At 36.4% G+C, this 72089-nt stretch overlaps 1 pseudogene; it reads left to right on the top strand.

The window, feature by feature from the left end:
• Positions 1-56337: 56337 nt before the first annotated feature.
• LOC119620891 (cytochrome c oxidase assembly protein COX16 homolog, mitochondrial pseudogene) lies at positions 56338-56913 on the top strand (annotated as a pseudogene).
• The last annotated feature ends 15176 nt before the right edge of the window (positions 56914-72089 follow it).

The following is a 72089-nucleotide window of genomic DNA, read 5'->3' as shown; positions in this document are numbered from 1 at the left end:
CCATTCTCTTTATTCTCTCTCCTTCCCCCCACTCACCATTTCCAGTCTCTGTTATCTATCTTTACACTCTCTACCTCCATGTGATCAAATTTTTTAACTCCCACATACAAGTGAGAACTTGCAGTATTTGTCTTTTTAATTTTTACAATCATTTACACAATTCCAAGCACCACTGACTAGATGAACAAGGTTTTTTTCACCACAAACTTAAAATGCGACTGTTGCATGAACTAACTTTGATAAGTTTATGATGAACTTTTTTTTTCTGTTTCATGGATTTCCCCATCAATCTCATGCCATTAGCAGACTATTGAAATTACTGTGGTTTCTACACACTTTTACTATCTCATAGGGCAAGTCTCTACTCAGTAATTTCTTCAATCTTTGACGAATCTTACACATGTATTCCTCCACTGAAACATTTAGGATTATTTTGAAAAGTTAAAAAACTTGTTTACATTTTTATGCTTATTTGGAAAAAAAGATCCAGATATACACTATAGAGTCATCTCCTTTAGAAAAATAGTGTGTTTCAGGCTGGGCGTGGTGGCTCACACCTGTAATCCCAGCACCTTGGGAGACCGAGGCAGGCAGGATCACCTGAGGTCAGGAGTTCGAGACCTGCCTGGCCAACACGACAAAACTCTGTCTCTAATAAAAATACAAAAATTAGCTGGGCATAGTGGCGCATGCCTGTAATTCCAGCTACAAAGGAGGCTGAGGCAGGAGAATCACTTGAACATGGGAGGTGGAGCTTGCAGTGAGCCGAGATCATACCAGGGGCAAAGGAAAATAGAGTTTTTCCATTATTTCTTGTATTTTTTTTTTTTTATTATTATACTTTAAGTTCTAGGGTACATGTGTGCAATGTGCAGGTTTGTTACATATGTATACATATACCATGTTGGTGTGCTGCACCCATTAACTCATCATTTACATTAGGTATATTTCCTAATGCTATACCTCCCCACTCCACCCACCCCACAAAAAGTCCTGGTGTGTGATGTTCCCCTTCCTGTGTCCAAATGTTCTCATTGTTCAATTCCCTCCTATGAGTGAGAACATGTGGTGTTTGGTTTTTTTGTCCTTGCGATAGTTTGCTGAGAATGATGGTTTCCAGCTGCATCCATGTCCCTACAAAGGACTTGAACTCATCCTTATTTATGGCTGCATAGTATTCCATGGTGTATATGTGCCACATTTTCTTAATCCAGTCTGTCACTGATGGACATTTGGGTTGGTTCCACGTCTTTGCTATTGTGAATAGTGCTGCAGTAAACATACGTGTACATGTGTCTTTATGGCAGCATGATTTATAATCCTTTGGGTATATACCTAGTAATGGGATGGCTGGGTCAAATGGTATTTCTAGTTCTAGATCCTTGAGGAATCGCCATACTGTTTTCCACAATGGTTGAACTAGTTTACAGTCCCACCAACAGTGTAAAAGTGTTCCTTTCTCTCCACATCCTTTCCAGCACCTGTTGTTTCCTGACTTTTTAATGATTGCCATTCTAACTGGTGTGAGATGCTATCTCATTGTGGTTTTGATTTGCATTTCTCTGATAGCCAGCGATGATGAGCATTTTTTCATGTGTCTGTTGGCTGCATAAATGTCTTCTTTTGAGAAGTGTCTGTTCATATCCTTTGCCCACTTTTTGATGGCGTTGTTTTTTTCTCGTAAATTTGTTTGAGTTCTTTGTAGATTCTGGTTACTAGCCGTTTGTCAGATGAGTAGATTGAAAAAATTTTCTCCCATTCTGTAGGTTCTCTGTTCACTCTGATGGTAGCTTCTTTCGCTGTGCAGAAACTCTTTAGTTTAATTAGATCCCATTTGTCAATTTTGGCTTTCGTTGCCACTGCTTTTGGTGTTTTAGACATGAAGTCCTTGCCCATGCCTATGTCCTGAATGGTATTTCTTATATAATTTTACGTGACTCCAAGTTTTATAGTTTCTTCCATATAGGTTCTACTAGGTTTTATACTAAATATTTACTTTGTTTCTATTTTGAAAACTGCATTAAGGATCTTTGAAAAGTTTTCTCAAATTTCTCCTTAAAATGCTTTTATGAATGGAGATTAGATTTTCAGTTTTACCAATTGCCTTTCAGGGTTCCATCAAAATCATATGTGGTTAATTACTTTAATAATTACTTCATATTAAACTTTAATGTTGAACTTTCTGAGCATGCCTGAAGTAAATTTTGTCTTTGTATAATAAAACAGGACTTAGTATCGATTTTTTTTTTTCAGTTAGGTTTACTGAAGTATAATTTACATACATAAAATTAATTGTTTTTAGTGGTACAGCGGTAAGATTTTTTACAAATACATGCATCCATGTAATCACAACTGAAAGAAAAATATAAACCTTGTTCATTACACCCAATAGTTTCCTGTTATATTTTGGATTCAATCACCTTTATCCACTCCCAACCTCTGGCAACTATTGACTATATCCTTTACCAACAGTTTTGCCTTTTCCAAAATAACATATAAATGGTAAATGGAACCATACAGTATGTAGCTTTTTCAGTCTGGTATTTTTCACTTAGCATAATGGATGTGAGATTCAACTTTGTTGTTTTATGGCAACTTCCAAATGCTATTCATTGTATAGATGTACAACAATTTGTTTATCCATTAAAAAGTTGATGGACATGTGAATTACTTCTTGATACTTCTTGATTTTTACACTGTAAATAAGGCAACTATAATTACTTCTGTACAGATTTGTGTGGACTTATGCTTTTATTTCTCTTGGATAAATAAGCAAGTGGGATTATAAGCAAGTGGCATTGCTGAATCACATAAGTAAATGTTTAACTTCATAAGAGATTGCCAAAATCCCAAAGTAGCTGTAATACTTTACATTTTCCACCACGGTGGATGAAAATTCCAGTTGCATCATATCCTTACCAGCACTTTGTAATCTCAGAATTTTTTTCTTTTAAAATCTATTTATTCATTTGAATAAATCTGTAGGCATATCTAATTTATTATTTTATTTTATTTTATTTTTTGAGATGGAGTCTTACTCTGTCACCCAGGCTAGACTGCAGTGGCGTGATCTTGGCTCACTACAACCTCTGCCTCCCGGGTTCAAGTGATTCTCCTGCCTCAGCCTTCCTAGTAGCTGGGATTACAGGCATGTGCCACCAGGCCTGACTAATTTTTGTACTTTCAGTAGAGATGGTGTTTCACCATGTTGGCCAGGCTGGTCTTGAACTCCTGGTCTCAGGTGATCAGTCCGCCTCAGCCTCCCAAAGTGTTGGGATTACAGGTGTGAGCCACCATACCCAGCCCTCATTTTATTTTTTAAGTTTTATTGAGATTTAATTTACATAGCATTTAATTCCCCCATTTTAGGGTATAATTCAAAGTTTTTTAGTATATTCACAGATATGTGCAACCACCACCATGGAGTCCATTTTAGAACATTTTTACCACCTCAAAAAGAAACCCAACACCCCTTATCTAAGGATTGCCTATCTCCCCACTGCCTACCCTCAACCTTAAGCAACTACATCTACTTTCTATCGCTATAGATTTCTCTGTTCCAGACTTTCACATGAATGAAATAACATATTGCATAGTCTTTTGTGAATGGCTTCTTCCACCTAGAATAATGTTTGTGAGATTTGTCCATGTTTTAGCATCCATTAATGCTTCATTCCTTTTTACAGCCAAATAATATTCCATTGTATAGATTCCACATTTTTTAATCCATTTTCCATTGATGGACATTTGTGTTGTTTCCACTTTTTGACTTTTATGAGCAATGCTTCTATAAACATTCATGTACTTTTTTTTTTTTTTTTTTTTTTTTTTTGAAACGGAGTCTAGCTCTGTTGCCCAGGCTGGAGTGCAGTGGTGTGATCTCAGCTCACTTCAACCTCTGCCTCCCAGGTTCAAGCAATTCTCCTGCTTCAGCCTCCCAAGTAGCTGGGATTACAGGTGCCCACCACCACACCCAGCTAATTTTTGTATTTTTAGTAGAGATGGGGTTTCACTGTGTTGGCCAGGCTGTTCTCAAACGCTCAACTTCACGGTCCACCTGCCTCAGCCTCCCAGTCATGTACATTTTTTATGGACATACATTTGTATTTCTCTTAGGCTAAAATGTATTTTAATAGACATTGTTTAGGTTCATAGCAAAACTGTGCAGAAAGATTTCCCACATACCATCTGCCCACACACATGCATAGCTTCCATACCATCACATCTCACAGGTGAGTAGTATATTTGTTATAATTGATGAACTTAAACTGATACATTGTTATCATGCAAAGTCCATAGCTTACATTAGGGTTCACACTTGGTATCTTACAATCTATTGGTTTGGACAAATTCATAATACATGTATCTACAACTATAGTGTGATATAGAACAGTTTCACTGTCCTAAAAATCCTCAGTGTTCCACCTATTAATCACCAGTCCTCTAACCCCTCAGCAACCACTGATCTTTCTACTGTCCCCATGGTTTCACCTTCCCAGAATGTTATGTAGTTGGAATCATCTCAGAATGTCTTCTTTCACTTAGTAATATAAAGTTATGATTTCTCCATGTTGTTTCATGCAGTCATCTATATTTATCTTCATATTTTCTATTTGTGGCTTCTTATTTCCTTCTGTAGCTCTATGTTTCCATCTGGTATCATTTTTCCATCAGCACTTATAATTTCCTTTACTATTTTTCACAGTTTATGTCTCCTTATGAGAAAATCAGTTTTCATTTACCTGAAAATATCTTCATTTCTCCTTCTTCTTCTTCTTCTTTTTTTTTTTTTTGAGACAGAGTGTCACTTTGTCACCAGGGCTGGAGTGCAGTGGCGTGATCTCGACTCACTGCGACCTCCACCTCCCAGGTTCAAGCAATTCTCCTGCCTCAGCCTCACGAGTACCTGGGATTACAGGATCCCGCCACTACGCCTGGCTAATTTTTTGTATTTTTAGTAGAGACGGGGTTTTACCATATTGGCCAGGCTGCTGTCAAACTCCTGACCTTGCAATTCACCCGTCTTGGCCTCCCAAAATGCTGGAGCTACAGGCGTGAGCCACTGCGCCTGGCCTCTCCTTCATTTTTGAAAGATATTCTGACTGGATATAAGATGCTGTTTCACAGATCGTTGTTCTAGTGTTGTTGTTTTAGTGTTCAGGTTTTTTACTTTGCTGCACAGAAGAATTTGAGAGCGAGTCTAAAGGAAGAAGAGGCAAGAAGTTTATTGCAAAGCAAAAGTACACTCTGATAGCTGGGTCAGAGCAGGCTCCCTGAGAATGAGACAGTGCCTACTGGCATGGAGGAAACTCCCTTTATGGGTGTCTTACACAATTTTTCATGAAGGGGAAGGAATGGTCATTGTTATTAGGCATGTCCTGGGTGGTCTCCTGGGCCCGCATCCACAGTCAATGTACATGCTAGCACAAACATCGCATGTCTCATTAGCATTTTAAATTTCCACCCGGGGTGTGTTTTTTACTATTATGATCATCAAAGTTCACCTTAGAGACATGGTTCTTTGCTACTACATATGCTCGGCCTTTGGGACTTTCCCTCCAACAGTTCCTCCTTTGACAAAGAAGTTGCCAACTGCAGGTGGCCACAGATATGTTTCCTGGCCCCTTTCTGGAACATCATGTGTTACTGACTGGGGTCCTTGTATTAACCTGTTTGGCCTCATTTGTATTGCTCTTACCCACCTGCAAGTAATCAGGCCCATTCCTTCACTAACTGCCTGCCTTACTAGGACCTGAAGGATGTCATAGGTGTCATATTTTCACTGTACTCTACTGTATCTATTGAGAATTCAGCTGTTCCTTTTTTTTTTTTTTTTTTTTTTTCCTGAGATGGAGTTTTGCTCTTGTTGCCAAGGCTGGAGTGCAATGGTGCGATCTCGGCTCACCACAACCTCTGCCTCCCGGGTTCAAACAATTCTCCTGCCTCAGCCTCCCAAGTAGCTGGGATTACAGGCATGCGCCACCACGCCCAGCTAATTTTTTGTATTTTTAGTAGAGATGAGGTGCCTCCATGTTGGTCAGGCTGGTCTCGAACTCTTGACCTCAGGTGGTCCGCCGACCTCAGCCTCCCAAAGTGCCGGGATTACAGATGTGAGCCACTGCGCCCGGCCTTATTTTTTTTCTTATTTATATAATGGATCATTTTTCTGTAGATGCTTTTAAGATCTTCTGTCTTTGTATTTCAACATTTTGAGTACACTCTTTTCTTTGCATCTTTATTGAGCTTATAAAACCTGTTACACTGACCTGCAAGTAGAGAAGTAAAGATCTTAAGATTTTTTTTTTTTCTTTTAAGGTTTTGGTCATGTTTTCTTCAAATATTTTATCTGTCTTTCTCTTTTTTCTTTCCTTCTGGGACTACAAAAAGATCTATTATTTAATAGTGTCACTGAGGCTCTGATCATTCCCCTCTTTTATTCTTCAGACAGGTAATTTCTAATAATATATTTTTAATTTCTAATGATATATTTTCAAATTCATTGGCTTTTTCTTTTGTTCTCACCTGCTGTTAAGATCATCCAGTAAATTCTTCATTTTAGTTATTCAATTCTAAAATTCCCACTGGGTTCGTTTTTATGATTTTACTCTTTACTGATGTTACTCATCTGTTTAGGTATCATGACTATAATTTCCTTAAAGTTCTAGAACATATGTTAGCCATTTTAATCTATTTATTTACTAATCTCAACATCTTTGACATTTTGTGGTTGGCATTAGAGGTTTTTTTTTCTTATTACTATATTTCACATTTTTTTCTCTTGTTGTATGTCTTGTAATTTAAAATATATATTATAGTGGACCGAGTAGGTGATACATTGCACAAAACAAGGACTCACCTATGTTCTACAAACAGTTGTCTTGTCTGACTTGAACTTTTAAGTCTGTCTCTCCTGTGCTGGCTACCAGATGAAATTACTATTCATTTTGTCTTCAAGACTTGTTTTGTGCAGGATTCTTGGAAGCTTCCCCGCACATATGTCCTCTGATGGTTATAATTTGAGCAGGGTTCACACATTGATTTTGGGGCTCACCCCTCTGCATTTCTCTTTGTTTTAGGGTTTTTAACCTTATTTTTCTAGCCATTGTGCCATCATTATGGCACATGTTCCTCTAACATGTTAAGTCAGTAAGAGTGAGATTTTATGCTACAACATGCTAGACGGATGAGAAAGTGCCTTTTGGCAAAATGGAGTAAAGACTCAAAATTCACTAAGTGCAATTCCTGTCTTTCAATAGTTGACTTCTCTTCCATTTCTGCCTGTTTTTAGTTGCTGTCCACTGTATTCAAATCACTAGATTTGAATGCAGATTTTTTGGTATTTTGGTAGGTTTTCTTGGTATTTTTTTCCAGATTTTATAATTTTTTGTTTTCTGGAGGGTATGACTAAAGTGCTGTACCATTAATGGAAGCTGGGATTCTTATATATAGTTTTAAATTTCCTTTTTATGGTTTTATTTCTAAGAAATTTAATTTGCATATTTTTCAAATCTGAAGCTTTTTTTTTTTTTTTTCTTTGTTCTTTTGTTTTTGAGACAAGGTCTTGCTCTGTTGCCCAGGCTGGAGTGCAGTGGTGCAATCGCAGCTCACTGCAGACTCAAACTCCTGGGCTCCGGTGATCCTCCCACCTCAGTCTCCTGATTAGCTGGGACTGCAAGCATGCACCACAATAGCCAACTAATTTTTTGTATTTTTTTGTAGAGATGGGGTTTCGCCATGTTGCCCAGGCTGGTTTCAAACTCCTAGGCTCAAGCAATTTGCCCACCTTGGCCTCCCAAAGTGCTGTAATTACAGATATGAGGCAGCACGCCCAGCTATAGCTCTTTTTTATGGTCACTTGGGCTTTATTCATATTTTAATGTTTTAAAATTTATTTAAATCTTTTAGATATATTTTGTTTTTGATATTGATATTTAGCATCCTTCTGGGTCTGCATCTGATGTTTGTTTTATTCATGGTACCTTGTTTCCTTGTGTGATTTATTACATTGATTGTAAGCTTAAAATTTTTGGAAATTGTGGGACATTTTTGAAACCTGACAAGAAGAGTGGAACCATCTTTTCTTTTGAACACCTGTAGAAGTTTATTCTTCTGGTATTGAACTTACGGCATTTCACTGTAAGGTGTTTACATATCTCTTTCATTTAGAATTAAGATTGCCTGAACAGAAAACTCCAAGTTATGGTAGCTTAAACAAGATTCGATCTTATCTTTCACCACATAAAAGCACTTTAGAGAAAGATAGTTTAGGTCTATTATGTTACTCCACTTCATCATAAATATGGCTTCGTTTTTTATTGTTGTACAATCACGTCTGTGTTTTCTTCTGCCTTGCCTAAGATAGTTGCTTTAGCTCCCGCCATCACACATGCATTCCAGCAAATAGAGAGGAAGAAGGAAACGAGAGGGTATGTCCCCTCTATTTACATTCATGTTGTGATAGCCCTCCAGACACTATGTCCCACTGCTCAAAACTTATTTACACGGGCACACCTGCTTCAAAGGAGCTCAGAAATGCAATTTTAATTTGGGAGGACCAGATGCCCAGCTAGAAATTGGGAATTTATTAGTAAATAAGATAGGCATAATCTATACTAGGAGAGAATTAATATTCCCTCCTACTTTGCCTCATTTATACTACTATATTATAATTATATTTATTGAAATAATATCTTATCATTTTATACCCCCATAGAAGGTAGTTTTTAATGTCTTCCATGGAGTATGTACTCAATAATTTTTTGTTGAATACACAGCAGAAGATTTTTTTAAAGCCTTTAAAGTCACAAGGTGTTTTGCCCTTCCTAGTATTTTGTGTGACTCAGCTTAAATTAGCTAGTTATGAGATATTATTATGTTATTAAAGTTATATTTTTAGGGCTGTATGTTGATGATAAGGGATTTAAGTAGTTTGAATCAAAATTTTCTAAATGACTGTATGAGTCATCTATTCAAGCTACAAGGATGTTTTTAGATATTTACTTGAATAAATTTAAATTTGTTATTTTGTTATTTATATATTTTTTCTATTTTATGTATATTTTATGTATTATATATACATAAAATAGAAGGCTATTTATGTTGCATTAGCAAGCATGTTCACATGTATTTCTGGTACTAAGTTACCGATCGAGATAATTTTATGGATATTATAATAAGTAATAACCTGGGCTGGGCGCGGTGGCTCACACTTATAATCCCAGCACTTTGGGAGGCCGAGGCAGGCAGATCACAAGGTCAGGAGATCAAGATCATCCTGGCTAACATGGCGAAACCCTGTCTCTACTAAAAATACAAAAAATTAGCCGGGCGTGGTGGCGGGCACCTGTGGTCCCAGCTACTCGGGAGGCTGAGGCAGGACAACGGCATGAACCCAGGAGATGGAGCTTACAGTGAGCCGAGATCGCACCACTGCACTCCAGCCTAGGCAACAGAGAGAGACTCTGTCACACACACACAAACAAACCAAAAAAAAGTAATAACCTGGTATTCTATGAATAGAAAATGAAAAACAGAGAATGTAGCTGTCTTAGCCAAGGTCACACATCAGCAGGAAATATTAAATAGGAATACACAAAGAATCAGTTTTAGAGTTCATCATTAAGGTTAGACAGTTATGATTAGGACTTGCCAATAGCATCTAAAACACAGGAATTTTTGGTTCCTCACACAGGTTTAAGCAGATATATGCTTGGCTCTCATTAGCCTAATTGTGAAATTCCTTTGTCACCTTAATTATTCCTTTTTGATTGTCTTTTGCTGAGATCCTGAAATTCTCTCTAATTCCCCCAGTACCTTATGACCCTCACAGAAGAGACACAACATGCCATGATGCTAAGCAGACCTCTGTAGTTCATGTATTTTCCTAAAGCTATTAATGTATCAAAACGTAATTATCTCTGGTCTGCAATTATCTTTAGCAGTCTACTCTCTGCTGGTGGTAGAGGTTGACGACCGGCTAAAACTTATAAATGAATCTTTCCTATATGAGAAATGTAAATCTCTAAGTGAGATTAAATACAATTGTCTTTAAAAGATACTCTGATATGGCTGATTAAGGAGCATTCTTTCTAGCCAGGTGCGGTGGCTCACGCCTGTAATCCCAACACTTTGGGAGGCTGAGGCAGGTGGATCACTTGAGGTCAGGAGTTCGAGACCAGCCTGTCCACCATGGTGAAACCTCATCTCTACTAAAAATATAAACAATTAGCCAGGTGTGATGGTGTGTGCCTATATTCCCAGCTACTCCGGAGGCTGAGGCAGGAGAATCCCTTGAACCCAGGAGGCAGAGGTTGCAGTGAGCCAAGATCATGCCACTGCACTCCAGCCTGGGAAAGAAACATTCTTTCTTCTTCAAACATATGGCAATGAGAAAGAAAATCTAATAAGAAAAAGAAAAGGAAAAAAACACAATATCTAAGGTAATCATCTTTATGGACTAAAAATAGCATGGAAATATGCAAAGTGAAGAGCAGAACTTAAGAGGTTCAACTGATAGTCTTCGAGTCCAAATGAAGGCGGAGGCAGTTGAGAGATCATTTCCTATGTTAAATAGGCTAAAAGTCCTCCAGCCAGAGTATGAGTCCAGATACAGGCTCACTGCCAGAGACCAAAGCCTTGGGAAGGTTATCCCTATTCATGGGTGGAGGTTGAATTAAGTTACTTCTGAACACTGCCTACAGGTGGACACAGACATAAATTTATAAGTTGTAGCTTAGCCAAAATGCCTGCTGAATTGGTCATTGGATCAGCAGTACTCCATGGATACTCTTCAGTTAGAAGCACCAGAAGAAGGCAACTCTAAGACCATTGGGCAGGAAGAGAGTAGGGAGAAATGGTAAGAAATGAAAGAGAGTTACTAGTCAAGACTAGACTAAAAACTCAGACTTAACAAGACGAAAATATCTAACACTGAGAAAGGCAGATTAATTAATCAACAATCGAAAGATGATTTTGTTCCAGTTAAAACTAAAAAAGGAGATCCAAAGACTTTAAAATAAGTATATTTACTATCCTCAGAGAAATAATTGATGAAAGAAAAACTAGAAAAATAAGAAAAATTATGGAAAAATCAAATGTTAATAACAAGGACATATGAAATGATTTAATTAGATAATTCAGAAAGGAAATAGCTCTTTTTCTCTCAATATATTCTCTGGGTGTTTACGTGTGTGTATTCAGTTATCAAAATTTAAAAAAAAACTCAACAAATGAAGTAAGCCCTAGAATGAGCATATTAATACAAAAATAAATTCATGAGTTGAAAGTTAACAATGATGAATACAGTACAGAATATAGCTATATTACCCTGACTATAGTACAAAGGTCTAAAAGATGAAAATAAGTAAATAAGTTAGATGAAAATAATACTGATTAAGTGGTTCTAATTATGTCTATTATGAGTTCCTAAGGTAGAAAACAGTCAGAGAATGGGGGAGATGTAATATTACATGGGAAAAATAAGATATTTAAAGATTTGAAGAAGTATATAATTAAAAATAACTCCTAAATTTCAAGCAAATTTTAAATATAAATCCACATGGAAAAATTTAAAAATATTGAAGAAAAAAGAAAAGCAAAAATGGTACCAGAGAGAAAAGCAGGTTATCCGTGAAAGAAAAGCAAGCACTCTCACCACCAACTTTATATTTAGAACAATGGCTCAGTAATAATAGATGACAGCATAATAGTGTCAAAATGCTGATGGAAAATAACCCTGCACCTGAAATTAATTCAAATGTGGGGTTTAAGATATATATTCACACCAATCAGGACTAAGTTTACTAGCAACAGACCCTTACTGAAAGACATATAAAAGCAAAAAGTTGGCCGAGCACGGTGGCTCACATCTGTAAACCCAGCACTTTGGGAGGCCGAGGCAGGCAGATCATGACGTCAGGAGATCGAGGCCGTCCTGGCCAACATAGTGAAACGTTGTCTCTACTAAAAATACAAAAATTAGCTTGGCGTGGTGGTGCGTGCCTACAATCCCGGCTACTCTGGAGGCTGAGGCAGGAGAATTGCTTGAACAAGGATGTCAGATGCTGCAGTGAGCCAAGATAGCACCATTGCACACCAGCCTGGTGACAGAGTGAGACTCTATCTAAAAAAAAAAAAAAAAAAAAAAGGCAGAAAAATACTAAATAAATAAATTGAACATAAAAGGGAAATAAGAATAAAAATAATTTTAAAATATATTTTATTAATTAGTTATTTAAAGATAACTAAATTTTTTGTGTGTAAGTATATTTATGCTTATGCTTAAAATGAAAGGAACATTCTAAAGACTAGATAGTGATAAAATCAGATATAGGTGGGAGTGTGGAGGAAGTGTTTTAGAATGAGTTACTAAGATTGTCTAAAATTTTGTCTTCTTTGGGCGGAAAGTAGAGATACAGAATTAATTCATACTTTCTTAGAGAATTCTAAAAGTAAGGATGCATATTAAAATTTTACAGTAAAATTTTAAATAAAATTGTCTTAAAATTTAAAATAATCATAGCATTCAAATTTTACCTGAAAATATAATAAATGCAGTAAACATTATCCATTCAACACAAGATAGGGTATAAGCATGATAAACCAAACAAGTAAATAATGCACAAAATAAAGATGATAGGAACATTTACAGATATCAGTAATCATAACATAAACAAATAAACTCACCTATTAAAGGACAGAGCTTCAAACTGAATATATGTACACACAAATACATACACAAAAAAAGAGAAATGCCTACAACGAGCTGATATGGACACTTTAAAAATGTTAACAATAGAAACCTGAAAAAGCATTTTAATTTCACATAAAATAAAACTTGAGGGCAAAAAAGCAGTAATAATCGAGGGAAATATACAATGAAACAAGAAATAATCAACTAAGAATATAGAAAAACTAAAGTGTATGATGAATATAGATTTTACATACATGAAGCAAAAATTGAGACATTATGAAAACCAATTTATAAAACCATGAACTCAGTAAGTGATTCAACACAATGCTCTCAAAGACTATAACGTCACGCAGGAAAAATTCTCAAGGTTTGAATAACAAAATTAACAAGATAGATTTGTAGATATATATAGAAATGTCCAAGTAAAGTAAACGTGTTGGTTTCAAGGACATGATAAATATTTAAAATTTGACCTTGTTTAAGATAATTTGAAGCACTAAAAATCCACAAACTGTCTTCTTTCAACACAAAAACTTTATTAAAAATTAACAATGGCCCGGCGCGGTGGCTCACGCCTGTAATCCCAGCACTTTGGGAGGCCGAAGTGGGTGGATCACGAGGTCAGGAGATAGAGACCATCCTGGCTAACACAGTGAAACCCCGTCTCTACTGAAAATACAAAAAAATTAGCCGGGTGTGGTGGCAGGCACCTGTAGTCCCAGTTACTCAGGAGGCTGAGGCAGGAAAATGGTGTGAACCCGGGAAGCGGAGCTTGCAGTGAGCCAAGATTGTGCCACTGCACTCCAGCCTGGGCTAGAGAGCGAGACGCCATCTCAAAAAAAAAAAAAAAAAAAAAAAAATTAACAATAAAGTATGTGTAAGAGATGGTGAAACTGGAAATGCACTATTGAAATAATGTATTTATAAAAAAGGAAATAAAAATGGAAGTTACAAAACATTTTAACCAACTACTTTTGTCAGAACTAAGTTTTAAATTGTGGTACAGTTAAATAAGTATTTAAGATAAAATTACAGCAACAAAGTATCTTATTACAAGTGAAGAGAGATTGAATATGAATGAGTAAAAGGTTAGGCTCAAAAAAAGCTAGGGAAAAAAATAACAGGGTAAACATAAGGAATATAGAATTAATAAGATACTAGATATAAGAACAGAAATTTTAAAAGTGGAAAACAGAGATAAAATTAAGAGAATCAATTATTCAACAGGTCTGATAAAATAGATAAACCTCTGTCAGGGATGATTAAGAAACCAGAGAAAAAGGCAAAAATAAATAATATTTGGATCAGGAAAGGTTTTGTCAAGTAAGATAGAGATTTTACAAATAACAAAATATTCATTTCATAAAATTTAAAAAATAAATGAACAAAATAATATAAAATTTTTATTGTGGTTAACAGAAATTTTAAAATCTTAGTAAAATAACATCACAGATACTTAGCAAATAAATTACCACTTTCCTCAGACTTGGCCCTCAAAACAGCAGGCCCAAACTGTTTCATGGGTGAATCTTACTACATTTTTAAGTTTTAGCATACCTTACCTTAACACAAATTGCCACAGAATGAAAATGGCAGATCTATTTATAAGGCTAATCTAACCTTGATAACAAAGAGACAAGGAATGTACAAGAAAAGTATACACAAATCTTGTGAGCATAAATGCAAAAGTCCCAAGTTAAAATATCTCTAAAACTAGTTCAATAGGCCAGGCGTGGTGGCTCACGCCTATAATCCCAGCACTTTGGAAGGCTGAGATGGGCAAATTGCTTGAGGTCAGGAGTTCAATACCAGCCTGGTCAACATGGTGAAACCCTGTCTCTACTAAAAATACAAAAAATTAGCCGGGCATGGTGGTGCACGCCAGTAGTCCTAGCTGCTCAGGAGGCTGAGGCAGGGGAATCGCTTGAACCCGGGAGGTGGAGGTTGCAGTGAGCCGAAATTTCGCCACTGCACTCCGACCTGGGAAACAGAGCAAGACTCTATCTCAAAAAAAAAAAAAAAAAAAAAAAGAAAAAACAAAACAAAACAAAAATTAGTTCAGCAGTCTGCCAAAAAAAAAAAAAAAAAAAGCACTGCAACTAGATGGGCTCCTTCAGAAAAGTCATCAAATAATTGATGACCGATTAAAGGAGAAGAAGTATACTCATTTCAGTGGCTCTTATAGGGGCCAAGCTCCTGGCCCTCTGAAGGGTCACTGAAAAATTACCTAGCAAAAGGTAAGTTAATTGGAAAAAAAAAAAGGACACAAATGTATTTAATGTGTATACACAGGAGTCTTTAGAATGAAGACCCAAAGATACAGGAGAAATTGTCCATTTTAATGCTTATTTTCAACAAAGTATGGACACTCATGGAGAAATATAATTGGACAACAAGGTAGGATCCAATGCTAATAGACGAAGGGGGGAAACCTAGCAAGGCCTTTCTGTCTAGAGTCTTCTTGGCCTCTCTGAACACACTTTCCTTTCTTCTGGGTGTGGGGCAAGGCCTTCTCTGGAATGGGGATCTTATGACCCAAAGTCAAACAAGGTAGGTCGACCTTTTCTTTATGGCCAGCTTTTACACAGAAAGGTGGAGGGATAGCTAGAGCAATATTTTGGGTTTTATGGCTGGCTTTGGGGAAAAGGGGTTCTACCTTCTATGACCCACCTTGGAGAAGAGGGATTCTAATTTATATGGCTAACCTCAGGGGAGAATGAGATTGAGAGACAGGAGGGAAGGAGAATATCAGAGAAAACTTTTGCTTCTGAGGCCTTCATTTTGAAGTATTGTTTTCTCAGCCCCAACAATCCAGAAAAATTATTAGATAAAAATCACTTCTCCATGAGAACAGCTATTTACAAATAGCTATTTAGAAATAAAAAGAAACTTTCTTAAACTGATGTTTTCTACCAAAAACCTAGAGTAAACATCATGCTCAATCTAGAATAAACATTATTCTTAATGGTGTTAATGGAAAAAAAAAAAAAAAAAAAAAACCCTCCAAAATATTTAAAGAGGTTTATTCTGAGCCAGTATGAGTAGCTATGGCACAGGAAATGGTCTCAAGAAGTCCTGAAAAAGGGTTCCCAAGGTGGCTGGGTTACAGTTTGGCTTTATACATTTTGGGAAGACAGGAATTCTAAGGAAAATCATAAATCAATAAAGGTGTACATTGGTTCAGTCTAGATAGGTGGGATATCTTGAAGTGGAGTTTACAGGCAAGAGGTGGATTCAAAAATTTTCTGATTGGCAATTGGTTAAAAGAGTTAAGCTGTGTCTAAGGGATTAATTAAGTCAGTAGAAAGAAAGAAATGCTTGAGTTAAGATAAGGGAGGGTGTGATTTTTTTAGCAAAATTTCAGAGGGCAAAAGGGAAACTTTTTCTTGGCCCCTACGATGGACAATACTAATCAGAAATGAAAAAGATGCATCAGTCAGTAAATGATGTTTTGAAAACTACTTGTCCATATAGAAAGCAATTATGTATCTCTTTAACCTATAAAAACCCAAACTAGTTAAAAACTCAAATTTTTGACAATTTTAGGGGAAGAGAATGTTATTAGGAGAATGTTATGACTTTAGCATCAAAAAAATTTCTTAAACACAATGTAAAACATCTAAATCCTAATGGAAAAATATTGATAAAATTAACAAAATTTTAAAAAGCGAAATCTGACACTAGAAAAGGCAATAAACGAATTTAAAATTTAAGCCACAGATTGGGAGTCAATGTTTTCATGTGAATAACTATAAAAGACTTTGTATCCGAAATATGTAATTACTGTAAAACAATTACACAAAAACACTCAATTAAAAAACAAATAGGCGAGTGATACAAAAATCTAATTAACCAAAAGAAACTATAAGTGGCTAAAAAACATATTAAATACTGTTTCATAGACTTAGTAAAATGCAAACTGAAAAACAAAGACATTCCATCCCTACCCCCACCCTCATTAGATTTAGCAAATAGTTTTTAAGTTTAACAAAACGAAGTGTCTGTAAGGTTTTGAGGAAGCAGGAACTCTATACATTGCAGATAAGACAACGCATTGTTTCGAAGACTTAGAAGAACATCTGGCAATATCCAACAAAGCTGAAGACATTTATGTCCTACAACCAATATTACCCTTCACCAGGTGTGTATCTTAAAGAGGTTCGCATATCCAGGCAAGAAAACATATGAGAATATCTCTGAAGTATTGGAATAGTGAAAAAGAGTAAGATCACTCTAAATATACTTCAGTAGGAGAAAGGATAAATGCATTGAAGCATATTTATTCAATAGAATACTATGCAGCAATTAAAATGGGTTAACTATAGTTACAAATACCAACATGAATAAATCAGTAAAATATAATGTTGAGTGTAGAAGATAAACAGAGTGCTAAGTTAATGGTTGGAGATGATATGCAGTGTGGCATGCTGCTGGCAAGAATTTTGAACAGAAGGAGAAGTTAATTATATTCTTTTTAAATAATAGTAGTAATAATATTAAAAACTAACATTTGAATGTTTTTAGAGTTTTATAAGATTTTTCACATATATTTTCTGACGTCATTTTCACAAGACATTTGTGAGTTAAGTACTATTTTTATCTCCAGTTTTTAAAAGGGCCAACTCAGTCTCAGAGAGTTTGTTTACATAGTGGAAAGGAGACTCAGACCCAGGTCTTTAATACCAAATGTCATGCCTTGTCTACTAAGCAGTTTTCATAAAATATCATCATTCTGGTCAGCTATTTGATTCATGCCAAAGCATGGTATTGTGTACGTTCAACTCCTTTCCCTGACTTCATGATCCTCTCATTACTGTAGGCAGAGGCCTATTAAATTTCTCCCAGCTGTGTCAGCAATTGTAGTCATAGATTTATTCCCTCTTCCTTATTAACCACAAGTCTTTTATCACCAAGACTTGCCAGTTCCACTTCCAAAAATGTATCCCAAATCTCTTTATGTATGTGCACATGTTATGCTTTAACCCTAATCCCAACTACCATCATTTCTTGCCTGCACTACTGCAGCAGCCTCCTATACTGACCTGTGTTCCTAGCATGTGCTTCTTCAAGTCCTTACTACTAAACACAAAATGTCTCCTATGCTTGATTAGAAATGTTTATTTAGGGACATGAACATGTAGAGTTCATATAAGAAAATCTTCCACAGTAGTTGCCTTTGCATATTGCCTCTCCCATTCCTTTGTTCAATTAACTGTCAGCCAGCAAATACATATGAAACTCTGGGCAGAAAAGATCTGAACATTCTGACTCAACCTGATTCAACTATGTCATGATTGATAAAAAGGCAATTCCAATAAAACTCTGTTTATTAATATAAGTTTTTACTTTTTAACAAGAAAGCAAAAATAAGACAATAAAATGTCTGCCCCAATTGACATAAGAGACAGTTTGTTTAAACTTCTAAAATTCAAAAATTATAAAATGAAAAATGAATGCTTTTTATTCCTGCACTTCCTACCTGCTAATCTTTTCCCTAATAGTTAATTCTATAAAGCATTTTTTATTCTTTCTTTAAGAAAAAATATATTCCATCATATATATGTATCTATGATTATATTTTTCTAAATTCAACAAATATACTATACATAATTCTGCGACTTTCTCTTTCACTTAATAATATATTTGTATACTTTTTCATATTAGCTCAAATGGATGTACTTTATTACCATTAATGACTATATAATATCCCATGAAATGGATGCATTTAATTATTCTGTTCAATCTCATCTTACCTGCTGTGTGTCTTTAAGGAGTTTTCATGTTTTATGATGCACTGAAGTCTCTTCTTGTTTGCAACCCAATAATAATTTAGGTGTTTATTTTTAGATTATTTCTAGCATTTCAAATTATTTAGAATGTTAGAGGAAAGTTGCTACATATATTACAGTTCAACAGCTTCAACTGGAACCAAAAAGAAATCTTAATCCATGTGGCTAATAGAGTTTCATTCTATTCTGCTCTAGTTAGACTACACATTTAAATCTGGGTACTGTATTAAGATGACAAATTATGAATTAAAGTGAGCCCCTGAATGATTCTGAAGGTATATTAGAACTAATCAAGGTAATTCAGCCTGAAGAAGTGAAGACTTGGGGTGTGGATATAAAATTTATTCTGATGTATTTGAAAAGCAATCAAGGATTAGAATAAGAATTTTGGTTCAAGCTTATAGGAGAATGTTTAGACATAGAAAACCAGTGATTTTCAGATGAATAGATTTTGAGGTTGGAGAATACCTATAGGTTATAGGAGAATTTCAAAACAGGCCTGTGGAACACAGTATCTAGAGAATACTGAAATAGACAATTGTTGGCAGTATAGACAGGTAGTCCTATCAGTGTGATCCAATTTATCAAGCAAGAAGAACAGTGTGATAGCGAATCTGGGAACCAGAATTATAGTATCACCATGAAGCCTCCGTTTTAGGAGGGACACAAACACTTAAACAACCATCTGAACCCGGAATACCCTCTGAACATTCACACAAAGGGGTCATTTAACATAAGAATAAATGCATAGATTGTCCAGGTTCTCATCTCAAGGTACTGTATTTTATTTTGGGGAAGCCCTGTTTAAGAAAGTTATTTGTAATACTGAGTTTAAATTTATCTCTTTAGTAGTTCCACCAATTAATACTTCTCAAAGATGCCTCCACACTTCTGCAACCAACCTTCCTTTCGCCCAGAATGCCTTATGCCCATCCCTCCTGCCCGTGTGCCAAAGAATTACTGAAGTCCTGTCTTCTTTTCAAAATGTCTATTGTTAGCCCCAGCCCATAGTACATTTCTGAACTATTATAGAATGTCCTGTATATGTCATCTATCAGACATATAGTTACAGATATGGATGCAGATATAGATCTGTCTCAGGTATGTATAATATTAGATGTCTTTTCCAGGGTACCTTTCTTACATCCCCAACCTCACTGTAAATTTCAAGGCCAAGATTGTATCTTGTACATCTCTGTATCCAAAGAACAGCTAGCACACTACTGAGCCTATTGAGTGCTTTCTAAAGAAAACAGCTTGCTACTGGCCTTCTTTAGTTGAACACTTGCACTTCAAAGATGTGAATAACCTCTGTGTTGTGCAGATGAGCAAGGAAATGAGACTTGAAACTGGAAAGTAGGTGGAGTGCATCAGGACTACTACTTAGCCAAATAGCTAAATAGATAAGTTTGTGTTCCAGTCCTTCTCTCATCATTTCATCAGCCCTTTGCGTTGTTTAAAAATTTCCACATGGTTAGTGCCCACAGGCAATTGTTGGCTTCTTAGAATACAGCTGTACCAGTTGTAAAATTGCTCTTTGCTTCTGGCCCAGTCTGTTTGCTTAGAGTGTGCTCCACCCTGGATATAATGCTTGAAAATTTCCCCTTGTTAATGAGTTACCAAAAAAATATCTTAAAGTTTGGTCTTCTTAAGCTTAGTGCCTTCCAGTGAGTGGAAGAGCAGAAATTCCAATAGGCCTCATCAAAGGAGGGTTGAACGCAATGCTTTTTATTAAACCTCTCCAGTTACAACAGTCCTTTCTGCTACTTCTTTCCTCGTGAATCCTAGAGAAAAATATTATTTTATTTTGCAATAAATGTGAATAAAAATTCCTCAGATTTATTGGCATCAGGAGGAATCTGGTATTCTCAGAGAGAAACATTGAGAACAATTTCGGGTTTTTCTGTTTTAGCATATCTAAACATACAATGTCTACCTAGCCCTGTTTTACCTTTTTATCTTAAAATAAAAGTATGGATTCACAGGAATTTGCAAAGAAATGTACAGGAAACTGCTGTGTACCTTTCCCTCTTTCCTGGGCACTCCTAATGTTAACAGTAAGAAATTGACATTGGGATAATTCTCAAAGTTTATTCAGATTTTATCAATTATGTATACAGTAATGTGCGTGTATCTGTGTGTGTGTAGTTCCATGAAATTTTATATATGTAGCTTCATGTAATTAGAACCAAAATCAAGATCCATAACTACTATGTGGCACCATAAATCACCTCATTCTAACCTTTCATAATCAATTCCCTCACCCTTAACACCTTTCAACCACTAAACTGTTCTCTATAATTATATTATTTCAAAAACTCTACAAAACAGAATCATACACTATGTATTCTCCTGAGACTTTTCTTTCATTCAGAATGATTCACTTGAGATTCATCTAAGTTATTGTTTGTATTAATAATTTGTTCTTTTTTATTGCTGAGTGACATTCTCATGGTATTGATGTTTGTTTATCCTTTTACCAATAAAAGACATTTGAGTAGTTTCCAATTTGGGGGTACTATGAATAAAGTCAGATACAAGATTTGCAACTAACAGTTGTTTTCTTTCAGAAAGTATGTCATTTCCTCATGACCATCATGGTTTCGTATGTGAAATCTGCTGTTATTTGAATCAGTATTCCTCGATAGGTAATGTATCATTTTTCTCTGGTTGTTTTTGAGACTTTGTATTTGTCTTTAGTTTTCAGAAGTTTAATTATGATGTTGTTATGGGTGGGTCTTTGTTCTTAGAGCTCCCAAGATGGTGGCAGGCAGCTCCCAAGATGGTGGCGGCTGCTCCCAAGATGGCAGGAAGCCTTTTGTTCTCTGACCTGGGGTTCTTGGCCTCATGGATTCCAAGGAATGGAACCTTGGGCCATCCAGTGAGTGTTATAGCTCTATTAGAAGCTGTGGGTCATGGAAGAGAACTGTGGAACCCAGCAACTAGTGTTCAGCTCGATTAGGATGAACCCAGGCACTTAGCCATGCAGGAACAATGGCAAGCCTCTATCCCGAAGGGGAGTGGCAATGGGCACCTCACTGGATCAGAAATGCAGTGGACACCCTGTTGGATCCGGAGGGGTGGAAGTCAACAGTCAGTCTGGGACGGTGGCAAACAGCAGTGGTGGGCAGTGAGTGAAAACTCAGCTCCAGCTGGAATAAACACGGACCAGAGAAGTGTGCAGTTGCAAGATTTAATAGAGTGAAAACAGAGCTCCCATACAATGGGAGGGGACCCAAAGGGGGTTGCCCACTTCCGGCTGTAATGCCTGCGGTTTATATCCCAATCATTGTCCTTACTCCTATGCTCTCAGGTGATATATAATTTGACTATTTCTTTACCTCCTGCTTTTAGCCTAATTGGTATTTTAGTGAGCCCTCTTTACTACCTGATTGGTCGGGTGTGAGCTGAGTTACAAGCCCCGTGTTTAAAGGTGGGTGCAGTCACCTTCCCCAGCTAGGCTTAGGAATTCTTAGTTGGCCTAGGGAATCCAGCTAGTCCTGTCTCTCAATGTGTCTGGGTATGAATTTCTCTGGGCTTATTTCGTTTATGTTTTCCTCAGCTTCTTGAATCTGTAAGTGAACTTCTTTCACCAAATTTGGGAAGTTTTCAGCCATTATTTTTTCAAATATTTTTGAACTTTATACTTTTTCCTCTTCTTCTATAACTCCGATGATACAAATGTTAGATTTTATTTTATTATTTCATTTGTTCCTGAGACTCTGTTAATAATTTTTTTGTTGTTGTTGTTGTTGTTGTTTGTTTGTTTTTTTTTGTTTTTTTTTTTTTTTTTTGAGACGGAGTCTCGCTCTGTCGCCCAGGCTGGAGTGCAGTGGCTGGATCTCAGCTCACTGCAAGCTCTGCCTCCCGGGTTTATGCCATTCTCCTGCCTCAGCCTCCGGGTAGCTGGGACTACAGGCGCCCACCACTGCGCCCGGCTAGTTTTTTGTATTTTTTTAGTAGAGACGGGGTTTCACCGTGTTAGCCAGGATGGTCTCCATCTCCTGACCTCGTGATCGGCCCGTCTCGGCCTCCCAAAGTGCTGGGATTACAGGCTTGAGTCACCGCGCCCAGCCCAATTTTTTAAAGCCTATTTTCTTTCTGTGGCTCAGATTTAGTAAAGTCTATCAGTCATGCAGTTCACTGATTCTATCACTTTCATAACCATTGTATCATTGAGCCCATGTAGTAAGATTATTTTTAAATTTCAACTTTTTTTTATATTCTCTCATTTCCAATATTTTCATGTTTTATATCTTCTTTTTTTGGATTTCCTTTTTTTTTTTTTTTTACTTGTTTAAAGAGAATTTACAATTATTGGTGAAAACCAGTTTATAATGCCTGCTTTAAATCCTTGTCAGACAATCTCAACCTTTGTTTTATCTCAGCGTTTGTGTCAATTAATTGTATGTTCTCATTAAAGTCGTATTTTTCATCATATTGTATGACTAGTGACTTATAATTATATTCTGGACATGTTGTATATTATGTTAGGAGACTTGTTTCTATTTAAATCTTTTATTTCATCAGCTAGTCACCCTAGATTTTGCACGTGGGTCTTTGCCTACTTTTGTGAGCTGTAGTTCCAATGTCAATTTAATTTTTAGAGCCTTAAAGGTCTGTTCTGATTAGCTTTGTACTTCTGGCTCTGCTGGATTTCTGCTCAGTCCCTACATGTGCTATTTAGACTGCCTAGTGTCACTGAGTGGGAGTGTCAGGATACTCTGGGCTTTAGTTGTTCCTCCTGGGTAGGATCAGTCTCATTGTTCTCCCAGGTATGTCACAGGAACCCTGCTGTGCTATTGCTGCTATGGCAGACTGGGCTGCCACTGATCTGGGTGTAGAGTGGTGAAGGGATCCCTGATTGCCCCTGCTAACACTCCTAATGTAGCTGCTGTTGCTCTGAGTATACGACAGAGACTCAGCTATTGCTGCTGCTGTGGTGGATTGGGCTCCTACTAGTTTGGGTGTGTTGTGTGACATGCGTCCCTTACTGGGTCCTATTGATTCTGTTGCTACCCTAGGCTTGGACAGGGACCCCCTGCAACTGTCACTGTGGTGGAACAGACCACCTGCTTCAATGTGGGGTAGATTCGATTGCTGCAACTGCTCCTGTGGTTGACTGAGACTGCCACTGCTCCAGGTGTGAAGTAATCGGTGTGTCCATGTTGCGTCCTCCTGCTTCTGTTGCTGCTGCTATGGGTCTGGCCTATGCTGTCCTGGGTGTTGGTACTGCTGCTATGGTAGTTTGGGCTATGTGCTTCCCTTAGTATTACATAGGATGGTTCTTTCCACTGGGACTCTGTTGGGTTGCCTTTTTTTGAGGGGTCCTTTGGCAAGTGAGATGAGAATTTTTTTATTTTTTGTCTACACTCATTGGAGGTTCCTGATTACAGCCTTCTCCAGAACACAGTATGGGATATATGGAAAAACCTGGGCAACTCACTATGGTGTCATTATTCAAGTCTTAAAGTTTCTGGACAGTCTGACTTCTTTTCTCCATCCTTCAGGGTCCTTTTATGATTGTCTGTTAAATAATTTCCAAGGTATTTAGGCATATTAGAGGGGAAGAGCAGGGAAAACTGAGTATGCCCCATGTTTTCCTGGTACTCATGGCCAGGCACAGTGGCTCAGGCCTGTGATCCCAGAACTTTGGGAGGCCAAGGCTGGTGGATCACCTGAGGTCGGGAGTTTGAGACCAGCCTGACCAACATGGAGAAACCTCATCTCTACTAAAAATACAAAATTAGGCGGGCAGGGTGGTGTATGCCTGTAATCCCAGCTACTTGGGAGGCTGGGGTAGGAGAATTGCTTGAACCCGGGAGGTAGAGGTTGCAGTGAGCCGAGGTTGCGCAATTGCACTCTAGCCTGGGCAACAAGAGCGAAACTCCATCTCAAAAAACAAAAAGAAAAACAAAAAATCTATGCCTTTTATGATGTTTTATAACAGGAGGGCTTAAGTATAAGATAGAGTATATAAAACTAACCATGTTGGAGCAAGATATTAAAAGTAAATATCTGTACTCCTTTCTCCCTTCAAAAGTAATAGTGTAATTATGAAGAGGATTCGAGATTTGTTTGACTTTTATTTCTTACTAATGGGGTATCAATTATTTGCAATGAAGATCCATACCCACTGGGTATATTAGTTTCCTTTCAAAGAGGAATGATACATCAGTTATCATTACTGTAACCAAATGGGGCATTTCTTTTACTTTTATGAGATTTTTCTCATTCATTTTTGCAGAGATGTTAATGTTTGCTTTCTAGACTTTAATATTAAATTATGCAGCAGGATAACAGATAATTTGGAGATCCTAGACAAATGTCAGTTAACACAGAGTGAACAATTATATCAATAGTCAGTGAGGTTTTGATCCACTAAGTTTCTAAGACATTTGCCTATCATTTTGATTAACATGAAAAGATAGAGAATTTAATTAAACATAGTATTTTTAAAGGTCATTCTTTCAGTAAGCTTTCATCTTAGTCTTAGCCTTCCTTATCATTATCCCCGTTGTTTCCATCAAGTAGATAGATATAGATCTAGAATTGCAGTTGATGAAATATAGTGGAATAGTAATTTAACTAGCTTTTAAATTACCTGGGCTATTTTGAATAGTATATGGCCTTTTTAACCCAAAGACTACTTACTTGACTAGACAGAGTCCACATTTTATTAAAAGTAATGGCAAAAACCGCAATTACTTTTTGCACCAACCTAATATTAGAAACCTATATTCTGAAGAAAATATATTTTAGGCTATTTTGTAAATAGACTTCTTGTAAGAAAAGGATATCTTATGTCTATCTGTGTTCCAGGCACTTAGCCCACTGCCCTACAACTACAAAATATTCAATATATGTTTGCTCTTGATGATGTTGATGAAATTATCATTCCCACAAAGGATACCCTATACCCTTTGAAATGGAGCAAATATACCACCACCTTGAAATCTTTGCAGGAAAAATGCTTTTAAAGTGACAAGTACAAGTAGGAGCTCTCTGAGTATTTGTTAACCTTTACCATGAAAGCAGATTAAAATTCTCCAGAGTGTAATAAGTCCCTGGGAGACTGTTCCACTCGTTACAAATTTCCTTCATTTATCTCATTACCCGAAATGACATTTAACATCTTGCTCAGTTGGAATAATTTGATCTAATGCACATTATCTTTCTATGAATGATGATTGTTCTAGTAAAAGATGAAAGCCCAGTTATAACAAGATCATTTGGTCAAATGCGCACAATGTTGCTGAAAATTCAGACAATAATTTAAAGATGCTTTTTAAATCCGGTTTGAACTACCAGGTTATTTTTCTAAGGCTCTTTTCAGCCTATTGCTTTCAGGCTATTTCCACATAATGAGTATCTTGACTCTCCTGTCATCCCTTTTTCTGACCTTGTTAACTTTCTCGACGTGATGCTGTGCCTTATCTGACGTCTGGACTGATGAGGTCCAAGATCCGTTATAGAAGAGGCAACAACTTGAGGTCTACTGTGGGAATTTGTCCAGTCCTTATTGTATTATACTCTGGATGCTAAAGTGTGTTTTTAACAGCCATGTATTTGATTATTAGTTTTAATATTCTCTTTTAATTAATATCCAATTCTCTACATTCCTGATTCTAGTTGGTTAACCACCATATTTCTTGACTGGAATCTGGCTGTGCCAGTATACTGGGCATTTACATATCCTTTATAAAAATTGTTTAAAATTAAAAGTATACTATCTTTCTAAAAATTGTTTGAGGAATACCTGCTTTCCCTAGAAGAGCCAAACTCAGTCTTTTTGCTGCCTAGAGCTCCACTTTAGGCTCTGGAGCTTCCTCAGTATTTTCAGTACTTGACTATCTCAGTTTTTACTAACCTCAGATCTTTTGTATATGGCCAAAGAATGTGAATAACTCTAAACCTAATGCAACAAACAAACAAACAAACCTATTAACACCCTAGATTTAGCCTAGAGAACATGGCATGCATTCTCTCCACGTGAGGTGAATTTTATGTGTCAACCTGGCTAGGCCATGGTACCCAAATACTTGATCACACATTAATCTAGATGTTTATGGAAAGGTATTTCAAAAACAGAATTAATATTGAAATTAAATTAGTAGACTTTGAGTAAAGTAGATTATCTTTTATAATGAAAGTAAGTCTCATCCAATCATTTAAAGGCCTTAACAGAAAAAGACTGATCTCTCCCATAGAAGAGGAAATTCTGCCTTCAGACTGCCTTCAGACTGGAACTTCAACTCTTCTCTGGGTGTCCAGCCTGCCAGTCTACCCTGCAGGTTTTGGATTTGCCAACCTCATGATCACATGAGCCAATTCCTTAAAAGAAATCTCTCTCTTTCTCTATGCATATCCTATTAATTTACTTTCTCTGGAGAACCCTGACTCATGTACTCTACAACCACCAGTGGGGATTAAACCTGCTGAGATAATTACCCCATTGTTGAAAAGGAAGAAGCCACATTCTTATCTCTCTATTTTGATAATTTCAATGATATTGATGAAAATAAAACTAATATTTTAAAAACTTTGCTATATGACACCTTGCCTTTTTTTTTTTTTTTTTTTTTTTTTTTTGGACAGAGTCTCCCTCTGTCGCCCAAACTGCAACCTCTGCCTCCCAGGTTCAAGCAATTCTTCTGCCTCAGCCTCCTGAGTAGTTGGGATTACAGTCACGTGCCACCACGCCCAGCTATTTTTTTTTTTTTTTTTTTTTTTGCATTTTTAGTAGAGACAGGGTTTCACCACATTGGTCAGGCTGGTCTCGAACTCCTGACCTCAGGATCCACCTGCCTTGGCCTCCCAAAGTGCTGGGATAACAGGCGTGAGCCACCACACCCGGCTGCCACTTTGCTTTGTTAGGCACCAACCTTCTGAGGTAAGTAGTACCATCCCACTTTACATTTGTAGAACCTAAAGCCTGTGGAGTTAAATTATTTTGCTCCATGTCACTCAGCTAGGCAGTGCTGGAGTCAGATTTCAAGTTCTGTTTTGTCTGGCCTTAAAGTTCATATTGCTCCAATTTGACCCACAGATTTAACCCTGCCTGTTGTAACAATGATTAATTCACATGTTCTTTATACAGAAGTTTTGGATGATAGTGATAGAAAAAATATACCTAAAATCAGATTTTGGTCCAGATGCCATAAGAATTTCATCCTTCAAGGAAGATTTAGTAATTGCATATGTATTTTGTGTAAAAATCATGAACTAGTACCAAACCACAGGAATTAGGCAAGCTGATGCATAAGGTTTGCCTGAGATGCTCCCGTTTCTAGCACTGTAAGTGTGACGTCCTAGGAAACCTCTCAGTCCCTAGCAAACCAGCAGAGTTGGTCACCACAGGTTAATAAAACTAACCCTACAGAAAGTAAAAAAGACAATAGAGAAGAGGCTTTTCTGCAATGAATTAACCAAATTTTTGTGTGTAATTTAAGGCAAGCCAATGGACAAATAAAATACTGTTTTCATTTTTCTTAATATTGGTCTATTGATATTCTGATGCTATATTTGAATTCTTGGATTTCTGCTGTTCTGAATCTTAAATTTGTAGAATTAAACATGTGTAATACTATTAATCTCAAGGAAAATCAACCTGCTTAATCTGTTATGAGCTACGTTCTTTTTATTATTTATAAAAGGTAGACTTCGCAAATCCTTTTTAAAAACATAGGGTCAAGGCTGGGCTTGGTGGCTCACATCTGTAATCCCAGCACTTTGGGAGGCCGAGGCGAGTGGATCACTTGAGGTCAGGAGTTTGAGACCAGCCTGGCCTGCATGGTGAAACCCCATCTCTACTAAAAATACAAAAATTAGCCAGGCATGGTGGTGCATGCCTGTAGTCCCAGCTACCTGGGAGGCTGAGGCAGGAGAATGACTTGAACCCAGGAGGCAGAGGTTGCAGTGAGTCGAGATCGCGCCATTGCACTCCAGCCTGGGCGACAGTGAGACTCCGTCACAAAAAAAAAAAAAAAAATTAGAGTCAAATGATCTGTGAAATTTGCTATTTCTAGCATTTTTAAAAACTCAGTTTCATTTTTTATAATTGCACAGCATCTAGACTTCCTTCTCGGTCTTGTTAAATTTCAGGGAATGGGCTCCTTACACATAAAGTCATTTTGAGAGTCAACAATCACAAAATGTATGACCTTGATACAGCATCAGTCTACCTGCACTGACAGGACATCAGAGCCCCTAGTTGAAAACAGAAAGATTTAGTAAACGAAAAAGTTTGGTAAAATGTCAAAGAACCAATTTGCTGTGTTTAAACATTTTCTTTCCACTTAACACAGCAAGAATACATTTAAGGTAAACTTTTATCCCATATATTTTTCCTACTATCATAAACTGAATTTTCTTCAAAGTCTAGGTATTATCACTCGAAATAGTGTCAGTATTTTTGGAAGAACGTTGATCTAAAGAACAAGTAAAATTACAAAGACAAAACTTTTCTTGCAATCTTTCTTTCCTTCAGGTCTTTTCATTAATGAAACTGGAAAAGTTCCCTTGTCCCCCTCGCCAGGCATGTGACAAGGGGAGTGGCTCGCTTCTTCAGTGCCCCACTGCTCAAACCTCTAGGGGAGCATACAGAGGGGCAGGCTGTGGAGCTCCAACCCCATGACAGGGCCTAGGGTGAATGTTTACAGCTTCTAAAGCCCCAGTGAGTGTGCCTTACAGGGTGCTCTTTTAGTTTAGCCATCCATAGGTGGCTTGTGTTTATCAGCTAAATTAGACCCTCTGCCTTATCACAAGGACCGGGTGCTTTCTGTATGCTGGGGTTTCTTGCCTTGGGGTACCAGAAAAATTGAATCACAACTTGGCTTGGAGAAAGAGTGCAAGGTTTTATTGAGTGGAAGTAGCTCCCTCAGCAGATGAGGAAGCCAGAAAGGAGATGGAGTGGGAAGATTTTCCCCTGGAGTCGGGGCCGCTCAGTATCCGGACTCTTCTCTGACCGCCCGGGGCCAAACTCCGTGTTGTTCCTCCGGTGGATGGCCTACTGGTGTGCTGGCGTCTGCCGCTGCCTGTCGGCATGCTCTTCAACTGTTGTGCTCCTCTCCACGTCCAGCTACTTGTTCTCCTTCTGCTGATGTGCTGCTCTTGACGTCCAGCCGCTTCTTGTTGTCTGCCTGCTAGGATCTTGGGATTTTATAGGCACAGGATGAGGCGTGTGGGGACAGAGGGGTCTTGGAAAATGCAACATTTGGGGGTGAAGGCAGGAGTGCCTGTCCTCACCTCGGTCTGTGGGCACAGGCCCGAGGGTGGGGCCCTAGCCCGGGACCCGCCTTTCTCTACCCAGCACTTCGCTGCCCCTCTCCCATATCATTAACACTTTGGCTACGCTTACTTTATTGATTTATGCACGGAGAAGACATGAGGAAGACCTCTAAATTTAAGGAAGGATTTTTTTTTTTTTCCTCAAATGACTCCTTTCATGGTGCTCTGCTATCCACCCATGGTATCGTTATGTTCCATCCAATATACTTACATATAGCCCCATCAAACTTGAATCACTTCTAATCCCAAAGTGAGTCTATTCAGTACCATGCTATATTCTTCATCCTCCTCAGACACAAACTTGTTAGATCCATGTATTATATAGCAAATCATATCTTCTAAACTATTCTACAATATTTTGAGTTATCCTTCCGGTATTTTTCTTTTTTCTTTTTTTTTTTTTTTTTTTTTTTTTTGTTTTGTTTTTTTTTGAGACGGAGTCTTGCTCTGTTGCCCAGGCTGGAGTGCAGTCAGTGGTGTGATCTCGGTTCACTGCAAGGTCCACCTCCCAGGTTCACACCATTCTCCTGCCTCAGCCTGACCAGTAGCTGGGACTACAGGTGCCGGCCACCACGCTTGGCTTTTTTTTTTTTTTTTTTTGTATTTTTAGTAGAGACAGGGTTTCACCATGTTAGCCAGGATGGTCCCGATCTCCTGACCTCGTGATCTGCCCACCTCGGCCTCCCAAAGTGCTGGGATTACAGGCGTGAGACACCGCGCCCGGCCTGCCTTCTCGTATTTTTCTATGCCTTGTCTATGGATCATCACAGAGGAATAGGAAACTTGGAAGATTTAGAGTATTTGTCCAGACCAGGTAGGAGACAATTCTAAGCAATGGGAATGACACACATAAAGACAGTAGGTAGAACAGAAAAAGTCACCATCACTGAGTTATAGATAGCAAGGTGACCAATGTCATAATAAGACTAGAAGACTATGTAATTTACTTAAGTAATATGAACATTTCAAGAAATGTCTAATTTAGTAGAGATACAAAGTCAAGAGTCTTTCATTCATGGTTTTTCTTTTGAGCCTATGAAAATAGACACTGTATTGAAAACTTCAGATTCACAAAAGAACTTTTGAAGACCCTTTCAGTAAATAATACTTTCTTTGAAGGCATCTGGATTTCTTTATCCATAAGGGATACTGCTGTATATCTTAAGGGCAAAAAAGCCTGGAGGATATTTTTGAGTTTGACTTCTTTGAAAATATCCAGGTGCTAGAGATACAGTGTGTGTTTGAAGGAAACCGCAAATGTAGAATTTGTTTTTGTTTTGTTTTCTTTTTTTTTTTTTTTTTACATATTTCAAACCTCATTTAGAATCTGGATGCTATCTGAACTGGTGTCAGGGATGCATGAAATTAAATTTAGAAAATCTCAGCTCTAAAAAAATGCCAATATTTTTCCTGCATCAGGTAGTTAGATGCTGGGTAAGAATTCAAACTGGACGTTTTCCCATGGAAATGAATGACACTGGTGAGAATATTTTCACAATTTTGCACATCAGTAATATACGGATAATTTAAGGGGCTGAGTGCAGATTCAAGGAATCTTATAAAAAGGAAAGGGGAAGATCTGTGGAATGGAAAAGGATCTTATGGGAGTTTGCTACTTTTTGACTAAAAAGCAGAAGTCATATTTTTAAGAGTATCTGCAAAAGTCATTTTCATAGCAAGTGTATTTTTAAAAGAATGATAAAACATTTTAAAAATAGTATTCGACTAAGTGTTTTAATTTAAAAGACTAGAAACCCATTTGGTGTATTTTATGAATAACTTAGTGATTATATATTGAAGTTTTCAAATCAGAATATATTCTACTATCACATTTGAAAATACATTAGACTGTTTTTCATACATATAATTTTTATTCGCATGAATGATACTAATGTGAGATATTCAAGGGCTTTATTAAGCAAAAATTATGATTGCATTTTATAAATGTTTTGATATGAATTATAAAATTGAACAAACATCATCTGTGCTTGTTAGTACATTTTTAAACATGAGGTTTGTATTAGTCTGTCTTTATGCTGCTGATAAAAACATACCAGAGAATAGGAAGGAAAAAAGGTTTAACAGACTTACAGTTCCACATAACTAGGGGAGCCTCACAATCATGGTGGAAGGCACAGAGGACCAAGTCATGTCTTACACGAATGGTGACTGGCAAAGAGAGAGAGCTTGTACAGGGAAACTCCCTTTTATAGAACCATCATATCTCATGAAACTTATTCACTATCACAAGAACAGTACAGAAAAGACCTGCCCCCATGATTCAGTTACCTCCCACTGGGTCACTCCCACAACACATGGGAATTCAAGATGATATCTGGGTGAGGACACAGCCAAACCATATCAAGGTTGTTTCGTGTAATGAGGATTTTCTTCTGAAGGCAATAACATTTACTTTTCCCTATACTGCAAAGTTTTTAAATTCCAAATCAAACAGTTCTTTCATCACAGACTCTCTGCATGATAAAATTGTATATTAGGAAAGTGCTTGCCTGCTTACCCTTCTCTTTTGTCATTTGATCCTTTCAATAATTCTATTAAATATTGAGAAATGATATTGTTAATCACAAATGAAGAAACTAGAAATCACAGAACTAAAACGTAACTAAGTTTTACATGTCTAATAGGTTGCAGAAGGAGAACTCGCACTTGGGATTCCTGGCTCCCAATCCAATGTTTGTTCCATCGTGTTGTGTGGTCTGTTCTTAATCAGACCACTTAATTCAACGTAAATATTTTCCCCAAACCCAATAAAAGTAATGCTTATTAATCATGCTACTGACTTGTATGCTTTGTATCTGAAAGAAAGGAATGGATGGATCATATGAAATGTTCATGAAATAGTGAGGGCATTAGTGTGGCAACACCTTTCTACTTAACAAGTTTAGTTTGATAAAGCTGGACAGACAGCAGGGTGTCTTTCATGATTCTTTCATGAATGGCTTAGATGAGAAACTACCACTTACTACTCACAGATTCACTGTGTTAGCCACAGTGAATAATATAGAAATGATCTTTGGCATTCATGGCATTTTCATTGTAGGGAAAGAGGTAGACAAATAAGCAATTAAAATAGAGATTAATGTTACAATAGAGGAAATAGGTGCTATGACAACATATAAAAGGGACATCAAACCCTAATTTAGGGACTCATGGAAGGCTTACTAAAGAAAGACATAAAAGATGAGTGAATAACTGGGTAATGAGTGTTCCAAAAAGAGGAAAGAGCATGAACTGAGACCCAAAGAACATAAAATATTTGAAAAACTAAAATGAGTTCATTATGGCTGGCATAAAAATCACTAGAGGAGAAATGATGATCAAGGAAGTGTTTTCATTATCTTAGAGGAGGCTGAATGGAAGGAAAGTGTGAGAGAAGGAACATGGAAGGAGGTAAACAAAGCACCAAAGACTATAACCCTGACCCATTTTATTCCAGGTTCCAGGCTTCTTATCGCTACCGAGATTGTCTCCCACCCTTCACAGTGTTACTGTGGCCTTTAAGCAAAAAAAACTAGCGTTTATTAAATGCCAACTATATGCCAGGCCATTTTCGGTGTGCTATCTCATTGAAGCCACATGACCCTCAAGGCAGATACTGGTACCCTTATCTTACAGATGAGGAAACTAAGACCCACAGAGGAGATGAAAATTGCCCAGGGTCTCATGATTAGTAAGTGACTGTGCAAAGACCTTAGTCCAAGTCTCTGTGTTTTAAACCCAGCACTATTTGACTGTATTCTATTGTCTCCTTAGATTTCAGTACGAAAATTACGGTTCTTTAACATTATTACTGCTTGTATAGAACAACTTAACAGAAAATTATTTGGTTTATCTCAGTTAAAAATAACCTCTCCTAACACCATTAAGTCAGAGTATATTTCCTGAATGAATGGATTTGAGGGCTGACTACTCATGCAGACACAACTAGGAGACCAACAAGGACTCTAATAACTTTTTTGTGTGTAAAATTCCATTCACTCTCAGACCCCAAAGAGAGACTCCCCTAAAGCTTTTACAATTTTGTAGAAATCTCAGGTTGAGACAACCACCCTAATAATAATAATGAAAAAAAGGCACCTGTATCTGAAAAGATTCTGCCTTGATAGGTTTTTTAGAATGCAGAGTAGGAGGTGGTAAGATGCAAAACTGATTGGGAGCTGTTCCAATTTAAGCAAGAACTTACATATGTGAAATCTAATATTGGAGAAAGTGACTTGGCACACAACAGTCTGTTATAAAGGACATGCCCTTCCTATGTATTTTTGTAACAGTTCTGGTCTTACATTAAAAATGGCATCTATTTTAAAATTGCTAAAAATGTAGATTTTTAAATGTTCTTACCACAAAAAATGATAAGCATATGAAGTGATGTGTATGTTAATTAGCTTGATTTAATTATTTCATAAAGTATACATATATCAAAACATCACACTGGGCCAGGTGCAGTGGCTCACGCCTGTAATCTCAGCACTTTGGGAGGCCGAGGCGGGTGGATCACGAGGTCAGGAGTTCAAGACCAGCTTGGCCAAAATGGTGAAATCCCGTCTCTACTAAAATTACAAAAATTAGCTGGGTGCGGTGGCAGGCACCTGTAATCCCAGCTACTCGGGAGGCTGAGGCAGGAGAATCACTCGAACTCAGGGGGTGGAGGTTACAGTGATCCGAGATTGTGTCACTGTGCTCCGGCCTGGGTGACAGAGTGAGGCTCTGTCTCAAAAAAAAAAAAAAAAAAAAAAAAAAAAAAAAATTCACACTGTACACCATAAACATATACATAATGAAAAAACCTACATCTGGCCGGGCATGGTGGATCATACCTGTAATCTCAGCACTTTGGGAGGCTGAGGCAGGTGGATCACCTGAGGTTGAGAGTTCGAGACCAACCTGACCAACATGGAGAAACCCTGTCTCTACTAAAAATACAAAATTAGCTGGGCGTGGTGACACATGCCTATAATCCCAGCTACTTGGGAGGCTGAGGCAGGAGAAGTGCTTGAACCTGGGAGGTGGAGGTTGTGGTGAGCCGAGATCATGCCATTGCACTCCAGCCTGGGCAACAAGAATGAAACTCGGTCTCAAAAAAAAAAAAAAAAAAAAAAATTGAGGGCCATTAAAACTCTCTTTTGGATATGAAATGAAAAATTCTCGCCCAGTCGCAGTGGCTCACACCTGTAATCCCAGCACTTTGGGAGTCTAAGGTGGGCGGATCACGAGGTCAGAAGTTCAAGACCAGCCTGGCCAACATAGTGAAACTCCATCTCTACTAAAAATACAAAAAATTACCTGGGTATGGTGGTGGACACCTGTAATTGCAGCTACTTGGGAGGTTGAAGCAAGAGAATTGCTTGAACCCAGGAGGCAGAGGTTGCAGTGAGCAGAGATTGCACCACTGGGAACCAGGGCAACAGTGTGAGACTCTATCTCAAAAAAAAAAAAAAAAAAAAAAAGGTTTCTCTCATGTGCAAAGTATTGGGAAATGGCACCTTGCATTACTTTTGGATTGACGTTTTAAATATAATGGTTTTGTTAGATGTCTACATAATAATTGATTTTAATGCATGGGCAAATTATATTTTTTAAAAGAAAGTAATATTTCTTTTATAATTTAATATGGCTATCCATATTTTAATAAATTCTAAACACAAAGTTCTTTGAGTTTCTTTTTGGTAGTAAAATAAAGGACACTTACAATTCATTACTTAACATATCATGTGTGATATTCATTGTCTTCATGTTTTGTTTGAAATTGGTTAAAACTGATGTAGGCTCTGTAATAGCAGAAATCAGTTACTCTATTGAATATAAATCCTACAGTGAATACAAATTCGAACTTTTCATTCATAATAAGGCACCAAATACTGTGTTATTATTCCATTTTTAAAAAACCAACTGTAACCCTAGGTCGCTACTGGTGCCTGCCCCTATGCACTTTGAGATACTTAAGGAAAAGTTGAGATTGTTTCAGGTTGGAAACTCTAAGTAATATGTAAAAAACTTCCTACATTAACCTGATGTGATAAATTATTTTTAAACAAAGGAACATTTGTGAACCAACGCTTTGCTTCTCCTTAAGATAATAAGAAAATAAAAGTGCTTTACTTTTTTGAATAATTTTAATGGACTCTGGTTTGAGACTGTCCTTTTTAAAATCAAATATCTGGTGAAAACACTGGGTTAACTTCTACATAAAAGGAACTGAAGATACTGAGGACAGTGATAAATACAAATAGAAGCAAATGCACGGAATGTCTTGAGCCTTAAAAGACTGTCTTCTTAATTCCTATACATTAGGAACTGTGGCACAATAAAATAAGACATCAGTATAAGTGTCCAGAAGAATTTCTAGCTTAAAATAATGCCTGATTAAGAGCCCCTAATTCCGACTTTCCTAGCTTCCTGCTAAAATACCAAATAAAGGCATACATTAATGTTAAATCTCATGCCACTGTTGAAAACAAGCACTGACCTAACGCTAGACTGTGGAAGAAATGTCTATTAACTATAAGAATATGGAAGTGGATTAAGAAAAAGATTTCAGGTCTTGCTTGCTGAGCTTTCTATATTTCACTCCATGAAACAGCTTTTCTCTAAAAGGCAAGAAGAAACAAGGAGGCTGAGTACAGCTTCTCTTCTCATTAAAAACATTCAGAAACAGCTATCATCAAAATATAACAGGACAGGAACAAAGGGATATGGTTCCTAGGGATGAAGTTTTTTTGCGAGGAGAGGTCAGAGGGGAATGAGAAAGACACAGAGAGAAGTCTTGGAAGCAGTATATTCAGTTTTTCTGAAAACCAGGCAAAGTGGTAGAAAATTATCTCACTTCAAAACATCAAAGTTGTACTGATTGTTGCTAAAAGTGGATTTGGGATGAAAACTAAGCGCATCAACCTGCTGCCAAATATTGATTTTAGAAGTGAATTTATCTATAATTTAAGTAAATAAAAGGCAGCTCACAGGCTGTCAAATAAGTCCAAATAAAGCTTACTTCTTTGAAGAAAAAATAGAAGAAAAAGATACCCCCCCCACCCCCCCACCGCCGCCGCTGCCACAACCACAAGCACTTTGGGTTTATGGGAAATGTTCAAGAATAAAGACTAGGAATATAAACTCACATCATCAAAGGAAACATATGTATTTGAAAAATAAATGACCTCCTGAGTCATTCTGAAGGAATTTCTAAAGATGTTGCATATCTTCAATAGACTGCAAGGAAGTATGGTAATTTCAAAAAAGGTACAGAAAATTATAAAAAGAAACAAGCTCAGATGTAAATGATAATGGCTGAAATAAGGAAGTATTGCAAGGAAACTATACTATAATAATAGAATTAACAGCCACATTTGAACTGAGTAAAGGAAATAGTTAAGACTGTCAAAAATTATTTCAGCCCCATAAGTGAAAAGAGTAATAAACTGTGTCAGATAACACAGAAAAACGACAAAGACAAATAAATACCGTAAGATTACAGAGGAAAGGGAATAGAAATGCAATCTAAAAAGTATAGGTGTTTCTGAGGAAGAAATAGGAAGAGTCAAAAAAATAATCAATTATCTTTTAAATCTGAAATAAAGAAAACTTGTGTTTACAGATCGAGGGTCTCACAATTTTCCTGGCAAAATCAATGAAAAATATCCATATATATACACATCTGGGATTTTTTAAATAACAAAGGTATATAACTGTCCTACAAACATCCAAAAAAATGTCATAGTCCTCTATAACCCGGGAAACCAGAAAATCTGAGACAGGTCTCAGTTAATTTAGAAAGTTTATTTTACCAAGATTGAGAATGCTCCCATGACAGCCTCAGGAAATCCTGATCATGTGTGCCCAAGGTGGTCAGGGCACAGCGTGGTTTTATACATTTTAGGGAGATATGAGACATCAATCAATATATGTAAGAAGTACATTAGTTCAGTCGGGCACGGTGGCTCACGCCTGTAATCCCAGCACTTTGGGAGGACGAGGCGGGTGGATCACAAGGTCAGGAGTTCGAGACCAGCCTGACCAACATGGTGAAACCCGTAAAAATACAAAAAAAAAAAAAAAAAATTAGCCAGGCGTGGTGGCGGGTGCCTGTAATCCCAGCTACTCAGGAGGCTGGGGCAGGAGAATCGCTTGAACCCGGGAGGGTGAGATTGTGGTAAGCCGAGATCGTGCCACTGCACTCCAGCCTTGGTGACAAGTGTGAGACTCCATCTCAAAAATCCAGAAAGGCAGGGACAACTCAAAGAAGGCCCCCCCCCCCCACCGCCCCTCCCCTCTATCCTTGGGGCTTCCAGGTCACTGGTAGGTGAGAGACAAATGGTTGCATTCTTTTGCATTTCTGATAAGTGTTTCCAAACAAAGCAATTAGAATATGCATCTATCTCTGTGAGCAGAGGGATGACTTTGAATAGAATGGGGAGCAGATTTGCCCTGAGCCGTTCTCAGCTTGAGGGGGCCCAAGATATTTTCCTTTCACAAACCCTAATTAAAAAACAATTTTTTTAGCAAAGTTATCGTGTTTTCAGAGACATACGATACGATCTATCTTCAGTGGATGCTAAAAAGAGTTGTAAAATTTAACATCTATTACTAATATAAAAAGTTCTTAGGAATATCACAAAATATTACTGACCAATATGAATTATAAATGTAGATGCAAAAATTCTAAATAAAATATTAGATAATGGAGTCTAGCATTATATGGTAAAAGATTAATGCACCGTAACCAATATGATTTATTCCAGGAATTCAACAACGATTATTTATTTATTCCAGGAATTCAACAATAGTAAGGAAATCTATGAACAAAATTCATAACAGAAATAGATCAAATGACAGATGTACACTGATCTATATAGTGCAGAAAAGGTAGTTGATATGAGGCAACACTTACTCCTGATAGGGACAACATTTTAGAAACCTAGAAATGAAAATCTTTCTTAATATCTTATTGAATACGTATTTCCAACTAATAGCATCTGTGGTATATACTGTTAAAACTGTAATCACATTAAAATAGGAATAAGGCAAATTCTCCTACAAACCCACTTACTTTTCACCCTTCTGGAAGTATTATTTAATACATTAGAACATGAATAAAAAGTAAAATTATAGCTTTGGGGATGGAGAAAATAAAATTATAATTATTTGGAAATGTGTTTTACTAGTAAACTCAAGGCAAAATAACTGAAAAATGAATATATATTATAAGGTACATGACCACAAATTTAATATATAAAATAATTTGTTTTCCTATAAAACTCAATAACCGGTTAGAACATATAATAATAAAAATCACATTCATCATAACAACTATGAAATACCTAGAAATAAAAATAAAAGCAACCATATAGTGTAAATCTATCTATCTCAATCTATCAGTATAACTTTACTGAATGATTCAATAAGTGAAGAGTAGTGTATTATGTTTTTAGATAAAACGATGCTACAGTAAAAAGATATCCATTCTCCCACAGTTAATCTGCATACTTATTAAAATTACAATAAAAATTTCAATAATTTTTTTTTTTGAGATGGAGTCTCGCTCTGTCACCCAGACTGGAGTGCAGTGGCACAGTCATGGCTCATTGCGACCTCGGCCTCCTAGATTCAAGTGATTCTCCTGCCTCAGCCTCCTGATTAGTTGGGATTACAGGCACGTGCCACCATGCCCGGCTAATTCTTGTATTTTTAGTAGAGACAGGGTTTCACCATGTTGATCAGGCTGGTCTCGAATTCCTGACCTCATGATCCGCCTGCCTTGGCCTCCCAAAGTGCTGGGATTACAGCGTAAGCCACCGGGCCCGGCCAAATTTAAATGGATTTCTTATATTGACAAAATTATTCTGAAGTATAATAAGAGAGTAGACACATGAAAATAGACACTTTTTAAAGGTTAACATAGGGCTTCTTCAATCAAATCTGAATACAATAAAGCAAAACCAATGAAAATAATATGGTATTTTCACCAGAACTGAAAAGTAAATCAATGAAGTTTTTTGCATTTGTAATAAAAGTCAAGCACTTTATTGTGATTCAGAATATCTGTGTGATCTAGCCCTTACCTTCATCTCCTACCTCAGCTTGGGGTGCTCTACAGACACAGATTATTTGTTGCCTCAGACCTTTGTACATTCTGCTTTCTCTGTCTGGAATACTCTTCTCCCTTCTGTCTCCACGAGACTCCTTTCATCCTATAGTCTTCACCTTGAATTGTGTCTTCTTAGTAAGAGATGATCATGATGAGAATATATATTTTGAAATTATCTACATAGAGATGGTGATTAAAGACACAGGTTGGATGAAGATACTCAGAGTGTGTTGTAGAGATAAAAGAATGTAAGAATATAAGCTCCTTGAAGTCAAGGTTTATCTGTTTTAATCATTGCTTCTTCTCAGTTCCTATGACAGTGCTTAGCATATAGAGGTGCCTAATAAACATTTCCAACATGCAGAGAGGAGGGCCTAGGATAAAGTCTTATGGTCAAAAGCATTTGAAGAAAGAGAATAACATGAACCTATAATAGCTACTAGAAAGTAGTACCCAGACATACAGGAAGAAAAACCTTAAAATATGATGTCTAAGATAACAGGACTAAGAGTATTTTTTAAAAGACCAAGATAACCCGTGCTCAATACTGATAAGGCACTGTCAAGATACAGACTAAAAAGCATCCCTTGGGTTTAGTGGCACACAGGTCATTGATGTCTTCAGTAAAATAAGTTATGGTAGAATGATGGAGGCAGAAGCCAGACAGCAATGGATGTATAAACAGGGGGTGAGGAAATGGAGTTGAATATAAACAGTTCTAAAAGAAAGAGAGTGTGGAGTGTTTTAAACAGTAAGTGCACTGAGGAGAGGATTTGTGTAAGATGAGAGAGGCTTATATATGTAAAAATGAGTAGAGTCAGAGAATTAGAGTTACTTATAAGATTACGGAAACCTATAAAGGAATACATTGTAAAGTCTAATTGAGCAAATTAGTTAGAATTCTCTGTTAAAGGGAATGTATTTTTCTAGATTTTAATGACAGGAGAGATAGGACCATCTGAAGAAATATTAAAAAAAAAAAAAAAAAAAAAAAAAAAAGACTTTTTAAATGGAAGCAATATCTAACTGAGTGTCAGATGACCTAGATTTCAGTTCCAGGTAACTAACATTGACTATCACTTTTGCCTGAGTCTCAGTTTTCTAATCTGAAAAATGACTATATTCTATTTAAGAAATATTTTAATTCTAAAGGTCTTTGGAGTTCAGAGGGAATATTTCCTGGTAAAGTTCATGGCTTGGTAATCTGGGACACTGCTATAGAGACCTAGGTTTGAAACCAAAATGAAGGGATCTGGGCCACATGAAAACAATGGTTATGAAGGAAAAGAAGTATGGTTTTGTGCAGTAGGGGGGAGATGAAGAAACACTGACAATTGTTTCCTACTTTGTAATATTTTAGGGGGCAAGCAGTTATGTACACTTGTTGACATGTCCAACTTCTGTTTTGATCTCCAAGTACAACTCTCACAAATGGGCATGTAGAATGTTCTTTTACTCAAATTACCAATAGAATAAAATAGGTTAATGAGGTCATGAAAGAAAATGTTTAATGTTTGCCAAAGAATCCCTGAAAAAAGAACAAGACTGACTATAAATGAGTAGAACAAATTCCTACTGAATACATATTCATTAAAATTTATATTCACTTGCAGAACATAGGTTCAGGTATAAGAAACACTAGATAATACATAAGATCTTGTGTTTAATAATAATCATTATATAATTAACTAATAAAGAGTTATTTTGAAGTAATTATAAATACGAATTCCAAATTTCTGGCAGTTAAAATGAATGTCATTATACAGAATCATGAATAAGGAGTACATTTAATACTGTGGTTTCATGCATTTATAATTTTCTTAGAGTAAAAGGAATCAACAATTGTAATATGTACTTAAAATTACGAGATATATATATATACACACACATATATATTTTATGTTCACATCAAAATTGAGCAGAAGATACAGAGATTTTCTACATATCTGCTACCCAACTCATGCATAGCTTCCCCAATTATCAACATCTCCTACCAGAGTGGTACACTTATTACAATTGATGAACCTCACTGACACATCATTATCTCCCAAAGTCCATAGTTTACATTCATGTTACTCTTGGTGGTATATATTCTATGGGTTGGGACCAATTTGTGATGGCATATATCCACCATTATAGTATCATACAGAAGAACAGATTTACTGCCCTAAAAATCCTCTGTGTTCCATCTATTCATCCCTCTCTCCCACCCAACCTCTGGAAAGCAATGATCTTTTTATTGCTTCCATAGTTTTGCCTTTTCTAGAATGTCACATATAGGCATACCTCAAACATACTATTAGCTCAGTTCCAGACCACTGCAATAAAGCAATATTGCAATAAAGTGAGTCACACAAAGTTTTTGGATGTCCCACTGCATAAAAACATCATGTTTATACTATATTTTATTCTATTAATTGTGCAATAGCATTACATGTAAAGAATGATGTACATATCTTAACTTAAAAATACTTTATTGCTAAAAAATGCTAACAATCATCAGAACTTTCATCTTTTCACTGGTAGAGGGCCTTGCCTCCATGTTAATGGCATCACCTTTTTTTCTGGTGGAGGGCATTGACTCTATGCTAATGGCTGCTGACTGATCAGGGTGGTGGTTGCTGAAGGTTGGGTGGCTATGGCAATTTCTTAAAATAAGACAACAATCAAATTTTCCACGTTGATTGATTCTTCCTTTCGCAAAAGAGTTCTCTATAGCATGCGATACTGTTTGATATCATTTTATCATAGCAGAATTTCTTCCAAAATTGGAGTCATTCCTCTCAAATCATGCCACCGCTTTATTAACTAAGTTTACATAATATTCTAAATCCTTTGTTTTCATTTCAATGATGTTAACAGTATCTTAACCAGGAGAAAATTCCATCTCGAGAAATTATTTTCTTTGCTCACTATAAGAAACAACACCTCCCCCCATTTACATTTTATCATGAGATTGCAGCAATTCAGTCACATCTTTAGTGATGGATTTTAGTTTTCTTGCTATTTCCATCACATCTGCAATTATTTCCCCCACTGAAGTACTGAACCCCTCAAAGTCATCCTTGTGAGTTGAAATCAACTTCTTCCAAACTCATCTTAATGTTGATATTTTGACTGCCTCCCATGGATTACAAATGTTCTCTTTATTTTCTGGGGTACATGTGCAGATGTACAGGTTTGTTACATAGGTAAATGTGTGCCATGGTGATTTGCTGCACTTATCAACCCATCATCTAGGTATTAAGCCCGTCATGCATTAGCTATTTTTCCTGATGCTCTTCCCTATCTGGCCTCCCCTGACAGGCCACATTGTGTGTTGCTCCCCTCCCTGTGTCCATGTATTCTCACTGTTCAGCTCCCACTTATGGGTGAGAACATTCAGTGTTTGGTTTTCTGCGCCTGTGTTAGTTTGCTGAGGATAACGGCTTCCAGCTCCCTCCATGTCCCTGCAAAGGACAGGATCTCGTCCCTTTTTATGGCTGCATAGTATTCCATGCTGTATATGTACCACATTTTCTTTATTCAGTCTATCATTGGCAAGCATTTTGGTAGATTCCATGTCTTCGCTATTTTTAAAATAGGAAATCTAGCACCATTTATAAAATAGGAAATCCTTCCCCCATTGCTTTTGTCAGGTTTGTCAAAGATCAGATGGTTGTAGATGTGCGGTCTTATTTCTGAGTTCTCTATTTTGTTCCATTGGTCTATGTGTCTGTTTTTGTATCAGTACCATGCTGTTTTGGTTACTACAGCTTTGTAGTATAGTTTGAAGTCAGGTATCATAGTGCCTCCAGCTTTGTTCTTTTTGTTTAGGATTATCTTCGCTATACAGGCCCATTTTTGGTTCCATACAAATTTTAAAATAGTTTTTTCTAAATCTGTGAAGAATGTCAATGGTACTGCAATGGTAATAGCATTGAATCTATAAATTACTTTGGGCAGTATGGCCATTTTCACAATATTGTTTCTTCCTATTTGTGAGCATGGAATATTTTTTCATTTGTTTGTGTCCTTTCTGATTTCCTTAAGCAGTGGTTTGTAGTTCTCCTTGAAGAGGTCCTTTACTTCCCCTGTTAGCTGTATTTCTAGGTATTTTATTCTCTTTGTAGCAATTGTGAATGCCAGTTCATTCATAATTGGGCTCTCTGCTATACAAATGTTCTTAATGCCATCAAAAATGGTTAATCCTTTCCAGAAGGTTCTCAATTGACTTTTCCCAGATCTATCAGAGGAATAACTATTTATGGCAGCTATAGCCTTGCAAAAATGTATTTTTTTAAATAATAAGATGTGAAAATCAAAATTGATTCATGGAATGTAGAATTAATGTTCTATAGCCAAGCATGAAAACAGCATTAATCTCTTTGTACATCCCCATCAGAGTTCTTAAGTTTATTGTCAATGAACAGTAATATGTCAAAAGAATTGTTTCTTTCTTTTTTCTGAGCAGTGGGTCTCAACAGTGAACGTAACATATTCAGAAAACTATGCTGTAAACAGATGTGCTGTCATCTCCGCTTTGTTGCTCCATTTATAGAGTACAGGCAGAGTAGGTTTAACATAACTCATAAAGGCCCTAGGATTTTCAGAATGGTAAATGGACGTTGGCTTTATTGTAAAGTCACCAGATTTAGGCTCAACAAGAGAGTCAGCCTGCCCTTTGGAGCTTTGAAGTGAGGCACTGACTTCTCATTTCTAGCTCTGGAACTCCTGGATGGCATCTTCTTCCAATATGAGACTGTTTTGTCTACATTAAAAATCTGCTGTTTGGTACCACTTGCTACTTCATTTTGCACTTTTATGTTATGGAGACAGCTTCTTTCCATAAACCTCATGAACCAACTTCTAACAGCTTCAAACATTTCTTCCTCAGCTTCCTCACTTCTCTCAGCCTTCATAGAATTAAAGAGAGTTAGGGCCTTGCTCTGAATGAGGCTTTCACTTAAGGGAATATTATGGCTAGTTTGATCTTTTATCCACACAACTAAAACTTTCTCCATATCGCCAATAAGGCTGTTTCTCTTTCTTATTGCTGGTGTGTTTACTGGAGCAGCACTTTTAATTTCCTTCAAAAACTTTTCCTTTGCGTTAATAACTTGGGTGTTTGGTGCAAGAAGCCTAGCTTTCAGCCTATATTGGAATTCGACATGCCTTTCTCACTAAGCTTAATCATTTCTAGCTTTTGATTTATAATGAAAGATGTAAAATTTTTCCTTTCCCTTGAACATGTAGAGATCATTGTGGGGTTATTAATTGACCTAATTTCAATATTGTTGTGAGAACAGATAGGCCCAAGGAGAGGGAGAGAAACAGGGGAGTGGTGGTAGGTCCCTGGAAGAGTCAGAACACACGCAACATCTATGGATTAAGTTTGCTGTCTTATTGGGTGCAATTTGTGGTACCCCAAAACAATTACAATAGCAACATCAAAGATCACTGATCAGTTGTCACCATAACAGATACAATAATAATGAAAAATTTTGATACATTGCTAGAATCATCAAAATGTGACATGGAGATAAGAAATGAGCACATAGTGTTGTAAAAATGGAGCTGATAGACTTGCTCAATGTAAGGCTACCACAAATCTTCAATTTGTAAAAAAAAAAACACAGTATCTGTGCAGTTCCATAAAGCAAAACACAATAAAACAAGATATGCCCGTAATTACCAGCATAGAGAATGTAGCTTTTTCCAACTGCTTTGTTTTACTTAGTAATATGTATTTAAATTTCTTCCATGTTTTTTCATGGCTTGATTGCTCATTTCCTTTGAGTGCTGAAAAATATTCCATTTTCTGGAAGTATCACTGCTGATTTATCCATTCACCTATGATATCTTGGTTGCTTTCAAGTTTTGGCAATTGTGAATAAAGTTACAATACAGATACAAGTTTTCAACTCCTATGAGTAAATACCAAGGAGCACAATTACTAGATCATATGGTAAGAGTATATTTAGTTGTGTTAAGAAACTGCCAAACTCTCTTCCAAAGTGTCTGTACCTTTTTGCATTCCCACCAACAATGAATGAGAGTTCCTGTTGCTCCACACCTTCATCAGCATTTGGTGTTGTCAGTGTTTTGGATTCTGGCCATTCTAACAGATGTGTAGTGATATCTCTCTGTTGGCTTAGTTTGCATTTCCCTGATGACATATGATATGGAGAGATGTAATTAACCATTTTTAAGTGTATAGTTTAGAATTGCTACGTATATTCACAATGTAAAGTGTGTTTCACATGGTTGTGAAACAGAGCACCAGAAATTTTCATCTTGCAAATTTGAAATTCTACAACAATTAAACAATGATTCCTCTTTCTCCCTTCCCCAGCTCCTGGTAAGCACTGTTCTACTTTCTGTCTTTATAAATCTGACTTCTCTAGGTACCTCATATAAGTTTCATCATATAAGTTATAAAAGTGTAAGTATTTATATATACTATATGGACATATAATTTAGAAACATATAGGTATGTGTGTGTAAGGCTATATAAGTATATTAATATAAATATATAAGTATATGTACATAAGTCATATTAGTGTCTGTTTTTCAGCTTTATAGAGCTATAATTAACAATTAAAAATTGTATATATTTAAAGTATACAAATTGATGTTTTGATATACATATGCATTGTGAAATATGTATACATATAATTACCACTATCTAGCTAATTAACATAAATCACTTCATGTAGTCACTTTTTTGTGGTGAGAACATTTATGGTCTACTCTTTTAGCAAATTTCAAGTATACAATACATTATTGTTAACGATGGCCACCATGCTGTACATTAGATCTCCAGAACTTATTCATTCTGCATAACTGAAATGTTGTATTATTTGACCATCTCCCCATTTCCCTGACCTTCAGCCCCTTCAAACTACAATTCTAATATCTGCTTCTATTAGTGCAACTTTTTCAGATTCCAAATATGAATGAGATAATGTGATATTTGTCTTTCTGTGCCTGGCATGTTTTACTTAACATAATGTTCTCCAAGTTCACCTATGTTGTCATAAACAAGATTCCTTTCTTTTTTGAGACTGAATGGTATTCCATTGTGCATATATATATATATATATATAAAATCCATATTTCTTTATCCATTTATCCATTGATGGACACTTAGATTGATTCCATATCTTGGATATGGTAAACAATGATTCAAAGTACTTGGGGATGCAGCTATCTTTTCAACATGTTGATTTCATTATCACTGAATATATATGCAGAAGAAAAATTGCTTAGTTATATGATTGCTGTTTTTATTTTTTGATAAACTTCCATAGTAGCTGTACAATTTACATTGCCACTAACTGTATACCACAGTTCCTTTTCTCCACATCCTAACCAACACTTGTTATCTTTCATCATTTTTGTAACAGCCATTCTAACAGGTGTGAGGGTGTGAGGTAATATTTTGCTGTGGTTTTAATTTTTATTTATGTGGTGATTAGTAATGTTAGGCATTTTTAATATAGAAGTTATCCATTTGTATGCCTTCTTTTGAGAAATGTCATCAGGTTTTTTGCCCATTTTTAAAACCAGGTTATTTATTTTCCTTCTACTGAGTTGTTTGAGTTCCTTACATATTTTGGACATTAATCCCTTATCAGATGTATGGTTTGCAAATGTTTTTGCCCATTCCATAGGTTGTCTCTCATTTCGTTGATTCTTTCTTTGGCTGTACAGAAGCTTTTGAGTTTGATATAATCCCATTTGTCTAATTTTGTCTTTGTTGCCTGGGCTTTTGGTATCTTATCAAAAAAGTGATTGTCCAGACGAATATCATGAAGCTTTTTCCTATGTTTTTTTTCTAGTAGTTTTACAGTTTCGTGTCTTACATTTAAGTCTTTAATCTATTTTGGGTTGATATTCATATATGGTATAAGAGGAAAGTCTTATTTCACTCTTGTGCCTATGGATATTCAGTTTTCCCAGCACCATTTATTGAAGAGACTGCCCTTTCCTTATTGTACATTCTTGGCATCTGCCAAAAACCAATTAATTGTAAATGAATGCATTTATTTATAGGCTCTCTATTCTGTCGCATTGGTCCATGTGTTTGTTTTATGCTAGTACCATGCCATTTTGATTCCTATGACTTTGTAGTATATTTTGAAATCAGGTAGTGTGATGCCTCTAGCTTTGTTCTTTTTGCTTACTATTGCTTTGGCTATGCAGTGCTTTTTGTACTTCTTTTAAAATGAATGTACCAAGTCAAGTATGAGCTGGTTTTTATAAATTCATACTATATAAGATTTTATTCTAAAGTTATTTAAAAATGAAAATTGAAGTTAAATATTTATGTTATAGTATACATGTATTTTATTCTGGAAATAAATTTGAGGAAGGTTGGGTAGCAGAAATAGGGATATATTTTAGGAAATTTGAAATTTAAGTTGTAGCTAGATATTGTTGGTTTTAATATTTTCTCATTACTATTTCCAGCACATGCTTTTATTTTTGCAAAGAGGTTTATATCTATGAAATGCTACAAATAATTCAGTATCATTTTAAAACATGCAGTGTCTTTTAAAGGATTTTCAATCTGTGTTTTACAAACCTCAGCAGATATGATTACAGTTTGTTTAGAGCTACAGTTGATGAGCTCTACTTCACTCCAAAGATGTGTAACTATCCTACAAACTTGATTAGTAGAATGTAACATTTAATGCTTGATGATTTGGAAAAGTACAAATGACATCAACCTTCAGAATATCCATTCACGGCTGGGCGTGGTGACTCATGCTTGTAATCCCAGCACTTTGGGAGGCCAAGATGGGTGGACCACAAGGTCAGGAATTCAAGATCAGCCTGGTCAATATGGTGAAACCCCGTCTCTACTACAAATACAAAAAAAAAAAATATCCAGGGCTGGTGGTGGGTGCCTGTAGTCCCAGGTACTCAGGAGGGTGAGGCAGGAGAATCGCTTGAATCCAGGAGGTGGAGGTTGCAGTGAGCCAAGATCGCGCCACTGCACCCAGCCTGGGCAACAGAGCGAGACTCTGTCTCAAAATAAATAAATAAAATAATAAAGAATATCCATTCACAGTATTAGTTGAAATTAAATATAGTGATGCAAATCAGTTGTCACCTTGACTGGCTCTCACAGACTAAGAATGCTATGGTCACAGTCCAATCTTCATGCTGAGTGGTCTGCTTTACACAGTATGAATGCTCACCTGTGACTGCTGTTACATAAGTTTCAGTTATCCAGACAAAATGGAAAAAGATATAAATAGCTGGGTGAAGCTGAAGGTACATACTCTTTATAGAGAGTACATGAATAGTTGTTACCATTTTCTTTTAAAATCATATTCAGTAAAACCACCTCAAATTACTTTGGCTAATTTTTTTTAAATGCAAAATGGAATTTTTTCCACAGTTCGCTACAAGTGAATCAAATTGATCAACTGTATTGAGAAGCTAAAGGTTAGATTGTATGTAGCAGAAAGACATCCCTTTGTGATTACTTGGTTACCTTATCAGGATATTGAGTCTATGACATACATTGCTGACAAAAACTTGAATAGGTCTAGAAATTCATTGGCTGTCTTTGTCAAGTTGAAAATATTAGTGGTGATTTGTGAGACTTTGGTGCACCCATCACCCGAGCAGTGTACCCTGTACCCAATGTGTAGTATTTTCTCCCTTGCCACCTCCCTACTCTTACCCCTGAGACCCCAAAGTCCAATGTATCATTCTTACGCCTTTGTGTCCTCATAGCGTAGGTCCCACCAACAAGCTAGAACACACAATGTTTGGTTTTCCATTTCTGAGTAACTTCACTTAGAATAATAGTCTCCAATTCCATCCAGGTTGCTAAGAATGCTAATTTCATTTCTTTTTATGGCTGAGTAGTATTCCATGGTATATATACCACATTTTCTTTATCCACTCGTTGACTGATGGGCATTTGGGCTGGTTTCATATTTTTGCAATTGCAAATTGTGCTGTTATAAACATGTGTGTGCAAGTATCTTTTTCATATAATGACTTATTTTCCTCTGGGTAGATAGCTAGTGGTGAAATTACTAGATCAAATGGCAGATCTACTTTTAGTTCTTTAAGGTATCTCCACACTGTTTTCCATAGTTGTCCTAGTTTACATTCCCACCAACAATGTAAAAGTGTTCCCTTTTCACCAAAAACACACCAACATCTATCATTTTTGATTTTTTGATGATGACCATTCTTGCAGGAGTGAGGTGGTATTGAACTGTGGCTCTGATTTGCTTTTCCCTGATAATTTCTCCACATGCTTGTTGGCTATTTGTATACCTTCTTTTGAGAATTGTCTATTCATATCCTTAGCCAACTTTTTGATGGGATTATTTGTTTTTTATTTTCTTGCTGATTTGTTTGAGTTTCTTGTGGCTCAAAGGAAAAATATCAGTATATATTTCAAACCTACATGGTCACAGTGTCCCCTTTTTTGTATCTTTAAATAATTTACCAACTATTTGTATGTTGAGCCAAAAGCCGAGCATAGCTCATTCAAATCACCCTGTGTGTGTGTTACACTTATATACATATATATGAAAATATAAAAATAACAGAGAAACTTCTGGTTCAAGATAACTGACAGAATATATATATACACACACACACATATATATGTGTATATATATATATTTTCTTCTCCTCTTCTCCCCAAATCTCATTGAAATGACAACAAAAGTGTAAACATTTATTTATATGTATATATATATAACATCATATATTTAAATATATATCATATATAGATGATATCCAATGGCAATGAATTAGCAATGAAATCAAACAGAGTTGATAAACTTTTCCATATATGCAAAAACATGAGACCTATAAAATATGGAGCTTCCCAAGATAGGCCACAGGAATACAGCTATACTGTTATCAGAGCCAGTGGAGGCTGGAAGAAGGAGGGTGACTTCGATATTTAAAGAGAGATGGAACAACTATGCTAGTCCCCTACAAACCCCCAAAATTTAGGCACCTACCTCCCATGTAAAGCATACAAAGAAAGCCAAAACAACAATAAGTATTGTGTGTTCACTATTTACTAATTACTGTCCTGAGTACTTTTATATTTTAACTCATTTTATACTCATAACATTCATATGTAATTGGTCACATTAATCTCAGTTAAAGAGTGAAGTATCTAAACCATAGCAGTTATTTGCCCAAAGTCATATGAAGGGTAAAAATGTGTGAGCCAGGATTCAATGTCAAGCAGCAATATCCAGAGTCTATACTCTTATTCAATATACTGTGCTGCCTCACCTCTCACACAACCAAATATATCACCTATCATAATAACTAACAAAAGTTTCCTATTAAAAGAAAGTGAATAACAGTTCTACTTCTGACTATTATAGAATAAATGTAATGAGACTTGTGATACCCTGTAAACAGCTATAAAACTGGACAAAATATATGAAGCAACTCTTTTAGGCATTATATACCAGGCAGAAGAGGGCTACATTATTTTGAGAGAAGGGATTCTAATGAAATGAGCCACAAGTTCAATGTGAATTTCTTATTGGGAGACTTTTCCTCATACGGCTTAAGTCAGTGGATTCCAATTGGAGCATTGGTATTGATGAATTGAAGAAACAAGGAACAAAGTTAAAGGCTTCTGGAAAAGTTGAAATTTGCTTGCAGAGTACTAAAAAAGAGGAAATTATGACATTCCAAAATGGTCACAACTTAGCAGTAAAGACCAGACCCTAAAATAACAGCAATGCCCTAGGACTATGGATAAAACTAATAGTCTTGCCCAAACAAAGAATAAAACCTAGAATTACAGGAAAAAAAGAGCAGAAGGTAATTTAATTTCCTGACAAAAACAAAATGTAACAGCCCTTAATGGATGATGATATAATCATCTTAAAAACTATCATTTACAATACAGTATTCCTTGATATCTAGTGGGAGTTGATTCCAGGACCCCTGCAAATACCAAAATTCACAGATGCTCAAGTCCCTTTCATAAAATGACAGTACAGTTGGCCTCCCCATATCTGTGCATTCTACATCCACAGATTCACTCAACTGCAGTAAGTCTTGTTTGGTTGAATCTGAAGATGTGGAACCTGCAGATACGGAGGGCTGACAGAATTGAGAATATTGAAAATTTTTAGTCATAAGAAGTATGATAAGATGGACTGTAATTTTAAAAATGTATCAATAATAGACATGGAAAAATAGACATGGAATAATAGACATGGAAAGTACTATATCTGCAATGAAAAACTCACTGCATGGAATTAACAAGGACCATAGACAATGAGAAGCCTCTGGCACCAGTTTCTACTGCAAACATTAAACTTAGCCACACTTCTAGATTTATTAACCTAAAATCTCACATCTAAGACTTTCATCTCAGTTTCTATTACATGAAATGTCGGGTCTGGCTTTCCAGAAAAAAATCACAAGTCATTCTAAAAGGCAAGACAAAATACAATCTGAAGAAAGAAGGCAAACATCAGAATCAGATTCAGATATAACACATATTTCATGCTAAACAGGCAATTCTATATAATTATGATAATTATGTTAAGGGATCTAATAAAGTAAGTTGATAACAAACAAGAACAGATTGAAAATGGAAGCAGAAAGAAGGAACTCTAAGAAAGAATCAGAAGGAAATGCTAGGAATTAAGAGTGCCTCTGACAGGCTCATAAGTCGACTGAATACAACTAAGGGAATAATTAGAGAGCTAGAACATAAACAAATGAGAGCATATCAGCGTCAAATGTGAAGAGAAAAACACAAAGAACACCACAGAATACTGAAGAACTCTGGGACAATTATGTTTTCTTTTGAGAAATGTCTGTTCAAGTCTTTTACACATTTTTAAATTATGTTATTTGCTTTCTTACTATTTAGTTGTTTGAGTTCCTTATGTATTTTGGATATTAACCTCTTATCAAGTTTATTATTTGCAAATATTTTCTCCCAATCCATAGGCTGTTTCTTCACTCTGTTGTTTGTTTCCTTGGCTGTCAAAAGATGCTAATATCCTCTGTGGAGTAGGCTGCTGGGGAAAATAGTGGTTCTAGCCATATGACCAATATCAATAGTTTCCTCATTTCTTTGTTCTTAGGCAAGTCCTGCAATGTCAGGAAGGCAGTCTCATCAGCAATCCTTCTGGGTGGATATTCCCCATTGTTTTTTCTCAACTTTGTTGCTACAGATTCTTTAGTGGTTCTTCAAGCCTTCTCAGGGCTATTTCATTTTGTGAATAGGTCTGTATATCTTGAGGGGTGGGAGGGTAGAGAATGAAGGCTCCTATCTTCTACTCTGTTACCTTGGTGATGTCACTCCTCTTCATAAGTTTTGAAGGACAATTCTGCCATGTATCTAATTCTAGTTGATGAGTTGCTTTTCCCTTGCTCCTTTCAATATGTTCTATGTCTTTGGCTTTTGACAGTTTAATTAGAATGTATCTTGTGTGGGTCCCTTTGGCTTTATCCTACTTGGAGTTCATTGAGTTTCTTGTGTTTGTACAGCCATATCTTTCATCAAATTTGGGAAGATTTTAAGACATTATTTCTTTTTTCTTTTTCTTTTTTTTTTTTTTTTTGAGATGGAGTCTCGCTCTGTTGCCCAGGCTAGAGTGCAGTGGTGCTATCTCAGCTCACTGCAAGCTCCGCCCTCCGGGTTCACACCATTCTCCTGCCTCAGCCTCCCATATAGCTGGGACTACAGGCACTCGCCACCATGCCCAGCTAATTTTGTTTTGTATTTTTAGTAGAGATGGGGTTTCACCATGTTAGCCAGGATGGTCTCGATCTCCTGACCTCGTGATCCACCCGTCTCAGCCTCCCAAAGTGCTGGGATTACAGGCATGAGCCACCGCGCCTGGCCAAGACATTATTTCTTTAAATAATTTCTTCTCCTTTCTTTTTGTCTTCTTCTGGACCTCTCATAATGTATATATTAAGCTTCTTGATGACAACCCATAACTTCCTTAAGTACTGTTTACTTTTCCTGTTTTTTTTTTTCTTTTTGCTCCTCAGAACCAATATTTTTAAATTTCCTGTCTTCAATTATATTATTCTTTTTTCTTCTATCTGTTTGATTCTGCTGTTGAATTCCTCTAGTGGATTTTTCAGCTCAGTTATTGTACTTTTCTGTTTGAGAATATGTGTTGGGTTCTTTTAAATAATTTATATGTCTTTGTCAATATTCTTATTTTGTTTATATATTATTTTACGGAATTCCCCTAGTTTTTTTTACATTGTGCATTATCCCTTCAAGAATTAAGACAATTGTTTTAAAATCTTTGTCTAGTAAATCCAGTGCCTATGTTTCTTTATGGACTACTTACACCAAGCTACTTTTGTTGAATGGGCTCTGTTTGCCTGTTTCTGTGCATGCCTTGTGATGTGTTATTGTTGTATTGAAAATTGTACATTTGAAAAAAATAAGCACCTCCAAGGTTTTTTCTAGGATATTAGGTCATGTCTTGAGCCTTGTACCAGGCTGGAGGGAAAGGTTAAGGTTTTCTCATGTCTCCTCTGGTTACGCATCTTTTTTTAATCCCTGTGTAGATTTTTCCATTTTCCTATATATATAGATGCTTTCAAATGTCTTAATTTCTCAGGAGTATCACTTCATCTTCTCCTTGGAGACTAAAATGTTCTATTGTATTCCTCCACCTGTAATCTCTTGCCTCAGACATGTGGGTCTGTAGTACAGTTCACACAAGCTGTGGTTGCTGTTTCTGTGACTTTCCTTGCCTGAGATCCAAGCTATGCCATTTTTTTCCCATCTGAGCTCTGAGTCTTGGCTCAGGAGAAAGAGACATGAGATCCTGAGGCAGTTCCCAAACAGAGTAGAATATTGCTAATAATATGTATCCTGTGACCTCTGGTTTGAGGGAGGGAATTTGGAACTGAATTGTTGCTTACTTCTGACCAAACTGTCATGTGCCAGAAATGGCATGGAATAAGGGCAAGTAAAAATGCCAGCCAGGCAGGGTGGCTCATGCCTGCAATCCCAGCACTTTGGGAGGCCAACATGGGGGTACTGCTTGAGGCTAAGAGTTTGAAAGGAGCCTGAGAAACATAGCAAGGTCCCATCTTTAGACAAAAATAAGCAAAAAGTAGATGGACATTGTGATGCATGCCTGTAGTCCGAGCTACTCAGGAGGCTGAAACAGAGAATTACTTGAGTCCAGGAGTTTGAAGATTCAGTGAGCTATAATTGTGCCACTTCACTCCAGTCTAGGTGACAGAGTGAGTCCCTGCCTTTCGAAAAAACAAAAAGCCACAAAATGGTTCTGTTGTCTTGAATGTGGCTTTTTTATAATCTGGCATTGGCTTTATTGCCGCTGATCTTTGACTATTTTCTAGAGCTTCAATAGAGATTTTAGTGAGTCTTTTTTTGTTTGTTTTTTATGTTTCAATGGGGAGGACTAAGGGCCTGGAGCTTCCTAGTCAGTTATCTTCCTGAAATCACTCCCTTCTACCTAAATTTTTTAATACTTATTCTCAGATTTTGTTTTAAAGATAAATGTATAGTTTACATTGGATACATTTAAAAGTATGAAGTATCAGTAAATATAGATGATAAAATACTACAAATAGAAAGAAGACGGAGCCGGGATCGTGCCACTGCACTCCAGCCTGGGCGACAGAATGAGACTTCGTCTCAAAAAAAAAAAGAAAAAAGTCTCCATTAAACTGGTAAATTCCTCATCCCCTCATCCCACAAATAGCCATACAGACTGGAGTACCAGCTTCAAAATACTTTTTTTTCTTTTTTCTTTTTGAGCCGAAGTCTTGCTCTTGTTCCCCAGGCTGGAGTGCGATGGCAAGATCTTGGCTCACTGCAACCTCCGCCTCCCGGGTTCAAGAGATTCTCCTGCCTCGGCCCCCCAGTAGCTGGGATTACAGGCGCCTGCTACTACGCCTGGCTAATTTTTGTATTTTTTTTTAAATAGAGACGGGGTTTTACCATGTTGACCAGGCTGGTCTAGAACTCCTGACCTCAGGTGATCCACCCACCTCGGCCTCCCAAAGTGCTGGGATTACAGGACACCCACCTAGGCCACAGCACCCGGCCTCAAAATACTTTTTTCCTTAGCTGTTTTTATTGAGTGGCCATATGCCTATGGGAGTGTTCTAAGAAGACGTTAGTCGGGACCCAGAACGTGGAAGTACTGGTTTCCATATCGATTTGGTGGTGATCGTAAACTGATTCAAATCTCTGAATCCCAACTGCACGCCGAGGTTACAGAACCAAAAATCCTCAGACGCCCGCATTTATGGGCCGACGCACAAGTATGTTACGATGACTCCATTGCTTTTGCCTAGAGGAAACCATTAAGTAAGGACCAAGCACTAAATAACCAAGGAAAAGGAAGTGAGTCAAGGACGTACTCCTCTTGGTGACAGCGTGGGCTGCTGAGATTTGGGAGTCTGCGCTGGGTCCGCTTGGAGTTCTGAGCGGATGGAAGATTTCAGTCATGTTTGCACCCGCGGTGATGCGTGCTTTTCGCAAGAACAAGACTCTCCACTATGGAGTCCCCATGTTGCTGCTGATTGTTGGAGGTTCTTTTGGTCTTCATGAGTTTTCTCAAATCCGATATGATGCTGTGAAGATTAAAATGGATCCTGAGCTTGGAAAAAAACTGAAAGAGAATAAAATATCTTTAGAGTCGGAATATGAGAAAATAAAAGACTCCAAGTTTGATGGCTAGAAGAATATTCGAGGACCCAGGCCTTGGGAAGATCCTGACCTCCTCCAAGGAAGAAATCCAGAAAGCCTTAAGACTAAGACAACTTGACTCTGCTGATTCTTTTTTTCCTTTTTTTTATAAAAAAATAAAAATGTTATCAACTGGACTTCCTAATATATACCCCTATCAAGTGGAAAGGAAATTCCAGGCCCATGGAAACTTGGATATGGGTAATTTGATGACAAATAATCTTGATAAAAGGTCATGTACAGGTTTTTATACTTCCCAGCTATTCCGTCTGTGGATGAAAGTAACAATGTTGGCCACGTATATTTTACAACTTGAAATAAAAAATGTAAATACTGCTCCAAAAACAAAAAAAAAAAAAAGAAAAAAGAAAAAAGAAAGAAGACATGGCAATATGAATAAATAAAATAGAACAAAAGGTGAAAATTGTATTCTCTAATTTGTAGTTTTTTGAAGGAAGAGCACCTGTGTGTGTGCATGTGTGTGTGCACACATGAGTGTGCACGTGTGCATGTATGCTAGGGCGAGAGAGAGAAAGAGAGAGAGAGATTTAGAGTGTATTATTTAGAGAAAATGTGGTGTTTGACGCTCTGGATAAATTTTTCCCAGAGGTCAGATCCACTCCAGATTTTACACTGTTTGCTCACATGAGTTAATAAATTCAACATTTTTGCTTAATGTAGCTGTGTTAGTCCCTTTTGTGTTGCTATAAAGGAATACATGAGACTTGATTATTTATAAAGAAAAATAGTTTATTTTGGCTCATGGTTCTGCAGGTTGTACAAGCATGACACCTGCATCTGCTTGGCTTCTAGTGGGGACTCAGGAAGCTTTTTCTCATGGTGGAAGGTGAAGGAGGAGCCAGTGTATCACATAGTGAGAGAGGAAGTAAGAGAGAGAAGGAGGTGCCAGGTTCTTTTAAACAGCCTCTCACATGAACTAATATAGAGGGTAATTGCTCATCACCAAGGGGATGGCACCAAGCCTTTCATAAGGGATCTGCTCCTATGACCCAAATATCTTCCTCCAACATTGGGGACCACATTTCAACATGAGATTTGGAGAGAACAAATATCCAAATCATAATACTAGCTTAAATTGGTATGCAACTAGAGTCCTAAGTACACAAATTATAAACTGCCTAAAATAAATCTAACAACATTTGTGTAAGTTCTATATAAAGAAAACAGCTTTTCTTAAATACATGTAAGTGAGCTTGAATAATTAAGACACAAAATATGTTCCGGGATGGAAGATGCCAATTATTCCTAAATCTATTTATAAATTCAATGCAACGCCTCTCAAAATACTAAAAGAAGTGTATTTTTATCATGTTTCACTAGAAAAAAGTAATTTGATATCTTAAAATAGGTTGTAGTCTGTAGTTAATTGTGTTGTTTGCCACATTTCTTATACATTTGGGACTTTAGAAAATGTTATGATAAAAATCATACATAACTCAATATCATTATATTTACCAAGTGACAGACCACATAAGAATCTTTGAATTTGTTTTGTAGTATGATTTCATTGACTCATACTTTTCTACCTATGAGTATATAGAGGATAGTATCTTCAAAGGTTGTTTTCCTTGATAGTAAGCAATACCTATGTGTTTTTCACCTATTGCATTTTGGTTGAATTTCTATATAAACCATGATTAATTTGTACATATTTGCAGTTTTATTTTCATAGAGTACAATATTGTTAATGAGACTTAGGATATTCTAAACATGAATAGAAATTGGACCTTTATAATTTTGATCCAACCAAAGAATACTCTATTCACGTTGCATTTTCCTTCTATTAGAAAAATTCAGTTGGATAGAAAATAGACCTGATCCTTACTTCATATCTGAGTCACTTCTCAGTATGGAATCCATCTGCCAGAGGACACAATTCATGGTCACCCTTTTGTATGAGAGCTGCTTGGCTGCTTCTGAGCGGCATGCTGTCCCTGGTAAGAACTTTATCAATCAAGGTTCTCAAGCTTCAGGGGTCCTTGTGTGACTGAGTCTGTAATTCCAGACTTTCAGGAGGATATGTAGAGCTTATGATCGGAATCAACTTTTCCATCTTGGATAAATTACATGATATATTTGAAAGAACACCATGGGGAGTAAAGCAAAATAGCATTCCTTCTTGGCCTGCATCTGTTATTTTTGGATCACTGGTGACAGTTTTATTGATGATGCATTTTTAAAACAGCCTGTGGAATTATAATGATAGAAAGAACTCCTTGAGAAGAGATCAACATATATTCTAAACTCGGGTGTCCAATTTGTTGGCTTTCCAGCTATACTAGTAGAAGTGGGATGACGAATATGTAAGTGTTTTGTGGGGATTTTCTGTGAATGGTTAGGCCTCATCCTCATTTGCTTATAAAGTGTAATAACGTTCACCACAATTCTTTTGTTCTTTGTCTTCATGTCACTCCCCTCATGTAAGGAAAATGTCTTACAGCTTCTCACCAGAAGTTGTTATCATAATACCTGTTAAAGCATAGAATTCAGATAGAGTAGGGACCCAGAGATTCATATTATCGACAAGTTAGTGCTAAAAGAAACACACAGATGTAGTCTAGATATTATTTTATGTAATCTTCTCTTGTTATTTTTATTTTTATTGTAACTGACCAATGTACTTGCCCTTCTTTTATAATTATTTTTACCTATTCATTATATAAATTGAGACAAGTATCTTAGAATATGAAACTGTCCTGGATCCACTGTGCTCTTAAGGATCAGGAGCAAACTGAGGTAAAAGCCTGGTAGGTTACTATGGAGCCTAGTATGTACTGTGGTATCATGCTACTTCTATAGCTTTTTACTTACTGATTTGTGGGTACTCAATTTGTTGTGCTATATCATGTAATAATAAATAGTTGAATAATACTCCCTGGCATGTCTATACATTTTAGACAAGCATAGAATTGTTTTTCTTCAATTTTGTTTTTCAATTTAGTTGTACTTTCCATTCACATTTGATTGTTTAGGAAACTGAATTTTGCTTTAGCACAATGCTTAGCTTAATACTCTGCCAATTTCTTGCTCTTCCACAGTTTATGATGTATTCAAACTAGAGGTTAGGTATTCATCTATCACTTCTGTCAAACCAATCTGAGAATCTGCCTTTTTTTGATAAGAAGGATTGCTAATTTCATGTTGATTACAGCCCCCACAACCTCCAATCACAGTTCTATCTACTCCATTTCAACACTACTGTCAGAATTAGTCATACTGTAAAATAACAGCATTTAGCTTTTGAAGTTTTTGAAATAAAAACTTCAAATTGGAATTAAATTGGAATGTTTACCTTTGCCTAGTCTGGATTTTTTTTTTTTTTCCATCAGTTTTGGATGTTTTTGATGACATAGTTTTGCTGTTGCTCTAGACGTAGTGCTCTTTCTTTTTGCAAGCTGGCAACCAGACTCTTTGATGATATAGCACTTTCATAAAAACAAATTAGAGTATTCAACCTGTGTTGCCTTATGCAATGCCTGCAGTCAATATTTACTTGAATGACTTTTAAGAGTTACTATGTCTTCAGGAAACTGATATTACACAAAGCCTGGCTTGATGGTGGAACAACTACTGAGATTGGTTACAGGCAAGCATTGTTCCCCGGCTCTAGCATTGTTCTCTACACAACTACCTAACTGCTGGGCTGAGTTGATTATCACACTCAAAGATCAGCAAAAGTAACATTTTCCCTTTAAGAGTACCAAAATACAGTGAATTACTCACAGCTGCAACAGGACAAAACATCGTAATAACAAAAGCATGTACATGTTATTTATTGATCTCTTCTTTTGGTTTGGCTCTTGCCTCAGCTCAGATGCTCAAGGGTTTACCTATGTTCTTTTCTTATACCTGGTGCCAAGTACAGGACTGTGTTGTGGGTCATAAATATCAGTGAGCGGTGAAGAGTATAGTCAATCCTTGGAGATACATGTGTGAAAGTACAATACATATAGTGAAATGGGAAAAGTTCCCTTGTCCCCTTCCCAGGTCATGTGATGGGGGTACAGCAGACTTCTTCAGTGCCCCACTGCTCAAACCTCTAGGGGAGCATACAGATGGGCAGGCTGTGGGGCTCTGATCCCAGGTAGTGTCTAGGGGTGAGTGTTTTAAGCTCTTGAAGCCCCAGTGGGCGTTTGTTACAGGGTGCTTTTTTAGCTTGTCATCTAAAGGCGGCTTGTGTTAGCTCAGTTAGACCCTCCACCTTGTTGTAAGGACAGAGGGCTTTTTGTATCCTGGGTTTCCTGCCTTGGTGTACCAGAAGATTCGAAAACACGTGGGCTTGGAGAATGAGTGCAAGGTTTTATTGAGAGGAAGTAGCTTTCAGCAGATGGGGGAGCCCGAAGGGAGACGGTTTTCCCTTGGAGTTGGGCCGCTTGGTGGCCCAGGCTCTCCTCCGACTGCCCCAGCCAAACTCTGCATCTTTCTGCTGGTCAGTGGCCTGCCAGCATGCCGGCACCTGTCGGAGCGTTTGTCGTGGGAGCGTTCCTCTAGACATCCAGCCGTCTATGTGTTCCTCTGCTGATACACTACTCTGGATGTCCAGTTGCCTCTATCTCTGCCTTGCTAGGGTCTCTGGTTTTTATAGGCACAGGATGGAGGTGTGGCAGGCCGGGGTGGTCTTGGGAAATGCAACAAAAATACCTGTCGTCACCTAGGTCTGTGGGGGTGGAGCCCTAGCCAGGGACCGTGCCCTTCTCTACCAGCACTCCCATATCTATAGCAGTAAGTCAGGTGTGTTTTTAGCCAATTATACTAACTATCTTGGGCTAAGTGTAAAAGAAGTCAGGCAAGATTTGCAAAAAAACATTAAGAGTTCTTCGTTTTTTTGAGCTTTTTGGAAACTTTAAATTACAATTATTGTTTTCATTTCCTGGTATAGAAAATGAAGCTCAGGCGGTTTCAGAATTATATAATGTGTCTCTATTCAATTATTCTCGCATAGTCAACCATTCTAATTAATGTGTTTTTTTATTCTTACAAAATGTGCATTTTTTTATGTGTACATGTATTTGAAGTTTAAGTATATGGTATTGCATTATATATCTCAATTTCTTTCTTACTATTCCTACCCAGAACTATGTTTATGTGTACATCTAATCCTTTACTTCCACATAGTATACAATACTCCAGTGTGTATTTCCACCACAATTTTACCCTAGCGCTGATGGCCTCCCTTATTTCTCCAGCTTTCTGCCATCAAAAACAACGTATGTCATCTTAAGGACATATGGGATAATTTCCTAGGAATAATACTCGGGAATAGAATTGATGGATCACTGGGAAACATCATTTATGATTACTTAAGGCACAGACACCAATTATTCCTTAAAGGTTTTGTCAAAAATCTGCTGCTAGAAAAGCTTGTCCTTCTTTGATTGGATGTGTGATAGATAGAGGAAGTAGCATTTACATTTAAAAATAATTAATTGTTCATTTACATTTTCTATTTCTTTTGGAGTTGTTTTATTTATTTTCTTTCACCACCACATCATGCTCCAATGTTCTCCTCCTTTTTGCCAACACAAGCAACCTTTTTCGTTTGGATGTGTTCTTACAAAATGATTAGTGTAGTTTTATACATATTTTCAATTTACCTATGTGTTTTTTTATCTCTTTTAAACTTTCTTTTTACTAAGCAGTGTGCATTTAATATTCATATCTGTTTACGTTGCTATGTATACATCTAATTTGTTGCTTCTAAATGCAGTATCATATTTTATGGCGGGCATCCATCTACTTTACCTATTCACCCACCCAATAATGGATACTTAGTTGCATCAGAATTCCCACCACCACAAATAATATAGCAAATTATATACTAGTATATGTCCTTTTATAAATCTAGGTGAGGATTTCCTTGTGTTATATATACAGGAGTATAATTGATGAATCATAGCATATACACATAGTGCCAGATTATTTTCTAGAATACGTGTACCAGTGTACTCACACTAGCAGTAATTGAGCACTTCTATATTACCACATTTCTGCAAGTGTTTGCATTTATCCAGCTTTCTACTTGTTTTCAATTTAATACATGTTAAGTGATACATCAGTTTTCATTGGCGTTTCTCTGAGTATTGATAAGTTAGAACATTACCTTGTACATTTGTTAGCTTTTTAAGTTTTCATCCTCCCAATGTTTATATTATTTGTATAGTTTTTCTACTTTTATTCCTGTCTTCTTATGATTGAATTGTAGGACAGTCATGTATACTCTAGATATTAATCCCTTGTTAGTATTAGACATTGCAAATAAATCCTCCTGTCATCTAACTATAAACTTTTTCCATAGTATCTTACATTAAACAAAAATCCTAAATTTTTCATGTCATCCAATTCATAAATTTAGCTTTATTGTATGTGCTTTGGAATTTTTTTTGTGAAAGACCTTCCCCAGATTTAGAGTACAAAAATTTTCTCCTACATTAAGTTTTATTAATTTTGCACTTTTTGCTTTTATAGCTAGACCTTCAGTGAATCTGGAGTCCATCATTTTAAGTGTATTCTGAAGAGATACAGGATTTTTTATTTATAGTAAGATTTTCCTTACATAATCTCAAATACCATTTTTTTCTTTTGATTTTTGATATCAATTTTGTCATATATTTTCTTATACACATGCAAATCTATTTGTCTCTGAGTTCCTCGTTTGGTCCATTGGAGTATTTGTTAAATATGTATTCTTGTACCAATACCACACTGTGTTTGTTACTATGATTGTGTAGTCTGTTTTGTTTAAATATATCAGAAAGCAAGAATTCTTTTTCTTTGTTTTTTTTTTTTTTTTTTTTTTTTTTTTTTTTTTTTTTTTTTTTGTGGAGACAGGGTCTCCTATGTCACCTCAGACTGGAGTGCAGTGGCTATTCATAGGTGTGATCACAGTGCACTGCATCCTCAAATCCCTGGCCTCAAGTGACCCTCCTCCCTGCCTCAGCCTCCTGAGTAGCTGGGAATAAAGGCATGTACCACCAGGCCCAGCTTATTTTCTCCTTTTTAATATTGACTTAACTACTTATAAATCTCTATGTTTCCCTATACATTTCAGAGTAACTTTATTGTTATTAGCACACAACTGCAATTTTTATTTAGACTGTTCTTTAGATATTTAGTGAGAATTGACTTCTTTTTAATATTGAACTATCTCCTCCAAGAGCATATTTATGTTTTTCTCTCTATTTAGATTATCTTAGGGCTTGTATATTCTAGTCTAAGTTAAGTCCTAGATATTTTATAAATTTTACTACCAGTGCGAATTATATCTTACGTCTGAATACATTTACTAATTCATTAGTGCCAAAATGCTATAAAATGCCATTTTAAAAATCTTAAAATTATTTTCTAAAATTTTTGTGGGTACATAGTAGGTGTATATATTTATGGGGTACATGAGATGTTTTAATACAGGGATATAATGTGAAATAAGTACATCATGGAGAATGGTGTATCCATCCCCTCAAGCATTTAACCTTTGAGTTACAAAGAATCCAATTAATTAATCCTACTCAAATGATTTCAACAAATAGAGGTGGAGGAAATACTTCCAAACTCATTCTAATGGGCCCTAGTGTTTCCCTGATACCCAAACCAGACAAAGACACATTTTAACACAGGCCAGTATCTCTGATGAATATTGATGCAACAAAGCAAACTGAATTCAACAATACATTAGAAAGATCACTCATTATGACCAAGTGGGATCCATCCCCTGGATGCAAGGACGGTTCGACATATGCAAATCAATCAATGTGATACATCATATCAACAGAATGAAGGATTATAACCATATGTTACAATACTACTAATTTTTGTAGGTAAATATTTCACTTGATAAACTCGCTAGATTCCTTAATATTTCTAGCAGTTTGTATATTGATTCTGTTGATGATTCCATCTAAATGATCATACCATCTAAAAATAATGACAGTTTAATCTCTTCCTTCTTATATTGATACTGTTATTTGCTACATAATAAATTTCCACAGACTTAGTAATTTAATAAAACACCCATTTACTATCTCAAAGCTTTTTGTGTTAGAAGTCCTGGCATAGTTGAACTGGGTTCTCTGTTCACGGTCTCCCTAGACTCAAATTAACATGTTGGTTGGGGCTATATTCTCACCTGAGGCCCAAGGTTCTTTTCCTAGCTCTTGTTGATGCTGATAAAATTCATTTTCTGGTAGCTGTGGAGCTCATTGAAAGTTGCTTCTTCAAAGCTGGCAGAATAATCTCTGCCCTCTAGACCATTTGCTAAGGGGTTATCAAATTTAGTCAGACCCAGGCAGAATAATCTCTCTTATTAACTCAAAATCAACTGATTTGGGATCTTAATTGCATCTCCAAACCTCTTCATTAACAATAAAGAGCTAATTATGTACATTCTAATAACTAGAATTTACTTATTACTTAAGTGTTTCATCTCTCTGTTTATATTTGTTTGTATGCTATATCATTTTCTAAGAAGCATACATTAAAATCTCCAACTACAATTGTTGCTATATCTATTTCTTGAAACTGTTTCAAAGCCTCCTAACTTCTCAACCAATGTACAAGTATGACTTGACTGTTGGTTCACCTCTATTGGCACTAATAGATAATTCTCGAAATTTTGTAAAGCTTTCCTGACAACACCTTTTTCTCATTTTTTTGAGACAGGGTCCTGCTCTGTCACTCAGGCTTGAGTGCAGTGGTTTGATCCAGCTCACCGCAACATCTGCCCCCTCAGGAGTCAAGCAATCCTCCTACCTCAGCCTTCCAAGTAGCTGGGACTAGAGGTGCATGCCGCCATTCCAGAGTAATGTTTGTATTTTTTGTAGAGATGGACTTTTGTCATGTTGCCCAGGCTGGTCTCAAACTCCTGGACTCAAGCGATCCACCTGCCTTGGCCTCCCAGAGTGAGGGGATTACAGGCGTGAACCATCACACCCAGCCTAACAATGTCTTTTAAAATTTTATTTTGAACTTGTAAACTTACAGAAAAGTTGCAAAAATAATAGAGAGCTCCTATATAACATTTTACCCAACTTCTCACAATGTTATTGTTACATATTCTTAGTATAATTATCAAAATCAGGAAATTAACATTAGCAAAAGATTATTTACTAAATACAGACATGACTTCAAAATTCACAAGTTTTTCCATTAATGCACTTTTTCTCTTTCATAATCTTGCTCAGGATCCTGCATTGAATTTATTTACTGTTTCTGCTTTGTCTTTTCCAATCAGCGACAGTTTATCAATCATCTTTCCTTTTCTTTCATTACCTTGACACTTTTGAGAAGCATTGGTCAGTTATTCAGATAGAATGTCCCTCAGTTTAAACTTTTTCTGATATTTTCCCATAACTAGATTAAGATTATGGGTTTTTTTTTCCAAACATATCACAGAATGGTGTTGTGACCTCAGTGTGTCATATTAAGCAGTTCATGATGTCAGTAGTCTTCTTATTGTTGTTGAACTTGATCACTTGGTTAAGTTTGATTTTGCTGAGTTTCTCCATTGTAAAGTTACTGTTTTCTCCCTTGCAATTAATAAATGTCTGAGGGAGATACAATGAGACTATGCAAATATCCTATTTCTCCTCAAACTTTTCTCACACTGATTTTCACATCCATTTAGGGAAGTTGCCTGCATATGTTACTATTGCAGTGTTTGCCTAATGATGACTTTTTATTGACCTTATTGCTTTTATGCTTGTTAATTGGAATTGTTTTGCAAGAAAGAATTACCTCTTCTTATTTATTTATTTTTTCTGTTATTTACATTAGTATCAACTCATGAATACTTATTTTATTCTATGGGCTGACATTTAATACAACCATTATTTATTTCCTTGCTCAATTTTGTTTCAACTTTCACCTTTAGGATTTCCTTCAAGTTGGCCCTTGTGTCCTTTTGACAAACCCCCATTTTTTTTGTCACTTCCTTATTTTCTGGCACCATAGGATTTTCCAGGATCATCATGGTTTTCCTTGTCCCAACTTTAGGTTTAATACATCTCCAAGCAGAAAATTTTGCTTATTTCTTGTATAAACAAAAAGTAATTTCTGAATTGCTAACCCAAACCCCGTGTGAAACATAATTACTAACTAGATTACAGTATTTGTGACATTCTTTATGTCCTTTTTTGTGATTCTGAGAAACAGTCTCTGGTCAGGATACTGTTTTCCAGATTGGTTCTTAGATTAGTTCCTTCCTTTCATACCACTAGTGTGGTTAACTTATTTATTTTTGACAGAAGTAGGTTGGGGTTTTTTAAAACTGTTTATATTCCATTTTGGTTTATTTTCATACTTTGGTTTTAACTACTTGTTTATTAATATTTTAAGTTTATGTTACACATTAATATAATTCTGAATCTGAGATATAAAATAGTTATAGTCAGAGAAATGTTACATCCTTCTCATCATTTTTCCCCGGTATCTTTCCTCCTTTTATCATGAGCTCTTTCTCTTTTTCACATAATCCCAGGCTGAGGCTGTAGTTCATTTCTTTACTGTTCATTTTTAACCATTCCTGAGTTTCTCTGGCACCGATACTCAGGGATGTGCGTATTTTCTGATATGCAATTCTTTCTTACATGAAGGGTAGCACACTACAGGCATTTTTTGTGCTTTGCTTTGTTCATTCACCACTGTTTATTGTTATGACTCATATACCTGGTTTTGATGCCCTCATATTTATTTTTATTTGTTATATATGGTTTTCGTTATATTTGCTATGCTCTTTCTCTATGAGATATGTACCGTATATCTATGTGTGTGTACATTTCATATTGAGGAAGGTTTGTTTGCTAGTAGCTGCCTTTATTCTTTTATCTTTGTATGTTTTCACTAATAAAATTTTTATTTTGGAAACATTGTATATTTACAGAAAAGATGCAAAGATAATATTGAGAATTCTAAAATCCTCACCCAATTTCACCTAATGCTAACGTCTTACATTATCATGGGACATTTGTCAAAACTAAGAGACCAACATTGGTCCATAATTACCTAAACTCCAAACTTAATGAGAATTTCACTTTTTTTTTTTTTTTTTTTGGAGACAGAGTTTCGCTCTGTTGCCCAGGCTGGAGTGCAGTGGCATAATCTTGGCTCATCACAACCTCCACCTCTGGGGTTCAAGCAATTCTCCTGCCTCAGCCTCCTGTGTAGCTGGGACTACAGGCATGCACCAGCATGTCTGGCTACTTTTTGTTTTTTTAGTAGAGATGGGGTTTCACTATGTTGGCCAGGTTGGTCTTGAACTCCTGACCTCATGATCTGCCCGCCTCGGCCTCCCAAAGTGCTGAGATTACAGGTGTGAGCCACCGTGTCTGGCCAAGAATTTCACCATTTTTTATACTGATGCCCTTTTGTTCTTTAAGGATCCAATCCAGCCAGGGGCCCACCTTGCATTTAGTCATCTTGTCTCCTCAGTCTACTATACGCTGTAATAATTTCTCAGTTTTTTCTTGTTTTTTTTTATGACCTTGACAGTTTTGGAGAGTACTATAAAGTACCTTGTAGAATGTCACTCAATTTAAGTTTCTTTGCTGTTTTTTTCACTATGAGAGAAGGACTATGAGTTCTTGAAAGGAATACCACAGAAGCGAAGTTAACTTCTCATCATATCATGTCTGGGAAAAATGATGTCAACATAACATTGTTGGTAAGGTGATGTTAACCTACATCATTTGGTTAAAGGAGGATTTTTCCAGTTTTTCCACTCTAAAATTACTATTTTATCTCTTTACATGTTCTATTCTTGGGTGTAAGACTGATTATATTCAACATTGTAGGATGTTAAGATCCACCCCTTGGGAAGGGTAGTATTTACTTATATTATGTACAATTCTTTTCTAAGGAAGATTTGTCCCATCTCCCCAATTTATTTATTTATTCAATAGTTTATTTACACCAGTATGAGATCATGAATATTTATTTAATCCTTTGAATTATAATCCATTATTCTGTAATTGTTTTGCTCAAAATGAATTTACTTTTATATGACAAAATACAAATACCATTATAATATATGAACATATTATATATAATATATATAGTATTTTATAGGTTTTATGTAATATGTGAGACATAAAATTGGTATGTACTATATGTAATGAAATATATAAATATGTTTATCTATAATTATATTTATATATGCTTATATATTTATATAATAATAAATATATAAGATATATACTATATTAAAATATATAATTAATGTATATTATATGCTATATATAATTATATATTTAACAAAAATATACAAATATATATGCATAATATATTACATTTATATTTTATTATGTAAAATATATAAAATGCAAGATATAATATGTAATTAAAATTTTATGTAATATAAACGTAAATATTTTCATGTATAATATTATGTTACTTATTTCATTGTTCTAGTTTTGCTATTGAAAGTTCTTTCTGATTGACTCTTGTGTCTCTTTGGCATGCTCTCATCCTTGTGTTTCTTGAGCACTATCATGCTTTCTGGTATAACAAGATGCTCCAAGCTCATTTTGTCTTTCACCAGCTCCAGCCTTAAAATCAGTCATTTTTCCATAGAGCTATGGTTTCTTTCACTAATGAGAAAGAGCAGTACTTAGAAACCAAAATCTGGCCACAGAGTGTGCTTTCCTACTGAGTTGTCATCGTGGCTAGGTCCTCTTAACAAACAGAACTAGGAAATATTTGTATGTATACTAACCAATGCGTATACCTTCTAAAAAATATGCTTAGTCCCCTGTTTTTTAATCTAACCTTTTATTTTTATTATCTGGTTTAGTATTTTTTGTGTGTTTTGCTCTGTTTTGTTTTGTTTTTCCTTAATGTTATTTGAAACCTATCTTTACAACTATCAGTATTTTCTATTTTTTTTCTTTTTTTCTTCTCCCTTTTCTTTGCTTTTTAAAGATGCATTATTTTTATTTTGTGACAGTATATAACCTTTGTAAATTAGATTTCTACCTTCACCTTCTCTTAGGTTTTAGTCTTCTTTTTATTTTTATTATATTTTTTTGAGACAGAGTATCACTCTGTCACCGAGGCTGGAGTGCAGTGGCATGATCTCGGCTCACTGAACCCTCCACCTCCCGGGTTCAAGCGATTCTCAGTCTCCCGAGTAGCTGGTACTACAGGCATGCGCCACCAGGCCCAGCTAATTTTTGTATTTTTAGTAGAGATGGGGTTTCACCATATTGGCCATGCTGGTCTTGAACTGCAGATCTCGTGATCCACTTGCCTTGGCCTCCCAAAGTGCCGGTTTTAGTCTTATATGTACATTTCTGTTTTGAAATGCTCAGCATTAGTCTTTTTGCAGAATTATCTCTGTCCTCACTTGTATGCTATTCAATCTCCAGGAAATTCCTCAAGAAAGGATAATGGGTGATTAATTCCTTAAGTTCCTTTATGTTAAAACTTGTATTTTAATGCCATTGATATTTAAAGGACACTTTGGGTGGATATAATCTTGGTTCATACTTTTTGTTCAATAGTCTAATATTTTAAGTCAACTTTCTATTTTATAGTAGTTTTAGATTTACAGCAAAATTGCAAAGATAGTAAAGTATACATGTAGACCCCAAACCCAGTTTCCTTTGTTACTATATCTTTTAGTAGCATGGCATATTTTTCATGATTAATACTCCAATACTGATGCATTATTATTAATCTGCCTCCTGGATTCAAGCAATTCTCTTGCCTCAGTCTCCCAAGTAGTTGGGACTGTAGGGGCATGCCACCATGCCTGGCTAATTTTTGTACTTTACTTAGTAGAGATGAGGTTTCACCATATTGGCCATGCTGGTCTTGAACGCCTGACCTCAAATGATCTGCCTGCCTCAGCCTCCCAAAGTGCTGGGATTCCAGGCATGAGCCACTATACCCAGCCAAAAGGTATTTTCTTAATAATTGAAATAAAAATTGCATTCTCCGAGGCAGGGGCCCTTCCCTCTGACTCACTGGTTGGGAGGCTTCATTTATCCAGAGGACTAATTTATTTGACACCTTTACTAAGAAAAAAGGGTATTATGACCCGGTGATTATGACTGCTTTGTAAATTTTGTCAAGAGTAATAATTTAGAGATTAAGAAGAAGTTCTTATTTTATTTAGATTTCTTTAGTTTATATTTAATACCCTTTCTGTGTTCCAGGATCACAACCAGGGTGCCATACTATATTTAGTTGTCATGTTTCCTTAGGCTCCTCTTGGTTGTGATAGTTTCTCAGACTTCCCTCATTTTTGAGGACTGCGACATCTGGTCTTTTGATGAGGGCTATTGGTCAGGGATTTTGTAGAATATCTCTTAGTTGGGATGTGTCTAATGTTTATCTCATGATTAGATGGAGGTTATGGGTTTTTGGTAGGAAGTTCACAGAGATAAAATGCCATTCTCATCACATCATATTAATGGTATATACTATCAATATGACTTACAACTCTTGATATTAACCTCAGCCTCCTAGCTGTTAGCTTTTGTCATGTTTTTCTATTGTAGTGTTACTCTCTTTTTCCTTTTTTAAAAAAGGAAAAAAAAGTTACTATGTGCTGCTCACACACGGGAGCAGGGAATTATGGTCCACAACCTTGAGGGTGAAATAGTTACATTAATTATTTGTAATTCTTTTGCACAGGATATTTATCTCTTCTCTTACATTTATTTATATCAGCATGGACTCATAGATATTTACTTTGTACTTTGCATTATAATCTAATATGGCCTCATGTATAGTGTTGCTCAAATTATTTCAGATTTAACCACATTGATCTCTTTCAGTTGGCTCCTGTGTCCATTTGCATATCCCCATCAATGTGTGAGTGAGTGTGTGCGTGCGCGTTTGCGCACTTCTTTACTTTCTGGCACCACAAGATTCTGCAGGCTCATATTGTACATTTTATGTCCCAGTCCTGCAATAAACCATTTTTCCAAGGGCCCTGTTTTCTTTTACTGGAGAATGTTACTAGACGCCAATTTCTGCATGCTAGGTATACTCACTACTATTGGGTATCATTGCTTCTAGGCCCTCTTAGTGGACAGATCAATATATGTATATTTTTATATTAATTCATGCATATACGTATACTTACAAAGATTTCTATATGAAATTGCCTGGATTTATATTAAGCTAGTATGACTGCACAATGATGTCTCCAACTCCAATCCATTACCACATACATAATTCTAGCCTTCTCCCTTTGCTGATCTGTAACCAACAAAGAGAAATTTGGTTCCTACCATCTGCCATTTATTCACTCATGTTAAATTCCAGGATACATCAATATAGTTTCAGAATTGTTAACCTATTTCCCCATGAGACAACTTTATTAACTAGACTACAGTGCCTTTGTACAGTTTCTTATCTTCAATTTTATTGACCCCACTCATCTGCAAGGTTACCTAGACTAGCACTCTACCCTGCTCCTTCAGTGAAGTTGTATCATACAGTTGTAATAAATTTAGATTATAGTCTCATAGTCTGCATTCCATCCTGGAA

Source organism: Chlorocebus sabaeus, chromosome X (assembly GCF_047675955.1).
Source record: "Chlorocebus sabaeus isolate Y175 chromosome X, mChlSab1.0.hap1, whole genome shotgun sequence".
NCBI lineage: Eukaryota > Metazoa > Chordata > Mammalia > Primates > Cercopithecidae > Chlorocebus > Chlorocebus sabaeus.
Note: the sequence above shows the minus strand (reverse complement) of the source record. Positions and strands in the feature narration are given on the sequence as shown.